The sequence below is a fragment of the Schistocerca serialis genome, chromosome 10, assembly GCF_023864345.2.
Source record: "Schistocerca serialis cubense isolate TAMUIC-IGC-003099 chromosome 10, iqSchSeri2.2, whole genome shotgun sequence".
Classification (NCBI taxonomy): Eukaryota; Metazoa; Arthropoda; class Insecta; order Orthoptera; family Acrididae; genus Schistocerca; species Schistocerca serialis.
In genome coordinates this window covers 237,568,499-237,640,587 of record NC_064647.1, presented here as the reverse complement: position 1 = coordinate 237,640,587, position 72,089 = coordinate 237,568,499, and positions in this window count along the sequence as shown.

Here is a 72,089-nt window from a genome sequence, read left to right as displayed (position 1 = left end):
TAAAATTAATCAACATTGACTTTTGTTGTAATATATTTACAATCATATGTACAGCACGTAGACAATGAAAATACCACACTATCTATGAAACAATAAATTCTTGTAAATTTTTGTTAATATAAAATCGTCATCCAGATCTTCTGTCAAATCACTGCCGGGGCACACTAGTGCAGCTTTGTCCACTACAGTTTTTGCACATTGTTATGCAACGCAGGTCATCCACCACACATCCGCACTTTCTTCCGCAGCCTTGAGTGCACCCGCACGAAACCAGCTGCAGTATTTTCTCTGGAGCAGGGGTCGTTCCATGTGAATCGCGGAGAGGGATGAGTTTGATTCCCTCCTGCCCCAGTTTCTGGGATTCAAGTCGTTCCCCAGCCAAAGCCGGACTTGTAAGTAAACTCGGTAAGAGTGGGGGCGTCCTGCATGAGTAGTGGGTGGCAAACGAGAGAGTATGACAGCATTGTTTGCCTGACGCACAAGTGCGTTACAACATTTAAATCGAATGGCATTTAAGTTATCATCAGGACTCTCTACTGTTTTTGTGTAGAGAGAGTGTATAAATTTGTCTTCTGCTTTTGCAATGGTATCAAGCGAAGAAGCAATATCGTTGAATATCTTTGGAATATTATGAAGTTGGGGATACCAGTTGAATAGTTGGAAAGCTTGCAGCTTTCCTTTCCCAAACAAGGCTGAAGTGCTGTCGCAACCACTTACTGCATGAAGAAACAGTACTGAATGCTTGCATTCGTGAATGAGTGAGGACTGACGTACATCTTTAGAACTGTATCACCTTGTTCTGATGCTTCCTTCACCTTCATTCATCAGTATTATGTCTGTGTCATCTAGAGTAAGAGTGATAAGTAGCACAAAAAGATCTACATCTTGAGCCACTATAACAACTTGTTGGTAAAATTTTGAGGAATTTATTGCTTCTGCGACAATTTCAACATCTGCATCGTCATCCGCAATCCTGGTTTTATTACCAAAACTCTCTACTTTTTTGCACGAGCTGCATAATGAACATTTCGTTATTGCTGAGGTTGCTAAGAAAGGCAGACTGTGATTCAATGCACAACGCCTGGTCATTAAAGAAAATTTCACGTGAGGTCCGCTTTATCGCTCGCCATTGGATTTCTGAGTATCCGCCAAATACATCAGCAACATTATCTTTATAATGGCTCTGAATGTAGGCTATTAAGGTTCTACACTACTGGCCACTAAAATTGCTACACGTAGATGACGTGCTACAGACTCGAAATTTAACCGACAGGAAGAAGATGCTGCGATATCCAAATGATTATCTTTTCAGAGCATTCACACAATGTTGGCGCCAGTGGCGATACCTACAACGTGCTGACATGGGGAAGGTTTCCAACCGATTACTCATACACAAACAGCAGTTGACCCGCGTTGCCTGGTGAAACGTTGTTGTGATGCCTCGTGTAAGGAGGAGAAATGCATACCATCTCGTTTCCGACTTTGATAAAGGTCGGACTGTATCCTACCGCGATTGCGGTTTTCGTATCCCGACATTGCTGCTCGCGTTGGTCGAGATCCAATGACTGTTAACAGGATATGGAATCGGTGGGTTCAGAAGGGTAATACGGAACGCCATGCTGGATCCCAACGGCCTAGTATCACTAGCAGTCGAGATGACATTCATCTTATATGCATCGCTGTAACGGATCGTACAGCCACGTCTCGGTCCCAGAGTCAACAGATGGGGACGTTTGCAAGACAACAACCATCTGCACGAACAGTTCGACGACGTTTGCAGCAGCATGGACTATCAGCTCGAAGACCATGGCTGCGGTTACCCTTGACGCTGCATCACAGACAGGAGCGCCTGCGATGGTGTACTCAACGACGAACCTAGGTGCACGAATGGCAAGACGTCATTTTTTCGGATGAATCCAGGTTCTACTTACAGCATCATGATGGTCACATCCGTGTTTGGCGACATCGCGGTGAACGCACATTGGAAGCGTGTATTCGTCATCGGCATACTGGCGTATCACCCGGCGTGATGGTATGGAGTGCCACTGGTTACACATCTCGGTCACCTCTTGTTCACATTGACGGCACTTTGTGAACAGTGGACGTTACATTTCAGATGCGTTACAACCCGTGGCTCTACCCTTCATTCGACCCTTGCGAAACGCTACATTTCAGCAGGATAATGCACGACCGCATGTTGCAGGTCCTGTACGGGCCTTTCTGAATACAGAAAATGTTTGACTGCTGCCCTGGCCAGCACATTCTCCGGATCTCTCACGAATTGAGAAGTCTGCTCAATGGTGGCCGAAAAACTGGCTCGTCACAATACGCCAGTCACTACTCCTGATGAACTGTGATATCGTGTTGAAGTTGCATGGGCAGCTGTACCTGTACACGCCATCCAAGCTCTGTTTGACTCAATGCCCAGCCATATCAAGGCCGTTATTACGGCCAGAGTTGGTTGTTCTGGGTACTGATTTACCAGGATCTATGCACCCAAATTGCTTAAAAATGTAATCACATGTCAGTTCTGTTATAATATATTTGTCCTATGAATACCCGTTTATCATCTGCATTTCTTCTTGGTGTAGCAATTTTAATGGCCAGTAGTGTACATTTGATTGCATATAAGGTTCTCCAGTTGTGATTTCCTCCATAATATCTTGTCGTGCAGGAATACAAAGCTGTAAAAACTTTCCCATCTTCCAAGTAAAATCGTGATTGGTAGGCACTGTTGCTTTAGTGAATGATTGTTCTGAGTAGACATTTTGCAGAACAATTTCTGCAGTTCCATCTCTATTCTGTCTTCCAAATATTAGCAGACTAATTCTTTGGGCACTTGCTGTTTCACGAGAGCTCGGCATGACAGAGAGTTTCGTTGCTTTCTGATGTTGTATCGCTCTTCCTAGAGTCACACGTTTGATTCCACCCATAGTATGGAATGTACCTTCGTCCTTCATTGTTACTGAAGTCAGCATTATCGAAAACGAACTGTGAGAAGAAACCATTTGAAATATTTGGTTTCCAGAACTAAACGGCAAAAGCCTCAAAGGGCCTGGTAGCTGACAATTGTATGGGATATTTTTAAAGGGGGTTGTTCACTACCTTTCTTTTTTAACAAAACCACGCCCTTCGCAAATTCGTGCAAAGTGTCAAGAACCATAACTTCAGGATTTCCTGTCAAGTCATTGATATCTGGATAATCGGCAACAGTATAAGGAGCCATTATTATATCATCACGGATGCTAGCTGCTGCTGCGGCTGCTTTTTTTTATTCTCTTTCTCTCAACTTCCTCACTTGTCACTACCACGAAAACATACAACTGGGGGATTTTTTGGCATTTTGGGAAACAATAACCCATCATCAAACTGTTCAATCGGTTTATTTTTAAGAGTTTTTATAGTCATTGTCTGTCCTTCTGGGAGACATTCATTAACTTTCTGCAGCAAATCGAGCAGTGGAAATTGACATTCCTCTGAACTATCTATAAATTTGCATATGTTTTGAAAAGCGGCATCAAAGTTGGTATCTTGAGGCTGGACTCTTTTTCGAACAGAGAAGGGGTTCTACACTAATTTAGCATAACAACGTTGATGATAACGGGCTTCTGAAACAAACTAAACGCAAAAAACTGTTGATGCCTTTGGCAACCTTTCTGCTGAATTCATCGGGCTTCTCTACTTTCTCAAGCAGCGTATGTTTCACAGTTAAAGAGCGAACTTCGAACACTCCACGGCATTTGTGGAGCGGTTTTTTCGTTTCCTCCTCTATGTCACTTTTCAGCACATATGAAACAGTCTTTTTGAAATGGAATGTATAAGTGATTAATTAGTTCCCTTATATTACGTCCTTGAATGTGTTCATATCGACATACCTTATGCACTACAATCGGTCCAGCGTTCTGTAGAAGATCACGGGCCCCCTCCATCCGTTCCTCGCTGACACTTGGCAAGACTTTCCAAGCCCTTTGTCACTGTTGATGTCTCTCCTTCCGAAACAGGTTTACCACAAATAAAACAGGTAGCAGGGTCCAGCATTATTGTTTTCTCAGTCCAGACAAAATAAATGAGACTAAGAAGCAGCACTTCATAACACTTCAAACTGATGAATACTGTCACAAAAACAGTAGTCTCTGGCACTACTTTGACAGTTCACAACATTAATTCAACTGAACTGGACGCTGGGTAGGAAGAAACGGCAGCGACAATAGTGGTAGGGGAGTACTGAGACAATGGGAAGGAAACTTGACTTTTTCGTTGTTGGCACGTACTCCTGATTTCAACAACACTGATCACAAAAGAAATATCATAAAGTAGAACATATAGGCTACGAAATATTTCCATGCACTTAGTTACATTTTTCATTTAAATACTTTGCTAAGCAACAAAAACTGCAAACTATTACGTTAACAGATTTCTGTTCCAATTCTGATACCTCAAATATCATTCATATAAATGAAAAGATGCACAAATCTTTTTAGTGTACAATTTTGCGAGGAATATACTAACAAGATCTCTGTTCGAAAAATGAGCCTTTTCGCATATAAATTTAAAACATGGTAAAAATTGACTTTTGGAGGGAATAAATGGGGGACGTGCCCCCCCCCCCCCCCCCCGCCCCCCCTCCCTACGAGGGGGAACTTTTCTGTTTCTTATTACTATACCCCATATGAGTATTTTCCCGAAGTTTCAAAACTTTATAAATTTTTTCCCCATTTGCTGATTTTCTTACTAATTTGCCTGGGGTATTAAAATGAAACGCCGAAATCTGAACAGCACATAAAGCGATTCTACTGATTTTCCTGGGCCTGGCCAGAACCCAACACAACTCCAGACTATTGGTCTCTAAGTCGAACTCCCTATGTTGCAGATAAAACTGGAACTTTTCTAGGGCGAAGTGAACGGGCAGTGCCTCACTCTCATACATGGAATAATTCAACTCGGGGCCGGCTAATATTCTTGACACAAAAGCTGAAGGGCGTCTTTGATCCCAGTCCTCCTGAAGCAAAAGCGCAGCAATGCTCGCATTGAACAAATCTCTTTCCAAAACCGGCCACAGCAAACACCGAGGGGGGAAGGGGGGGGGGGGGGAGCGTTCGTGGCGGCGGCCTTAATAACTTCAGGCTCACCAAGGGGCTATGCCTCCTCTGACACGTACGAACCCTCTCCGCCCCATGGCGCCAGCTGTTAGGCCCCACAGCTGGACACTCGTGCACAAGATGGTCGTGCACACCACAACGAAAACGACGCCTGTGTGCCTGTGGACCAAATTTGAGAGAGGCTTTGTCACCCCTCGAAACTGAAAGCACTGGTGCTGAACCAACACATACCCTACGCTCCTCACCAGCAAAAGTGAGGGAATACAATCTACTATCTCTTGCAATCATCAAAGTTGGTGGGACGGCGAGCCAGCACCATACGTGATCAATCCTCGGGGTGCGTGCTCTCTAAGATGTTACGAATGCTATCCGACTCGGTAACAGAGATATCAAGGGCTGTGCGCACTCGCTCCACATGCTGGCTCAATGTCTCCAAGAACCCCAGTACCTGCCAATAATACGTTCTCGGACGCTCATGGAAACATATGCGCCGACAACTTTTTGGCTATAATAAGAGCCCTGAGCTGCCCTGTAGATCCCTGAAGTCTCAAGATTTCCGAGACCAAAGTATCCAATGTCCCTTTCAAAAAATGGTTCAAATGGCTCTGAGCACTATGAGACTTAACATCTCAGGTCATAAGTCCCCTAGAACTTAGAGCTACTTAAACCTAACTAACCTAACGACATCACACACATCCATGCCCGAAGCAGGATTCGAACCTGCGACCGTAACAGTCGCGCGGTTCCGGACTGAAGCGCCTAGAACCGCTCGGCCACCGCAGCTGGGAATGTCCCTTTCGCTAGAGGATAAAGCAAGAATAGAATCACATGGTGCAGTGTGCGTAAGATATCAGCATGAAACTCAAACCGCACAAGCACCCAGAGGACTTACTACACTTAGCTATCGACAGACAATTCAGAAATACCGGACAGGAAGCGTATAATCGGATTGGGTAAATTAGCAAAGTGATCAGAGGGCAAACTGCCTAAGACTTCGGACACTTACCACGTTTCCCTTTCTATACTGAGGGATCCAGCCCTAACCTGCAAGTCTCTTGTCCGGACACTCAATTGCTTAACTAATAGGAATAAACCAAGAACATTTAGTTTCTCGTGATCGTTAAGCTCAACACGAATTAAATCCCACAAGCGATTCCCCAAGTGCCCCAGATGTGCCTGAATCCTAGCAACTTGCCTAATACTGGGTTGGCTGTACATCCCCTAACAGGTGCAACGTTATGAAGAGGGGGGGCACCTACCTCCCCGATGATATCCGTCGAGCGTCTAAGCAGTCTCTCGAGTGTCGCACGCAACCTGGTCACCAATTCTAGGCTGCTAGCTTCGGTTGGAAGTTTACGTATTTGCAGTTCATATTGCAAATACTACTTTTTCAGATACAAAATTCCGGGACACCCTCTTGAATCAACGATAAGTAACGGCTCCCTGGAAACAAAACGACGTATGAGTATAACACCTTGGAAAGGAGAAACATATTACGTCAAATAATAACAAGAAGCAATAAAATGACATCAGAGGATAAAAAATTCTAAGCACCTGCCAAACAGAACGTAACCCACTCTGCGTATACCAACTCATATCCTAGAACTAGGTTTAGGATGGGTTTAAGGGAAAAACATGGAAGGTGGACCCACATATTTGTCATTTGTTGCTTCATGTAATGCACTTGATTACTTAGTGACAACATTAACATTACAATTTAAAAACTTATTAAAAGAATCAGAATTCTCACCAAAACTTAAACAGGCTCAAATAATTTTTTAAAAGAAACTACTTTAACGATTGTATCATTAGGAGTAGTACAGAGTTCCCAAAACAAAGAGTCACATCGACTGGGGGTGGCTGGAAGCAGGTTCAAGAAATAATTTTTTCAACCGAATGGATTACAATAACACCTGTTAAATGTACTTGCAAATAGCAAGCTTCGTTAACTGTTACACAATCGGACAACATTCATCCAAATACGGGAATGATCTACATCTACATCTACATGGATACTCTGCAAATTACATTTAAGTGCCTGGCAGAGGATCATCCAATCACCTTCACAATTCTCCATTATTCCAATCTCGTACAGCGCGCGGAAAGAATGAACACCTATATCTTTCCGTACGAGCTCTGATTTCACTTATTTTATCGTGGTGATCGTTCCTCCCTATGTAGGTCGGTATCAAGAAAATATTTTCGAATTCGGAGGAGAAAGTTGGTGACTGGAATTTCGTGAGAAGATTCCCTCGCAAGGAAGAACGCCTTTGTTTTAATTATGTCCAGCCCAAATCCTGTATCATTTCTATGACACTCTCTCCCATATTTCGCGATAATACAAAATGTGCTGCCTTTCTTTGAACTTTTTCGATGTACTCCGTCAGTCGTATCTGGTGAGGATCCCACACCGCGCAGCAGTATTCTAAAAGAGTAGTGTAGGCAGTCTCCTTAGTAGGTCTGTTACATTTTCTCCTTTGGTTAGCCTTCCCCACAACATTTACTATTCCAATTTAAGTTGTTGGTAATTGTAATACCTCGGTATTTAGCTGTATTTACGTCTTTTAGATTAGACTGATTTATCGTGTTACCGAAGTTTAACGAGTTCCTTTCAGCACTCATGTGGATGACCTCACACTTTTCGTTATTTAGGGTCAAATGCCATTTTCCCCACCATTCAGATATCTTTTCTAAATCGTTTTGCGATTTGTTTTGATCGTCTGATGACTTTATTAGTCGATGAACGACAGCGTCATCTGCAAACAACCGGAGACGGCTGCTCAGATTGTCTCCCAAATCGTTTATATAGATAAGGAACAGCAAAGGGCCTATAACACTGCCTTGGGGAACGCCAGAAATCACTTCTGTTTTACTCGATGACTTTCCATCAATTACTACGAACTGTGACCTCTCTGGCAGGAAATCACAAATCCAGTCACACAACTGAGACGATATTCCATAAGCACGCAATGTGACTACGCGCCGCTTGTGTGGTACCGTGTCAAAAGCTTTCCGGAAATTCAGAAATACGGAATCGATCTGAAATCCGTTGTGAACAGCACTGAACACTTCATGTGAACACGGGAACGATGTTTTCTAAACCCATGTTGATTGTGTGCCAATAGACCGTTTTCTTCGAGGCAATTCATAATGTTGGATCACAACACATGTCAGTGATTGTAGCTGTTGAAAAGCCGCTTAGCAATGCATAAACTTTAATAAGAAAATCTATTAAGCACTAAAATACACTGTTTCACAAGCAGACGAACTAGAACGGTATAAAATTTAAACAAAAATGTCCCCCGTATATTCCAACCAAACATTAACAACAACCGTTAAGAACTATCCAATTGGCCAAAATACAGAGTAACCTGAGAGCTACAGCAGGCCGCTATCACAGCCAATACAAGTAAGGAGCAGCCCAAGTGTAGTATCTAACGGCTGTGGATCAAGGTAAGGTTTGTCAGTTTATTTTGATAAGCAACATGTCTTAATGCGCAGAGAAGCGGTAATAAATGTGCCAGGTTTAAATGAAGAGTTACAGAGGTACAACGACGAAGAACTCAGAGGGCCATAGACACGGGTTCACAGGTAGATGCCGTCTTTCTTGACTTCCGCACGGCGTTCGATACAATTCCCCACAGTTGTTTAATGAACAAAGGAAGAGCATATGGAATAGAGACCAATTGGGTGATTGGACTGAAAAGTTCCTAGATAACAGAACGCAGAATGTCATTCTCAATGGAGAGAAGACTTCCGAAGTAAGAGTGATTTCAGGTGTGCCGCAGGGTAGTGTCATAGGACCGTTGCTATTCACAATATATGTAAATGACCTTGTGGATAACATCGAAAGTTCACTGAGGCTTTTTGCGGATGATGCTGTGGTATATCGAGAGCTTGTAACAGTGGAAAATTGTACTGAAATGCAGGAGAATCTGCAGCGAATTGACGCATGGTGCAAGGAATGGCAATTCAATTTCAATGTAGACAAGTGTAATGTGCTGCGAATACATAGCAAGATAGATCCCTTATCATTTAGCTACAATATAGCAGGTGAGCAACTGGAAGCAGTTAATTCCATAAATTATCTGGGAGTACGCATTAGGAGTATTTTACAATGGAATGGCTATATAAAATTAATCGTCGGTAAAGCAGATGCCAGACTGAGATTCATTGGAAGAATCCTAAGAAAATGCAATCCGAAAACAAAGGAAGTGGGTTACAGTACGCTTGTTCGCCCACTGCTTGAATACTGCTCAGCAGTGTGGGATCCGTACCAGATAGGGTTGATAGAAGAGATAGAGAAGATCCAACGGAGAGCAGCGCGCTTCGTTACAGGATCATTTAGTAATCGTGAAAGCGTTACGGAGATGATAGATAAACTCCAGTGGAAGACTCTGCAGTCGCTCGGTACGGGCTTTTGTCGAAGTTTCGAGAACATACCTTCACCGAGGAGTCAAGCAGTTTATTGCTCCCTTCTACGTATATCTCGCGAAGAGACCATGAGGATAAAATCAGAGAGATTAGAGCCCACACAGATGCATACCGACAATCCTTCTTTCCACGAACAATACGAGACTGGAATAGAAGGGAGAACCGACAGAGGTACTCGGGGTACCCTCCGTCACACACCGTCAGGTGGCTTGCGGAGTATGGATGTAGATGTAGATGTAGAAGAACCCCAGGCTTGGCAAACAGGCCTCAATCTTCTGAGCTCTTTAGGCTCACCAAACAGCTGCAGCTACTGGTTACCGCTTAAACGGTGACACTCCACCGTGGCACATATGAAACGATCAACTTAACTTGAGCCACCACGATGTGAATGGGAGGTGTGGCAGACTGACGCCGTGTGACGACGGAAGTGCAGCCACGCCAACGAACAATCTCAACTCTGCTCCGGACCCAGGGTAGTGGGACGCGCCGTTCATCCCCACAGCTACCCTGCGAACATGAAAAGGGAACAGTAATCTGGGAAAATAAAGCTTCACACAAGAATGGCCAGGCAGTAAAAAAAAATTACAAATTATTGGCAAAGCAGGTACCAGTAAAGGTTAAATGTAACACTGCTTAAAATTACAAGTATTCACAAGTGATCGTATCAGCGCCTAATGATGCAATAACACGGACACACACGCGTACCACCTTGTCTCTCATACAGGGAACACTCTTACACTTGCACGACATATGCCCTAGAACACAAACTGCAGTTGGTTAGACTGACTGATGGCCATGTACTCAATCACTTGCAGGCGCGGTAATGTCACAGGTCCAATTCTGATTGGCCTTACACTATAAAGTACTGAAAATAAGTAAAAAACACTTGGCTACACTCACGCGAGAAGGAGCTGCCACTTGCAGGATTCCAGCCAGGGCGTTATTGCCTCCAACCTTTACAAGCGACCGTCGAGGTGCCGCAGACCTCAAGTTTGCAGAGTAGCTGGGGAAGTGGTCCGCCTGGTTGCACACGACTTCCGTCTGTCTTCGCGCCGCCGGCGCTACCAATTCTTAAGCGAGCCGGCCACGTGCCTCTCAGCCAACTAAACTCTGCAGGCCCCACCAAACCGATCACACGCACACCTCGACCAGCGACCTTAGCTCGCGACGGATGATCGAACCGATATCGGCAGCCTAAGTAGTTACTGGTGCCAGTGGAATGCCATAAAGCCAACATTAGAGCCGCCACAGCTCAATGTATATGTCCAAAGCAAATGTCATTTGGACCTGTTGGCAATGACATAACAATATCCGTCTTGCAGCAGTCCAATGGAACCACAGTTATCAGTCGTATACTGTGAGTCAGGAGTGTTCCATTCTTTTTAATCAATCTGCAGTACTGTAAGACCAGTCATTTACTATGTAGTTCCTGTGAAGATGGTGTTTCGTCCACCTGATCATGATTGTGACGATGTAGTTAATTATAAAATCTTACATGTTGCTAAATATGTGAAAACGCTTAAGCATAAACATATTTCTGTACCTACATCCGTTTTATAAATACTTGTAAAAGTTATTTACATATTGTTGCTAGCTGATACATACATAAAGAGTTCGTTACACAGTGTAGCTCACTTACTTTAAAGTCTAAAATGTGATTTCTTGTAAATGTACCCAAAGACTGGAACGTTGCACAGGTCACACCAATATTCAAGAAAGGTAGTAGGAGTAATCCACTAAATTACAGGCCCATATCGTTAACGTAGATATGCAGCAGGATTTTGGAACACATATCGTGTTCGAACATATGAATTACCTCGAAGAAAAACACACGGTCAACATGGGTTTAGAAAACATCGTTGCTGTGAAACAGAACTAGCTCTTTGCTCATATGAAGTGTTGAGTGCTATTGACAAGGGATTTCAGAACTATGCGTATTTCTGGATTTCCGAAAGGCTTTTGACACTGTACCACACAAGTTGCCCTATTGAAATTGCGTGCTTATGGAATATCGTCTCAGTTATGGGACTGGATTTGCGATTTCCTGTCAGAGAGGTCACAGTTCGTAGTAACTGACGGAAAGTCATTGAGTAAAACAGAAGTAATTTCAGGCGTTCCCCAAGGTAGTGTTATAGGCCCTTTGCTGTTCCTTATCTATATAAACGATTTGGGAGACAATCTGAGCAGCCGTCTTCGGTTCTTTGCAGATGACGCTGTCGTTTATCGACTAACAAAATCATCAGAAGATCAAAATAGACTGCAAAACGATTTAGAAAAAATATCTGAATGCTGCGAAAAGTGGCAGTTGACCCTGAATAATGAAAAGTGTGAGGTCATCCACATGAGTGCTAAAAGGAACTCGTTCAGCTACACGATAAATCAGTCTAATCTAAAAGCCGTAAATTCAACTAAATACCTAGGTATTACAATTACGAACAACTTAAATTGGAAAGAATACATAGAAAATGTTGTGGGGAAGGCTAACCAAAGACTGCGTTTTATTGGCAGCAGACATATTTGACATTTGTTGCTTCAGCGCTACTAAGGAGACTGCCTACAGTACGCTTGTCCGTCCTCTTTTAGAATACTGCTCCGCGATATGTGATCCTTACCAGGCAGGACTGACGGAGTACATCGAAAAAGTTCAAAGAAAGGCCGCACGTTTTGTATTCTCGCGAAATATGGCAGAAAGTGTCACAAAAATGATACAGGATTTGGGCTAAATATCGTTAAAAGAAAGACGTTTTTCGTTGCGACGGAATCTTCCCACGAAATTCCAATCACCAACTTTCTCCTCCGAATGCGAAAATATTTTGTTGATACCGACCTACATAGGGAGGAACGAACACCACGATAAAATAAGGGAAATCAGAGCTCGTACGGAAAGATATAGGTGTTCATTTTTTCCGCGCGCTATACGACATTGGAATAATAGAGAATTGTGAAGGTGGTTCGATGAACCCTCTGCCAGGCACTTAAATGTCATTTGCAGAGTATCCATGTAGATGTATACATTCTGTCTTGTTATAACTTTTAATCATTCACGGAAAACTGCGACCAGAAATTATATGGTCATACATTAGCACTGAGGAATTTTGAGCAATTCTGCACGAGCATGACAGCAATTTGCATTGAATTATCACATACATGAAGCCATTCACTGACAGATAATGTCACTTTTGTGTCCCGGTATCTAGGGTTCTCAAAACTACAACCACATTGTTCTGACGACCCAAAATCATTCCCACAGTAACCCATTCACTGTTTCTGACTTTCAAACGGTATGTTGTATTAAAAGACTTAGGGGTGTTAAGCTTGTGATGGCTTTGTCAGTGGATATTCAGTTACGTCACCTCTCCAACAATAGCAACATCAGTAGTGAGTTAAATATATGTACATCTACATACATACATACCTTGATGGCAGCATTTCTTTCTTGTTGTTACAGTGATGGGAAGGATGAACACTTCCTGCGGTTTACTCTATGACCACTTCTTTGTGACTGAAAACTTATTTGGGTATTGTTAATAGCGTACGGCCACCCTGATTTAGGTTTTCCGTGATTTCCCTAAATCACTCCAGACAAATGCCGGGATGGTTCCTTTGAAAGGGCACGGCTGACTCCCTTCCCCGTCCTTCTCTAATCCGATGAGACCGATGACCTCGCTGTCTGGTCTCCTTCCCCAAACAACCCAACCCAACCCACATCATCGAGGTGCCACGAGGTATTGTTAATAAATATTATTATTTACAGTGCAAGTGGCACTTTTTTTAGAAGGAGCAAATGTGAAATGTGTCAGGTACTGCCGGCCGGAGTGGCCGTGCGGTTCTAGGCGCTACAGTCTGGAACCGCGTGATCGCTACAGTCGCAGGTTCGACTCCTGCCTCGAGCATGGATGTGTGCTATGTCCTTAGGTTAGTTAGGTTTAATTAGTTCTAAGTTCTAGGCGGCTGATGACCTCAGATGTTGAGTCCCATAGTGCTCAGAGCCATTTGTGAGGTACTGACCCCCCCCCCCCCCCCCCACACACACACACGCACAGATTGTTTTCACAAACTTGTGACGACTGGCAATGTGAGATATGTCAGTCAGTTGCCGTCAAGATACGTCACTTGGTCGAGCAAATCGGCACACTGGACTCGCATTTGAGAGGACAATGGTTTAAACCCATGTCCAGCCATCCTGATTTATGTTTTCCATGATTTCCCTAAATCGCTTCAGGCAAATGCCAGAAGGGTTACATTGAAAGAGCGTGGCCGACTTCCTTCCTCATCCTTGCCTAATCTGCTAGGACCAGTGACCTCGCTGTCTGGTCCCTGCCCCCAGATCAACCAACAGACGAACCAACCGATGTCATCTGAAGCAGGAGGAAGCAGCTTGCAGTTATCTGCAGTAAGACACAGTACTGCCACCAGCAGTGCAGGAGATGTGATACAGGGAGGGTCAGGCCGGACTGCTAGTAGAGTGAGTCACCGGCAGCAGCCCTCGCAGGGAGGTGAAACTCTGGGGAGCAGACACAGACAGAGGGTGGGGGGTGGTCGGCTCTGCGTGTGTGAGTCGCACAGCTTCCCCTCGGAGGCTGTCACAGCCTCGGCTGGGTGTGGAGGCGGAGGCGACACCACTTTAGCTGCCCGAAGCATCGCTGCACTGGGTCGGATAGGCGGTAGAGGGACAGCACTACAGCCGCTCAAGATGGCCGCCAGATGTGGCCCTGCACTGGGGTAGCCGAAGGCGGTTTGCAGCACCAGTCTTAGACATTTTAACTGGGCATCTCCTCGCTCCAGGTACAATCCTGCGCTATTGCATGTCAAAGCATCACAATTGTTTAAATACACTAAAATTGCTACACCACGAAGGTGACATGCTACAGACGCGAAATTTAACCGACAGGAAGAAGATGCTCTGATATGCAAATGATTAGCTTCTCAGAGCATTCACACGAGGTTGGCGCCGGTGGCGACACCTACAACGTGCTGACATGAGGAAAGTTTGAACCTGATTTCTCAAGCACAAACAGCAGTTGACCGGCGTTGCCTGGTGAAACGTTGTTGTGATGCCTCGTGTAAGGAGGAGGAATGCGTACCATCACGTTTCCGACTTTGATAAAGGTCGGGTTGCAGCCAATCGCGATTGCGGTTTATCGTATCGCGACATTGCTGCTCGCGTTGGTCGAGATCCAATGACTGTTAGCATAACATGGAATCGGTGGGTTCAGGAGGGTAATACGGAACGCCGTGCTGGATCCCAATGGCCTCGTATCACTAGCAGTCGAGATGACAGGCATGTTATCCGCATGGACGTAACGGATCGTGCAGCCACGTCTCGATCCCTGAGTCAACAGATGGGGACGTTTGCAAGACAACAACCATCTGCACGAACAGTTCGACGACGTTTGCAGCAGCACGGACTATCAGCTCGCAGACCATGGCAGTGTTTATTGTTGACGCTGCATCACAGACAGGAACGACTGCGATGGTGTACTGAACGACGAACCTGAGTGCACGAATGGCAATACGCCGTTTATTAGGATGAATCCAGATTCTGTTTACAGCATCATGATGGTCGCATCCGTGTTTGGCGTCATCGCGGTGAACGGACATTGGAAACGTGTATTCGTCATCGCCATACTGGGGTATCACCCGGCGTGATGGTATGGGGTGCCATTGGTTACACGTCTCAGTCACCTCTTGTTCAAACTGACGGCACTTTGAACAGTGGACGTTCAGATGTGTTACGACGCGTGGGTCTACCCTTCATTCGATCCCTGCGAAACCCAACATTTCAGCAGGATAATGCACGATCGCATGTTGCAGGTCCTGTACTGGCCTTTCTGGATATAGAAAATGTTCGACTGCTGCCCTGGCCAGCACATTCTCCAGACCTCTCACCAAATGAAAACGTCTGGTCAATGGTGGCCGAGCAACTGTCTCGTCACAATACGCCAGTCACTACTCTCGATGAACTGTGCTATTGTGTTAAAGCTGTATGGGCAGGTGTACCTGTACACGCCATCCAAGCTCTGTTTGACTCAATGCCCAGGCGTTTCAAGGCCGTTATTACGACCAAAGGTGGTTATTCTGGGTACTGATTTCTAAGGATCTGTGGACCCAAATTGCGTGAAAATCTAATCACATGTCAGTTCTAGTATATTTGTCCAATAAATGTGCATTTCTTCTTGGTGTAGCAATTTTAATTGCCAGTAATGTAAATAAATAAACAGTAATAACAACTTTTATAATAAATAAATTCGAAGTTTCATATCAGATCAATAAAAATGTCGTCCCTCACACTTATGCTCCAGCATAACTGTTAACAAAACGAATGCCGCACATGTGGGCTAGATCACCTGTTGTTCTTGGATTGTCAGCCATCTTGTTTTGGGAACGGGAATGGGAGAGGCAAGAGAAGAGGGAGAGGGAAGGATAAGAAACCTGGGAATGCTTTTTAGGGGAGGGGGGCGTGTGAGGGAGAAATTTAGCAACAAGGCCACCTTTTCCCATACTCTCCTTTATCTACTGCTTGGAGTTCGCTATTTTAGTCATTTTGGGGGTAGAAAAAATAAGGGTTTAATTTATGTGGAGAATTACGTGTCTGAAGCGGGAGCAGAAGTGTATCCACGTTTCTGGTGCACTGAGAATACCGATGAGGTATGACACAATGGCAAAAATATTAGTGGTGTGTCTACGTCTACGTGATTACTCTGTTATGCACAATAATGTGCCTGGCAGAGGGTTCAATGAACCAGCTTCACGCTGTCTCTCTACCGTTCCACTCTCGAACGGCACGCGGGAGAAACGAGCACTTAAATTTTTCTGTGCGAGCCCTGATTTCTCTTATTTTATCGTTATGATCATTCCTCCCTATGTAGGTGGGTGCCAACAGAATGTTTTCGCAATCGTAGGAGAAAACTGGTGATCGAAAGTTCATGAGAAGATCCCGTCGCAACGAAAAACGCCTTTGTTTTAATGATTGCCACTCCAATTCACGTATCATGTCTGTGACACTATCTCCCCTATTTCGCAATAATACAAAACGAGCTGCCCTTCTTTGTACCTTTTTCGATGTCATACGTCAGTCCCACCTAATGCGGATCCCACACCGCACAGCAACACTCCAGAATAGGGCGGACAAACGTAATGTAAGCAGTAGCTTTGGTTGACCTGTTGCACCTTCTAAGTGTCCTGCCAATGAATCACAGCCTTTGGTTTGCTCTACCCACAATATTATCTATGGGATCGTTCCATTTTAGGTTATTTGTAATTGTAATCCCTAAGTATATAGTTGAATTTACAGCCTTCAGATTTGTGTGACTTATCCCGTAATCGAAATTTAGCTGATTTCTTTTAGTACTCATGTGAATGACTTCACACTTTTCCTTATTCAGGGTCAATTGCCACTTTTCGCACCATACAGATATCTTATCTGAATCATTTTGCAAGTCGTTTCGATCATCTGATGACTTTACAAGACGGTAAATGACAGCATCATCTGCAAACAATCTAAGACGGATACTCAGATTGTCTCCTATGTCGTTTATATAGATCGGGAACAATAGAGGGCCTATAACATTTCCTTGGGGAACGCCGGATATTACTTCTGTTTTACTCCATGTCTTTCCGTCTATTACTACGAACTGTGACCTTCCTGACAGGAAATCACGAATACAGTCTCACAGCTGAGGCGATACTCCGTAGGCACGCAGTTTGATTAGAAGACGCTTGTGAGGAACGGTGTCGAAAGCCTTTTGGAAATCTAAAAATATGGAATTAATTTGACGTACCCTGTCGATAGCACTTATTACTTCATGAGTATAAAGAGCTAGGGGTGAAAGTAAACTGGTTACTGATGTTGGTGAAGGTGGCGCAGCAGTGGGCACATCAGGTGGAGATACAGTTATTAAGAATAACTTTGGGAGTTACTGCCACAAGTAGTGAAACTTCCCCTTCAAAAATTAAGAATTACTGTGCTGGTAAACTTCTACGCTATTTGATTTTTAGACACCTGAGCAAAACTGGCCGTTTTCAGACAGTTTTCTCTTTACTTATTCTGATCATTACTAAACTGACACACAATATTTTTTAGCGCAACGGAATCTGACTTTCAATAATCCCTACAAAATAATGGCCCTGACTAACAGTAACCTATACCTTTCATGAATCACTTACCGCACAAAAATCTTCGTTACTCGAACTACTGCAATACAGTGAGCGCCAGCTAAATAAAAGATTCTAACAACTGAAGGTACTCACTACTGATAGGCATAGTTAGCAAATGAAAGATTTTGATAGAGAACAAACAATGGATTTACCTTAATAGTGTTCAAAAGTCATAATATTTATATCAGTTCTTGACATCCAGTCTCACAAATTTCCTTTTTCCGACGGACATAGGTCCAGATCGTCCGCTCTCAAAACTCTGGCATCTCTCTCCCCACATCCAACACTGCTGGCGGCTCACCTCCAACTGCCCAACGCTACGCACTGTTCACATTCAACTGCCCAACACTGTTGTTGTTGTTGTTGTTGGGTCTTCAGTCCTGAGACGGTTTGATGCAGCTCTCCATGCTACTCTATCCTGTGCAAGCTTCATCTCCCAGTACCTACTGCAACCTACATCCTTCTGAATCTGCTTAGTGTATTCATCTCTTGGTCTCCCTCTACGATTTTTACCCTCCACGCTGCCATCCAATGCTAAATTTGTGATTCCCTGATGCCTCAGAACATGTCCTACCAACCGGTCCCTTCTTCTTCTCAAGTTGTGCCACAAACTCCTCTACTCCCCAATTCTGTTCAATACCTCCTCATCAGTTATGTGATCTACCCATCTAACCTTCCGCATTCTTCAGTAGCGCCACATTTCGAAAACTTCTCTTCTCTACTTGTCCAAACTATTTATCATCCATGTTTCACCTCCATGCATGCCTTCCTCCATACAAATACTCTCAGAAACGAGTTCCTGACACTTAAATCTATACTCGATGTTAACAAATTTCTCTTCTTCAGAAACGCTTTCCTTGCCATTGCCAGCCTACATTTCATATCCTCTTTACTTCGACCATCATCAGTTATTTTGCTCCGCAAATAGCAAAACTCCTTTACTACTTTAAGTGTCTCATTTCCCAATCTAATTCCCTCAGCATCACCCGACTTAATTCGACTACATTCCATTATCCTCGTTTTGCTTTTGTTGATGTTCATCTTATACCCTCCTTTCAAGACACTGTCCATTCCGTTCAACTGCTCTTCACAGTCCTTTGCTGTCTCTGACAGAATTACAATGTCATCGGCGAACCTCAAAGTTTTTATTTCTTCTCCATGGATTTTAATACCTACTCCGAACTTTTCTTTTGTTTCATTTACTGCTTGCTCAATATACAGATTGAATAACACCGGGGACAGGCTGCAACCCTGTCTCACTCCCTTCCCAACCTGTCTCACTCCTTTCCCAACCGCTGTTTCCCTTTCATGCCCCTCGACTCTTATAACTGCCATCTGGCTTCTGTACAAATTGTAAATAGCCTTTCGCTCCCTGTATTTTACCCCTGCCACCTTTAGAATTTGAAAGAGAGTAGTCCAGTCAACATTGTCAAAAAGCTTTCTCTAAGTCTACAAATGCTATAAACGTAGGTTTGCCTTTCCTTGCCCAACACTACACAAGCAAATATTTCAACAATGAGTCCAACCAGCCACAGACTGCACACAGTGCAATCAGCGATTTTCATACTGAGCACTACGTGGCGTTACCAACATAGAAACCTAAACAGCCTACTTACAGTAGAAGTGGAAGATGATATAGATCACGGCTTCCCAACCTTTTCAGCTGGCGGACCCCTTCTTCAGTCGAAAATCCATGGCGGACCCCTAGTCAGTCAAGAGCACAGTAACTTTAAATTTCAGAACGAAACCCATGGGAAATAAAAGCTTCTTAATGCAAGTGCCATGTTCCCAATGATCAAAACAACACGGCTTTATGAGATTTTCTGCAATGGTATGAGCTTTGCCTGGTTTTGCCACTCGATAATTAAGCAAGAAAGAAGCTTTTAATGAATTTTCATTAATTGTTTTTGCATGAGTTTTCATGCACTGCTGAGAAGCAGCTATTCAGCACACTTCCTTTTGAAAAAATCGATGTCTTCAGCCTGGAAATCCGGGTGAGTACCTTCAAAATGACGGCGTAATTTAACTGGAACCATTGAACTGTTCGGAAGGACTCGCACACGAATTACACACTGAGCTTTACCCTCCCTTGTCTCCATAAAGCCCATTTATAAATAGCTTCTTGGTTATTCCACTTCCACAGGATATTGCAACCAATGGAGTACTTGCACCGTTTTCACATAATAAATCTGGCTGTGAAGCTTCTTGTGACTGTTCTTCCTTTCGTCTTCCAGCCTCCTCATTCTTGTCAACTGGAAACTTCCCTTGTTGTGAAGGCGATGGAGAAACTGTACCCTTCTTCAATGATCCCGACTTCAGCCACCGATCCATGTTAGAAGTATTAAACTGGTCAAAAATCGACTTATGAAATCGGTAGTGCACTGACCAAGCAAGTTTAACATTTAACGATGCCTGGGGCCGCATACGTGCCAGCGAGCGCTGTGATTGGTCGACAAAGCTCGCTCCGCGCATGCGTAAAAGGTTTCAGCGCATCTAGCGCCTTGATTCGGCGCACCAACGACCCCCGTATTGTTGCGAAACAGTCGATCAGAGAAGCCGCATTCTCCGGCACTAAACTGTGTATGCGTTCTCACTTAGGAACCGCAAAGGCTGCTTGGGAATACGATCTGAAGTAAAAGTACACATGTTTTTCACACGAAAAAAAAAATAATTTTACTCATTATTTTACACGATTTGGTGAAAGGTGGCGGCGGACCCCCTAGGGGGTCCGCGAACCACATGTTGGGAAGCCCTGATGTAGATAATAACATCTATGTGAGGATAATGTTGTGGCACCTACGATCGAAACTTGAAATGAGAGAGTCATTGAGTTTGTTTCTAAAATTCTGGACAACTGGACTAGATCTGCCATTTCTCTTGTCAGACATCGTGTTTTTTTGGTAAGGGGAGGTGGATAAGAAGGGGTGGCAAAACGAACTGCTCCGAGCCGTGGCAGCTGCTGCAGATTCGACGAGCGCGCTCAGGGGTTTACTGGCACCACCCCATTCTCTGCAGTCGTGTTGGAGGGGGGGGGGGGGGAGCGGTGTGGTGAGGGGAGCGTCAGCGCAGGGGAGTGAGCGATGGGGGAGGGTTGGGGTGACGTCCCAGGGGTCTGCGCTGTGACTGCCAGTATTACGGGGTAGATATAGACAGCGGCACGGACGGGCAGAGCCCCCCGCGTTGATGGCCCTCCACCGCTCCATCATCACACGCCAGCCGGCCTGCGCTTCTCAGGGTTGTCGGTCATGAAACGGAGGCTGCAGCAGACTGGAGATGGGCACACTCATTCATCCTTGGGAACTAGTTCGCTGCTGATCGTTCTTTCTTGGGAACCGTTCATTTTTACTCGTTGACCGTTCATTTGTGCTTGGTATATGGTTCTTATGAAAAACTGAAAACTAGTAGTGTAGGTGACTGAAGGCACCAAGAGGGGGCATTTGCCTCCCCCCTGCAGTATAGAGTTTTTATTCATTACATAATTCTTACACACTATTAGACGTAATTTCTGTGATTCTACAGAACCTGTCGTTTAGCCAGCCGTAGCGTAGTGTGGCTGATCGCAGGGGAATAATATAGGGTGGCGCACGGAAAACCGGCCCCGAGTACAGACTGCTCACCAATTACGGACGATGTGTTGCCCGTTACGAGCAGATACAACAAACAGACAAACATGTAACAATTAGGCAGTGAAGAAATAACAAGCTAATGCAACCAACAATTGCGAAACAATCGATGACGATGTGTAGAGAGCTGGAGAAGAGAACATGAAAATCTCACGCGACGCGCATGGGCTATAGCTCATGTAGTCTTGTAAACCTGTTGGTGGCTGTTTCCCAACTTAATAGACCACAAGTGTCTTGTATGAAATTCTTCGTTTCCACTTCCACTACATACCTATGCTACGTTGTAAACAATAATCGTTTACATCCTATATATGCTTCACGTTGTCTCTGAGTTCGTAGGCGAAGTAGAGACTTTATAGAAGCACAAAATAAAATGTGGTTTTCTCATACCTGCGTCACACACTTAGTAAAAATTAGGTTTTTATGTTGCATTATTAACGTTAATTCAGCAATAATAATAATAATTATTAAGTACCTAGTAATAAAGTTTTTGGTTTGAAAGCTCCTTCTGAACAAATGTTTTTGACATAATAAGTAAATATGATTTTATGGCAATCTATGTCTTTTCAAATGGAGAGGCACTGCTTTTCCTACTGAGCCAAAATGACCCACAACTCACTTTTCTTTTTTTAAAGAAACCTATCTAGCAGGTAATGCAAATTGGAAACAAACAAACTTAAAAATAATTAGAGCCTTCCTAAATGTAATGTTTTGTATATGAAAGATAAACGAAAATCGTTTTATATGAATTTTCTTACACTAAAAATTAAGCAAATTACTGAAAGTTAGCTGCTAAATCAAGTCGATGAAACCAAAAAAAATATGAATAAAAAAAACTTGCCTTGTTATAAGTATGTCTTGTGCTGTTCATCGATATAATGAAATGAGCTGATGGGCCCTTTTGTTACCTGAAAAGACGTACATATCGCATACAACGTAATTTTTATGTAATTTACGTAACTATAAAATACTTTTTGATTACCCGTCGTGGACGCTGAATAGCCAGACCCAAGTGCAAGAACAGTTTGGAACACATGTAAAATGGGCGAGCACAGTGAACGAAACGAACAACTGAATACTGAACTAACGAGGAGCAGTCGGCAGTGGAACTGAGACAGGTGGTCATGCGAAGAACGACGAGTGCGGCCGAGGGAGACCGAGACTGAGACGAGCACGCGACCGAGGCTGGAACGAGAACTGCCCAAGTGACCGCCGCGAACGAAGTGAACTAGTGAACCATGAGCCGATCGTTCCTCGTTCCCGGGAACTATAAGTAGACCGTCGCGACCGAAGTGAACTATGAACCGATCGTTGCTCGTTCCTGGGAACTATAAGTAGACCGTCGCGACCGAAGTGAACTATGAACCCATCGTTGCTCGTTCCTGGGAACTATAAATAGACCGTCGCGACCGAAGTGAACTATGAACCCATCGTTCCTCGTTCCCGGGATCTATAAGTAGACCGCCGCGACCGAAGTGAACTATGAACCGATCGTTCCTTGGAATTCGTTCCTCGGTCCTTTCGTTCATCTTGGTGAACCGTTCCTTTGCATCCGTTCGTTCGCAAACTACCCGTCTCTACAGTAGGCAGGCCAGTGAGACAACTTTGCGGCCCATCTTCTATCTCATTTAGTCTGCACACGGACCAGCCATAAAAGAAAGTGAGAGGAAATCTGGAAAGGGAATTAAAATTCAAAGGGAAAACACAGGTACTTTTCCACTGACATTGTGACTGTGTCAGAGGAGTAGCAATTGCTGTTGAACTGAATGGATGGTGTCTTGAAAAAAAAAAAAGGTTTCAAGGTGGGCATCAATAAAAGTAAACGTGCCGAATGGAATGAAGTCGAAATGAGTCAGGTGACGCTGAGAGACCTGAGGCACTAAAAGCAGTAAATGACCTTGTTGTTGGGACAGTAAGATAACTGATGAAATGTAGAGTGGAAACATTAGGAAAAGCTTTTCACTGACAGTAAAGTATGATAAAAATCGATTGTAAATTCATGCACTGGAAATCTCCTAACTGAAAGTATTTGTTGGGAGCGCAGTATTGTATGGAAGTGAAGCACGGGCAGCAAACTGTTTACGCAAAAGGCGAATAGAAGCTTCTTAGTGTAACAGAAGAAGATAGGTGGTTACATCAGATAAGTAATGAAGATTCACTTTACTGGACTGGAAGAAATGAGCGTTGTGTGACAACTTGACCAAAAGGAGGGACAGGTTGATGAGAAAATTACTGGCACACCGAGGAAGGGTCAATTTGGTAATGGAAGGCAGTGTCAGGGCGAAAATTGGTGATTACACTGACTACGCAAATCATTATGACCACCTGAACAACTTTGGGAAGCAATACAGCGTCGAATCCGCGTGGCGTGTATTCAGCAAGTCCTTGGTAAGTTTTCGGAGGACTGTGGCACCAGATTTCTACGCACCGGTATTGCAATACCCGATTGTAGCAGGGCTGTGGTTTATGGGAACCGACTTGGTGCGCGATACCATCCCTGCTGTGTCCTATTAGGTTCAGATCAGGCAGATGGCCCAGACATCGACGTCGTGTTGCTCAAACCACTGTAGCGCAGTTCTCGTCCTCTGACACACAGACCGTAGTGCTCAGAGCCATTTGAACCTTGATGCAGTGTGTGTTTGGAGCAGCCGTGGCTGACAGTATATACGGACGCAATCATCGACCTTCTGGAATATGCCATCACTGCCGAGGAGCACATCGACCATGGAGGGTTGCAGGTGGTCCACAGTAATGTCGTCATGGTGCTTTCGACTTACGACAGGTACCTCGAAAGCCGAAGTGAATGTACCCCATAGTATTACTACTGTTCCCACCGGCTTGCATCCATGATGCAGTGCCGGCCGGTGTGGCAGAGCGGTTCTAGGCGCTACAGTCTGGAACCGCGCGTCGCTACGGTCGCAGGTTCGAATCCTGCCTCGGGCACGGATGTGTGTGATGTCCCTAGGTTAGTTAGGTTTAAGTAGTTCTAAGTTCTAGGGGACTGATGACCTCAGAAGTTAAGTACCGTAGTGCTCAGAGCCATTTGAACCTTGATGCAGTGTGTGTTTGGAGCAGCCGTGGCTGACAGTGTATACGGACGCAATCATCCATCTGGTGTAACAGCAAATGTGATTCATCCGATCAGTCGACGTGATTCCATTGCTCCACGGTCGAATCCCGATGACCTGATGCCCACAGCAATCATAATTAAAGATGTCGTTGACTCAATGTGGAAACACACAGAGGTCGTATGCTGTGGAGCCACGTGTTCGACAATATGCGCTGAATGCTGTGCTCCAGAACACCTTTGCCTCCACCAGCGTTGTACTCCGTCATCAGTTCTGGCAAAGATCGCCGGTCATCCCACTTTGCAGACGAGGCAAAGCTCCGAGCTCCCGTTCTGCGAAGAGATTTTGACGCCCGCCGTATTGTCGCCTGTTCGTGTTTTCACCACCCTTCATCAATTTTCCACAGAGGCTCGTAACACTAGCACGCGATCAACCAACCAGTTTCGCCGTTGGCAAATCCCCACTCGCAGGCGCTGGATCATAACACGTGCCCTTTGTCAGAGTCACTTGAAGGCAGGGGATTTACCCTTACGTGGCTCATCCCATCTCCAGACTGGCTCCCCATCCGCCTCTTGTCCAATTACGTACTTTCCTTGCTGCATTTCGCATCCGCGACGCCACCATGTGCTATTCGGCGTCGGAGTGGGGAAAGATGATAGTAAGGAACATTTTGGGGTGACAGGAATGGAACGGAAACGGGATAGGAAGGAGACAGCAACGAGATGACGACATCCAGCCGCACAGGATGTTGTGGCAATGCAGTGGCGAGAGCTGAAAATTTGCGCCCGACCGGGATTCGAACCCACATACTCTGCGTCTCTAGAACACTTGCCTTACCAGCCTCGACCATCCAGACAGGCTTTCTGTCAGACTCAAAGTCTCAGCTTCCTACTCGCCGCAAGAACTTCCACTCATTAACTGCCTACTCGCAGACTTCTGATTCCAGTAAAAATTCGCATGTTGGTTATGCATCTGCACTGATACTTTTTCATCAAAGAGCCATCGTGACCATAGAATTATATATATGAGCGTTGTTTGTTCTGTTGGACATGTCCGACAGAACGGGCACCACTCACATCTTTGAGGGTGAGTCAAATGAAAACCTTAAATATTTTTTAAAATATTATTTATTGTGCAGAAGTGGTACAAAGCTGTATCACTTCTCAACATAATCTCCCCCACGCTCACTGCAAGTCCTCCATCGCTTACAAAGTGCATAAATTCCTTTAGAAAAAAATTCTTTTGGTAGTCCGCGCAACCACTCATGCACCGCCTGGCGTACCTCTTCATCAGAACGGAACTTCTTTCCTCCCATTGCGTCTTTGAGTTGCCCAAACATATGGAAATCACTTGGGGCAAGGTCTGGTGAGTATGGTGGATGAGGAAGACACTCAAAATGCAGGTCTGTGATTGTTGCAACTGTTGTACGGGCAGTGTGGGGCCTTGCATTGTCATGTTGCAAAAGGACACCTGCTGACAGCAATCCACGTCGCTTTGATTTGATTGCAGGCCGCAGATGATTTTTAGGAGATCTGTGTATGATGCACTGGTGACCGTGGTCCCTCTAGGCATGTAATGCTCCAAAATGACGTACCAAATGAGTGTCAGCATAATCTTCCCTGCTGATGGTTCTGTTCGAAACTTCTTTGGTTTTGATGATGAGGAATGCAGCCATTCCTTGCTCGCTCTCTTCGTTTCCTGTTAGTGGAAGTGAACCCAGGTTTCGTCCCCAGTAACGATTCTTGGAAGAGAGCCATCACCTTCTCGTTCAAAGCGCCGAAGAAGTTCTTCACCAGCGTCAACACGTCGTTATTTGAGGAATCAGCTGCCGTGGCACCCATCTTGCAGACATTTCGTGAAACTGGAGCACATCATGCACAATGTGGTGTGCTGACCCATGACTAATCTGTAAACATGCTGCAGTGTCATTCAGTGTCACTCGGCGGTTTTCCTTCACTATGGCTTCAACTGCTGCAATGTTCTGTGGAGTCACAACTCCTTGTGCCTGACCTGGACGAGGAGCATCTTCCACTGAAGTCACACCATTTGCGAACTTCCTACTCCATTCGTAGACTTGCTGCTGTACAAACATGCATCACCGTACTGAACCTTCATTCGCCGATGAATTTCAATATGTTTCACACCTTCACTACGCAAAAACCGAATAACAGAACGCTGCTCTTCCCTGGTGTAAGTCGCAAATGGGGCGGCCATCTTTATACTCATACTGCGACGGTATGTGTGCACCTGCACCATGCTGCCACCTACAGGCCATTCTGCACGCTGTTTGTAGCACGCTTACCAACTTACAGTGTAACAGCGCGAAATTTCGATTTGTTATTACAAATTTAAGGTTTTCACTTGACTCGCCCTCGTATAATGATGATAGTGGTGTGTGTCATCAATGTGGAATCGAATGGGAGCAGCAGCTGGGCACAAATGAAAAGAGTTGACGTCAACGTCAAATCGATGATCGGGCTGACCAATACATCAAAACAAAGGAACAAAGTGCAGTGCCGCGCGGGGTAGCCGCGAAGTCTACGGGCACCTTGTCACGGTTCGCACGGCTGTCCCCGTGTCGAGTCCGCCCTCGGGCATGGTTTTGTGTGTCCTTAGCGTAAGTTAGTTTAAGTTAGACTAACTAGCATGTAAGCCTAGGGACCGATGACATCAGCAGTTTGGTCCCACAGGATCTTACAACAAATTTCCAATTTTTTCCAAAGTTTAGTATACTCCTGACAGGAGCAGGTACAAATAGTTCGACAGCTTGTAGCTTTACCGGACTCTCCATGCAATCATTAACGAGTACGATGGAGGGGGCACATAGTGTCCTCAGCTTATCCATTAACTGCTGATCCACATAAGGAAGCATGTGTAGGGGCTGATTCTTACTGATTTTGCCTTGGAGATCTCAAATTCGTCCCATATTTCTACATTTCCAAGAAGCTTTCGATATTGTTCTACACAATCAGCATACAATCAGGCTGCGTGCCTATGGAGTATCGTCTCAGTTCTGTTACTGGATTCGTGATTTCCTGTGGGAAAGATCACAGTCCGAAGTAATTCGTGGAAAGTCATCGAGTAAAACATCTGGCGTTCCCCAAGAAATGTTATAGGCCCTCTGCTGTTCACAGTCAATACAGGGTGGTCAGAATCGGTCTGAGAAACTTGTAAGGATGTTGCAAAGTAAGTTGATCTGAGGACTAAGAGTTAAGAAAAAGTTCGGTATGTTGCGCCGCTTCCGAGTTAATTAGCACTGAAGACAGACAGTCAGGCCGTTGCTTTTCAGAGACTGGGTCGCCAAACGCGTTCTTCCTAAAATTTAGCAAGATAACGTGAAGGGTATCTACGTGATATAGAAAGGTTTTCTGTGAATAGATGAACGGTGGTAGGTAGTTAAACAGGGCTGAATTTGAAAAGGTTTATCGCATACAGTAAAAATATGATTATTTTAAATCAGTTAATGTCTGTAAATAAGTTAACAGGAACAGGAGCCAGTGGTAAGACGAATTTCACAGTATTACTGGTATACTGAGCATTAATAAACAACGTGGCTGTCAGAATTATGCACAGTGCATATATGAGAGAGTGTGGGATTGCAATGCTTGGTTTACCGGCTATGCACAGTAATCAGGGTGTGACTAACATTAACCCTAGGACGCCCAAGACTTTTTTCCAAATTTGGATGCCTAAGGGGAGGGGGGGGGGGGTTCGGCGAGCCCACAGGTGTTAAATAAGTTTACTGACGAAAAATTACAACTTTCAAAATGGTTTATGTATTTTAACTAAGGCATCAGTTTATAAATGATGTTAATTGTTATAAATACTGGACTGAGTGAATAAAAAATTGACATATTACAATACAAAAACAGATGTGTTCATGTACAATAGATTTCTCCGAGTCCCATACTTCAAGGCAAGAGACACACTTCACAATTTTTTCTGAATGTGTGTTACACACATGTTTATGACACTGTCCACAATACTGTTTTGGTTTACTTAGATTCTTGTACTTCTGCTTCTTTGTTTTAGCTTTTCTTACACAAATATGGCACCGACCTTTCCCCGCAGGAGGCTGACGTGCTTTTGTTGTCACTTCTTTGGTTTTCTTTTGTGGAATAGTCTTCATTGATTGAACAATTTGGTTAGATAACCCTCTTGCATTGGCACTTCTGTCTTCTACCTGCAATTTCACTATTTCCATCCCAGCTTGCAGAAGATAAATTTTCCGTCTGTTGTGTTTCTTTTCATTCCATCTTGGATGTTGCTGGATGAATATAGTGGTTGCATTGATAGCACAAACGTCGATGAGAGAGTAAAATACAGATAGAGGCCATCTCTTTGTTTCCCTCTTGCGAGTGTACATACGCGCCATTTGATCAATGGTATCAATTCCACCTTTAGTGGAATTATAATACGCATTTATCTCGATTTTATTCTCCTCTGCTCCAACAGTGCCTTTATCTTGGTGCGTTGTTGACATCAGTAAGTTTTTAGTTGGCTTCGTTTTTGCTACGTAGGACACCAAAGTTACTGGAGGCCTACCTGTTGATGGGTCTGTGAACAGGAACATTGATGCATGTAGCTCTCCATTTTACGTGTTCTTCATTATGTCTGGAATATGCTTCCTGTTTGACTGGAGAGTTCCTACTGTAGTAACTTTGTAGTCTTGGTATAACTTTTCCGCCAAATCCACCGATGTGTAGTATCGGTCTGTAGTAATACTTCGACCAGTATTTTTCACAGGTGCTACAAGAGGTTTGACGACAGCTGCTGAACCCCGTTCTTCTTTCGACAAATTCTGAACATTACCTGCGTAGGGTTCCATATTCAAGACGTATCCGTCAACTGCATCGGAGATCATGCGTATAAGGATGCCATACTTGCCCGGTTTATCCTTCATAAATACACTCCTGGAAATGGAAAAAAGAACACATTGACACCGGTGTGTCAGACCCACCATACTTGCTCCGGACACTGCGAGAGGGCTGTACAAGCAACGATCACACGCACGGCACAGCGGACACACCAGGAACCGCGGTGTTGGCCGTCGAATGGCGCTAGCTGCGCAGCATTTGTGCACCGCCGCCGTCAGTGTCAGCCAGTTTGCCGTGGCATACGGAGCTCCATCGCAGTCTTTAACACTGGTAGCATGACGCGACAGCGTGGACGTGAACCGTATGTTCAGTTGACGGACTTTGAGCGAGGGCGTATAGTGGGCATGCGGGAGGCCGGGTGGACGTACCGCCGAATTGCTCAACACGTGGGGCGTGAGGTCTCCACAGTACATCGATGTTGTCGCCAGTGGTCGGCGGAAGGTGCACGTGCCCGTCGACCTGGGACCGGACCGCAGCGACGCACGGATGCACGCCAAGACCGTAGGATCCTACGCAGTGCCGTAGGGGACCGCACCGCCACTTCCCAGCAAATTAGGGACACTGTTGCTCCTGGGGTATCGGCGAGGACCATTCGCAACCGTCTCCATGAAGCTGGGCTACGGTCCCGCACACCGTTAGGCCGTCTTCCGCTCACGCCCCAACATCGTGCAGCCCGCCTCCAGTGGTGTCGCGACAGGCGTGAATGGAGGGACGAATGGAGACGTGTCGTCTTCAGCGATGAGAGTCGCTTCTGCCTTGGTGCCAATGACGGTCGTATGCATGTTTGGCGCCGTGCAGGTGAGCGCCACAATCAGGACTGCATACGACCGAGGCACGCAGGGCCAACACCCGGCATCATGGTGTGGGGAGCGATCTCCTACACTGGCCGTACACCACTGGTGATCGTCGAGGGGACACTGAATAGTGCACGGTACATCCAAACCGTCATCGAACCCATCGTTCTACCATTCCTAGACCGGCAAGGGAACTTGCTGTTCCAACAAGACAATGCACGTCCGCATGTATCCCGTGCCACCCAACGTGCTCTAGAAGGTGTAAGTCAACTACCCTGGCCAGCAAGATCTCCGGATCTGTCCCCCATTGAGCATGTTTGGGACTGGATGAAGCGTCGTCTCACGCGGTCTGCACGTCCAGCACGAACGCTGGTCCAACTGAGGCGCCAGGTGGAAATGGCATGGCAAGCCGTTCCACAGGACTACATCCAGCATCTCTACGATCGTCTCCATGGGAGAATAGCAGCCTGCATTGCTGCGAAAGGTGGATATACACTGTACTAGTGCCGACATTGTGCATGCTCTGTTGCCTGTGTCTATGTGCCTGTGGTTCTGTCAATGTGATCATGTGATGTATCTGACCCCAGGAATGTGTCAAAAAAGTTTCCCCTTCCTGGGACAATGAATTCACGGTGTTCTTATTTCAATTTCCAGGAGTGTACTTTGAAGGTGCAGCGACCTCTAAACAAGCTGAGCATCTCATCAATGGTGAGGTGGACCCCTGGTTTATACAGTAGTGTAAACCTATCATTCACTTTGTTGAAAACATCACGGATTGCTGTCAACTTGTCTGCTTCCCTTCTTAGCTGGCGGGTACTTTTGTCATCAAACCTTACGATTGCAACAAGTTCCTTGAAACGTTCTCTTGCCATAATACCCTTGTAAACCATTAGGTCTGACCAAAGATCGTGTACACTGACAAAATTGTCCTTATTTTCCCCCATAAGTACCAGGATTCCTGTAAAGAGATACAATTATTTCTCATTAGTCAAAGTAACATTTCGCCTAACTGCCTCTTCATTTGAATGTTTTACTATAACATCCATGATGTGAGGCGTAAGAAGTAACTTCAAGGCTTCTCCAGGTGAATGGCAAACACCAGCTGGACTTACTCCTGCCTGCTCTCTTACTATATTAGCAACAGACCTCCGAGGAATTCTAGGCTGTGTGGTTACGTAATCTCTTCCAGACTTGGCCACAATAACATCCTGATGGTCACTGCCTGAAGCTGCGCTATCTTCATCTTCTCTAACATCTACATCACTTTCCCGATCTGAGTCACACTCCATAACAGCATCCTCATATTCACTTTCACTCCCCAAGTCAGAATCTTCATCTAAAATTTCATTCAGAACTCTTTCTAAAGACGAGTCACATATTGTTTTAGTCATTTCCAAGTCTGGGTGTGAACAGTAGGGAACTGCACTAACTCTCTGCAAGTTTACAAGATAAATAACAGCTGACTGACATAAACAATCACTTGCTCTGAAAGTAAACCCATTGTTGTGAATATCAAGAATACCAATCAACAAGAAACTAACTTGCATTGTTGTAGAGATGAGAAACACGAAATCCTACTAAAGGAAATTTTCTATAGCGTGGAAGCCTAAGGGGAGGGGTTTGTTGGACCCATAATAAGTTTATTTCTTTTTTCTTTCAAAGCAGGAATTTTCTATAAAATATATTGACACTAACGTTTCATAAAATAGCCAACAAACAATAACTCAAAGGGAATATGTAGTATGAAATTTACTTGGGCAAAAGCAGGGGACATAAAAAAATTGTTCAACGAAACCCCCCCCCCCCCTTAGGCGTCCTAGGGTTAATAAGAATGAAATAATAAAAGACCTGATTAAATCCAGGCGTGGAACCAGTTTTAAGTTGTACACATATAATCCAGTAACTGTACCTGGAATTCAACTCAACGTGAACTGAACACTTTATTTGGGAAATAAGTTCGCGAGATGCGAGAACATTTAACATGAAATTGGCCTCAGCTGGTGGTGCCTGCTTCATTATAAATGAGTAACAGAGCTGACCTTATAGCTTGTGGACAGTAAATAGTTGGCAAAATGAGAATCGCGGAATGGGCGGGAACACACGCGCACTTCGACATTCACGCTAGTTCAATACAGACTGGGGAAAGTAACGAGAAGAACAGGAACCTGCACCATAAGCATACACAGCAGGCAAAGGAGACGTGTTCCCACAGCCAGACATATCAATAGCGGAACATACAGAAATCGCAGATTGAGACTGAATAAGAAGGCAAAGACAGAATTTAGATTAGAATCAAACGTACAGCAGAATGTGGTTCAACTGAACGGACCACAAATGAAACACGTGGCCGAACAGATTGACACGCAGAAAGACATGCAAAAGACCAGAGTTACGTTAGCGGTACCGACATGTCACATATATCGGGCAAAGCGACCCTTTTCCCCCCTTGTGAAAATAGAATTATTTAAAGTACTTACTTTGATCCTAATGTCATTAAAATATCCAATATTTTTAATAGTCGCAGATTACAATCAGTCATTTTTATGCATGTACGTCTACTGCTACTCAGCTCAAAAAACAGCAGTACCTTAGTCCAGCCACTTTACCCAACTCTCCACTAATGCTCTACCACTGGCTACAAAAACTCGTAATCTGTTGCTAACTCTTTCGAGATAGCTTTCTTCTGCTACCTAGAGTTTCTGTAGTCTGTATCGAACCTTACTGAGTTCGTTTAACGGGTATGTCAGAGGACATCCTAAACGACAGCTCCAAATGGAACTGTCCTTCGATGTCCTCTAACCCTCCTGTTGAACGAACCAAATAACGATTCAGAATTGACGAAAACAACTCTACGTAGGTAAAGATAGGTTTCTTGAGTGGATGTGAAATTAAAGTTGAATGATATAAATTACAAGATTCACTGCTTTCTTCAGTGAAAGTGATGAAGAATTACAGGACCCACTTAAAGGGGCAAACAGCCTACTGAATGCAAGATATGGATTGAGAATAAAAGAAAGACGAAAGTATGAAGGAACCAGAGAACTCAGTTTGACGATAAACTTCGTATGAAAATTAGCGGCAATATAGACGATGAAGTTTAAGAATTCTGCTACCTCTGCAGCAAAATAATGCATAAGGAACAAGTAAGAACAAGAAAAGTACTACGGTTGGAAAGAGCATTACTCGGTAAAAAGAAATATTTACCTGTTGAACATAGACCTCCGTTCGAGGAAGAAATTTCTGAGAACATACATCTGAGTTATGGTATTGTATGGAAGTAAATCACGTACTTTGAGAAAATGAGAAAAGAAGAGAATCGAACCAGGATGCTGAAAATAAAAAATGAGGGGATTATCCGCAGAGTCGGTATGCAGAGGAACCTGAGGAAAATTGAAAAGAAGAAGGGACATGGTGGTACGACATGTGTTGAGCGGTGACATGTGCCAGACACGTAGTCTCACGCTATCAAATTGTGTGCTTAAGATATTAAAGATCAATGAGTAAAATTGAGTGTAGTAATGTGTAATCAACTTTAAATTCACTTTTCAAGAATTTTATTCGAATTTTGAAATTATTACAAAATTATCAATTTCAGCACATCTGTAATTATTTACGCTCCTTTTCCTCAGAGTTTATTTAACCAATCACTGCCAAACTTAAATAGTGTCATGTCTACATCCATATAAACAGTTGTATGCATGCACTTTTGAATGTTTGATAACAAAGATTTTATAACGTTTTGCATCTTTTTGGTATGAGACACTGCAATAATTCCAGCACATTTATCTACATATCTAAGCATAAACGAAACATTTGAGAATTTATCTCTATGTGCTTGTTTCTTGCACTGTGAGAGGTGTATGGACCAGATTTCAAGGCATTATACTATATTACAGATGTTCTGAGAAGAAGGTACATAAGTATTAGAAAATGTAGCTTCTGAGAAAATCAATTTAAAGATTAAAATTATTTTTCATTCAATTAATACAACTGACAAAATTGAGAGGCAAAGTCCAAGGCAACGGGAGGATATTAATTTAATAACTAACTAGTGAAATAATTTAAGTGGATCAAGTACATGGATTTGGACTGGTCATATTGATTCCATCGATCTTGTGGGGTGTAGAAAAATACATGAAGGAATTACATATATCTGAGTTGTGTGTAAGCGTAATTTGTAACAAGGTCTCCCGCTGGTTTAAAATAAAAACGCTCTTACTCCTGCATCCACACTAATAAGAGGGTTGTCCAGCAAGTAAGTTCCGATCGGTCGCGAAATGGAAACCACTGAGAAAATCATGTAAATCTTCGCACAGGTGTGTTGGGTAGTGTCTGTAGTTAGCCCATCGATCGTGTGGCGTCGATCTTTTCAGTTTTGAGTGAACAGTGAGCACGTAAATATGCGTAGGGAATAGTGTCTCCGGCTGAGTATGAGGGCCTGGTTAGAGATTTCGCCTGTGTCATGCAGCCCACATAACACAACTGTCGAGCAGTTTCTTCGTCATGCCAATTCTCGGCCGCACACAGCAGGGGCAATGAAGACGCTCTTGCAGCGTTTCCGATGAGAAGTGTTTGACCAGCCACAATACAGTCCGTAATTGGCTCCCCCTGAGTCTCATCTCTGCTCACAAGAACCGCTGGCTATGAAGACAAATTTTTTCCACAGACAACGAGCTGCAGACCAGTGCAGATGACTGGCGGCTGCTTTCTATGACGAGGGTATGGAAAGCTGATACAACACTACGACAAAACTCGAAGTTGGAGCGGCGACTAGGTAGAGAAGTAGCTGGAAGGTGTGATTATTGTTGCAAATAAACGTTTCTGGTTTTCAGTGTGGTTTCCATTTCGCGACCGATCGGAGCTTACTTTCCGGAAAACCCTCGCATTTCGCCAGTTGTGCTGCCTAAACGTACCAAAACTGAGTCGCAAGGAGTTGGGCTGCTACGCCAGCAACAGCAGAAGTGTTCTGCACCACAAGTGCTGCCTCGCGCCGGACTCCGTCTGCAAGTCGAAAGCGAAGTCTCTCCATCACGCCCATGGCCAGAAGTTTTCTGTCCCCGTCCAGAAGACAGGTGTTCATGAAACAACACTCATCTCTGTTCTCTTGCGGAGTAGGTGCAAAGCACTGCTTGTTGGCCGGTCTGAAAGAATGTTTCATAACATTCCCAATGAGAGGCCCGGCAGCAAACACTAACCCTCTGTCTTCTGAAAGGTTTAACGCCAAATCACACTGTCCGTCACGTCAAGTTAATTCACGTCACGTGATCTTAACTAGCATGGCTGCCCTCAACTTTTCTCTAGCGGGATTTGTGGTCTTCGTAAGATGATTCTCAACTGCTTTTGTGCGGTAAGTGTACATCCACATGCGGAATTTTCTATACGTCGATGCCGGAGTCCACACTCGTACGAAAATGACATTTGTCTATATCATATGGTTTGCTGTTTGCAGGCGACAGCTTGTATATTACAGGAGGAAGAATGAAGTGTGAAACAACGCAATAAAGAGTGTGGGTCCGAAAAATGGTGTCGTTACATGATACAGAAGGGGAGCTTCACACACTACAAGGTATTCGAGGAAGAACGATCTACATTTTGCAAATACTTTAGAATATCGAAGCATCAGTCTTTTCATTTGTTATGTCCCCGTGAAAAATTGATTTGTTTAAGGTTAAGTTTAGTTGCACGTCCACTGCAAAGTTTTGGGCAGTATGTGTATCTCCCTCAATAGCTTTCCTTCCAAGATTCATAGGTTTTCTTTACAGTCTTATTTGGCTTTTAATAGTTCAAAGTGCCTTATTTGTATTGGGTTTAACTAGTGAAACCACACGAATACCGACCACTGGTACTTGCGAAACTGTTTTACACACAACCATTCAGCTGCTTAAGCCTTCCACAAATATATATTTAAACAAAACAACTTGATGTGTACCTTAAAAAACAATTGCCACTCTTGCAATGTCTGAGGCTTTCAGTCAATTTCTTCATCAAATATTACAATTGCGTGGTAACATACGAACAAAGTCCACTTACTAATCAATCTGATTCTATCGACAGTATTTTTTTACCTTCAAGTTGTAGCCATACTGCAATCCATTTCATTGTAAAATATTAAATACCAGTATGTACAAAAGTCCACTTTATAAATGCAGTAGATGGTGCCTAATGTAGAAGTGCTACTCGAAATCTATTTATGTCGCATGAGAATTGCAAGAGAAAAAAAAAGGCTTTAACTGTTTAGGGATCAGACGTCACACATTCTTTATTTGCGCCACACTGCTTGTTTCGTAACAAGAGTCTGAGTACCTCCTGTCACTCATGTCTTACAGTTCAGACTGATACGTCACTACTTCAATCAATCTTTCGTCATTCATTATAAAACTACAAATTTCAACAAAAGAAATCTACAAGAAACACGAAACTAACGAATAACAAAGACTTAGAATGACACCTGACATCAACCACTAAAAACGCGACGAAACGAAGTATGGAGGATGAACGCACGGCTGTGTGTGTGGAGGAAATGAGATTTGGAGTCACGTGATCAAAAAGATCGAAGACGTCATCGGTCAACGCTTTTTTCCCCGAGAAATATTGACAGTGCCGTGATGTGACGGAACGGCTGCCATTTCAAATTTATTGCTAGAAGTTTTGACGTGGCGGTTAGTGTCATTTGGCCTTTACTCTTACTCGGGCCAGTTTCTTAATTTTTTTTACTGTAAACTGACTTGGAACGATTTAGTAGGAAACACGATTGTTCTTCTTATTAAAGAAGTTCATTCGCCCAGGTCGCACGAAAATATACAATGATTACTAGTTTCAGCGAAATTAAATTGACATTTTGAGATCATTTTTACGGGGCCAATCTATTTCGTCGACTGTTCACTGTAATGTACATAAATGTACATTTATGGAAAATAGAAACGTCAAACGAACATAAAATGCATACGAATTCAAAGTAAAGATACCTTACAGAGACGATAGTCCATAGTACTGTTCCTCATCATATACAGTAAATAAATAAATGTCATGTGACTAGGGCCTCCCGTCGGGCAGAAATTCGCCGGGTGCAAACTCTTTCGATCTGACGCCACTTCGGCGACTTGCGCGTCGAATCATATGCAATAAGATAATAGCTGTGCGAACAGTAATCAATAGTTACAAATAAAATTCATAAGATACGTACAAATGTGGTGCTAAGGAAGAATGCTGAGGATTAGATGGGTAGATCACATAACTAATGAGGAGGTATTGAATAGAATTGGGGAGAAGAGGAATTTGTGGCACAACTTGACTAGAAGAAGAGATCGGTTGGTAGAACATGTTCTGAGGCATCAAGGGATCACCAATTTAGTATTGGAGCGCAGCGTGGAGGGTAAAAATCATAGAGGGAGACCAAGAGATGAATACACTAAGCAGATTCAGAAGGATGTAGGTTGCAGTAGGTACTGGGAGATGAAGAAGCTTGCACAGGATAGAGTAGCATGGAGAGCTGCATCAAACCAGTCTCAGGACTGAAGACCACCGCAACAACAACAACAACAACAAGATACGTACAAAATATTTTCACGTTATGTTCTTTTTGACATCTAATGGGAAACAGTTATGAAGTAATAAACACAATATATTGTGTTTTGAGGCCCCACCAGGTTTTTAGCAATCCTTTACAACGTAAGATGTCTTCGAAATAAAATCTAAAGGATAATGTACATTTTTATACGTATAAAACTCCATATAAGTAAAAGGTTTTCCAAATACACATGTCAAAAAATTATTACAAAAGTATTCTTACAGTGTCGTGTCAGTGTTGTGGTCACTGTTACCAGATACATAAAATGGTAAACTGTTAACGTTACAATAATAAGTTCTCGGCACACAGAGATTAGAAATATGAAACCGGTGTTGTGTGACTTTTTGTAGGGGACCCTCACTCTGGAAAAAGTGGTGACTGGGAACAATCCGAGAAACGTCACGCTCTCTCCCCTTGGAAAGGCGATGCTCGTCTACATCTACATACATACTCCGCAATCCACCATACGGTGCGTGGCGGAGGGTACCTCGTACCACAACTAGCATCTTCTCTCCCTGTTCCACTCCCAAACAGAACGAGGGAAAAATGACTGCCTATATGCCTCTGTACGAGCCCTAATCTCTCTTATCTTGTCTTTGTGGTCCTTCCGCGAAATGTAAGTTGGCGGCAGTAAAATTGTACTGCAGTCAGCCTCAAATGCTGGTTCTCTAAATTTCCTCAGAAGCGATTCACGAAAAGAACGTCTGAGACTCCCACCCGAGTTCCTGAAGCATTTCCGTAACACTCGCGTGACGATCAGACCTACCAGTAACAAATCTAGCAGCCCGCCTCTGAATTGCTTCTATGTCCTCCCTCAATCCGACCTGATAGGGACCCCAAACGCTCGAGCAGTACTCAAGAATAGGTCGTATTACTGTTTTATAAGCGGTCCCATTTACAGATTAACCACATCTTCTCAAAACTCTACCAATGAACCGAAGACGACTATCCGCCTTCCCCACAGCTGCCATTACATGCTTGTCCCACTTCATATCGCTCTGCAATGTTACGCCCAAGTATTTAATCGACGTGACTGTGTCAGGCGCTACACTACTAATGGAGTATTCAAACATTACAGGATTCTTTTTCCTACTCATCTGCATTAATTTACATTTATCTGTATTTAGAGTTAGCTGCCATTCTTTACACCAATCACAAATCCTGTCCAAGTCATCATGTATCCTCCTACAGTAACTCAACGACGACACCTTCCCGTACACCACAACATCATCAGCAAACAGCCGCACATTGCTATCTCCCCTATCCAAAAGATCATTTATGCAGATAGAAAACAACAGCGGACCTACCACACTTCCCTGGGGCACTCCAGATGCAACCCTCACCTCCGATGAACACTCTCCATCGAGGACAACGTACTGGGTTCTATTACTTAAGAAGTCTTCGAGCCACTCACATACTTGGGAACCAATCCCATATGCTCGTACCTTAGTTAGGAGTCTGCAGTGGGGCACCGAGTCAAACGCTTTCCGGAAGTCAAGGAGTATGGCATCCGTCTGATACCCTTCATCCATGGTTCGCAAGATATCATGTGAAAAAAAAGGACGAGTTGCGAAAGCAGGAGCGATGCATTCTAAAGCTGTGCTGTTCCATGGACAGCAACTTCTCTGTCTCAAGGAAATTCATTATATTCGCACTGAGAATATGGTCGACAGTCCTGCAACAAACCGATGTCTTGCAGTGTTGTTACTGTTTAAGGCAGCGTCCAGTCAACGCGTTGTGTGCTCCGCCCGTCAGTAACCATTGAATGTTGGCGCCGTGACGTCGTGGCTGTGACGTTTCGTAGTGGGACCCAACTTGTTCACGTTTCCTCTCATACGTCTCTCACACGAACCGCTCGGTCTTCCGAGGCCGGTTCCGACGGAGTTTCAGTTTAGTTTAGTCCCTCACGAGGTCTTATCTTTTATGACCAGCGTCGGACCATTAGCGGGGACAAAACTACGGTCTCCCGCGGTTCCAGTCATTTCTTTTACGACTGCTAGCTATGGGCGACGGGACGTCCGCAAGTCGCCTGCCCAAATTCCGAAAGAGTGACTCAGCTTCCCCAGAGTCGCTGCCAGCACAACAACAGGAGGGCGGAATGGAATGCCGGGGTTGGGTGGTAGGGGTGCGCGACCAACCCTTGAGTTGGCGGCTAGTCACTCGCAAGTTCAGGCAAGCACTCCCTCAGGACGCTGAGCCTCCGTGGACAACAGGAAACGCTCGGCTGTGATGGCTTCACCGAGACTCAACAAAAAACATGCAAAGCCTTTTATCCTCCATCGGCTGGCTGTTACAGCAGCCGTAACGAATTACAGTAGAGCGTCGATTATCCGAAAGTCGGTCAACCGAATGACCGCTTAACGAACTGTGTACTCGCTCACACCTGTTACTCTCCCCACCCTACTGTCTTACAATACAGGGAGAAAAACTGTCGGCTGATTCTTCAGCAGCTGATTCTTTCAAAGTCAAACTAAGGGACGTATTAAGGGAAGAAGATTATGCTCTCGAATACGTTCACAATGCTGACGAAACTGGACTAAACTGGAAATCTTTACCGAGAAAAACTCTTGTTTCACTTCATGAATTAGCAGCACCTGGTCCTAAAACAAGCAAGGACCGTATTACAGCTTTGACTTGTGCTAATGCTACTGGAAGTCACCGACTGCCTATGTTCGTCATTGGTAAAAGTAAAAAAACCGCGTTGTTTCAAGCACGTTAATATGTCAGCCTTGCCTGTTGTGTACACCTCACAAAAGAGTGCCTGGATGGATAGTACGATTTTTATGAAGTGGTTTCTGGATGTTTTCGTACCCTCTGTAAAAGCTCATCAGCTAAAGAATGGGAAGAGGGAGAAAACACTACTTCTCCCTGACAATGCACCAACTCATCCGTCATGTGATATTTTAAACGAAAAAGACGAGTTCATAAAGGTAACATTTCTTCCACCTAAAGTAATCTCCTTATTACAGCCCATCGATCAAGTCGTTATTGAGACTTTCAAACGATATTACAGGAAAGAACTGTTGCGTAAGTTATTGTTAGAAAGAGAAGAGGATGGAGAAGAAAGCCTCTTAAGAAATCATAAGAATATTGACTTCAAAGACGCGTCCTACATGATCAGCGCAGCATGGAATAGTGTAAAGGAAGAGAATTTGAAGAAAGCCTGGAATAAAATTTTGGACAGAGAAGAAAATTTACAAGATATGATTGAAAATGACGAACAGAATGATATGTCCGAAATTCTCGGTATGCTAAAAGAAATAGATTGCCACGAACGTGATGAAGAAGACGTTCATGAATGGATGAATATCGATGATGCAGAGCCAGGACACCAAATCATGCAGGACAGAGAGATTGTAAATGTCGTCACTGATAAAGATGACGCCGCCAGCATCTCATCAATCAGTGCTCCAGAAAGTGAAGATGAAAGTATACCAACAGCTTCTGAGGCGTTCACTTGTTTAGATACTGCCTTGCGATGGTTTGAAGTCCAAGATGAAAGTGACCAGTTTCAGATATCTGTAATGAAAAAAGTACGTGACTTAGCTGCTCGTAAGCGTGTAGGCTTGCTTAGACAGACCAAAATAAAGGATTTTTTTAAACGTTAATTTTGTATACTGTGTGTATTGTTCATGCAAAATGAGTATGTAACGTGTATATATTTTTGTTTAATAAACTGTGCTACATACTACATATTCCTACTGAAGTTGCCTTTGTATGTTACTTTGTAATGCTAAAAGAGATGCCTGTTTTTATGAATAAATTTACTGTACAGTACTTCTATTTGGCAAATAAACATGTACAGTTCGATTATCCGAACAAACCAGTTTTCCGAACACCCATGTCCCCCAATTACTTCGGATAATCGACTCTCTACTGTATTTCAAAAAGACAACACTCTTGGTTGAAAAATAATGACTATTTAATAAAGCGTTTCATTATTTTGGATAATCACCAGATTATCTACAAATAAAGGGCAAAAAGAAAAATATTAATACGTAAAGGGAGCATGGTTCAATCGTGCACCTCTACAAAGAGTGAATAAGCAATATAGAAATCGTTGTAAGGGGAAACTTCGTAGAATTCTGCAAACAAGCATTCGTCCAAACGTGCTGAGCAGGGCGTGGACCTATAAGGTAAGGCGTTTTGACAGTAACTGACAAAAGAAAAAAAAATGAAAATAAAAAAAGATTCAAGAAGTTACGAAAGACTTGGAGAGAAGCAATATAAGTGAAAAACATGCAACAGAAAGAGAGATTTTCAAGAGGAATGTGTTAAAAATGGAAGGATTCCAAGGCAAGAGGGAGAAGAATACAGTGTCAAAATTGCCCGACAGAGGAAAAGGATACATAATGAAAAGATGAAAGAATACTGGAGGAAAAAGAAAGAACAACAAAGAAGGAAGCATTGAAACTGAAATTGGTGCATGGTCCTTAGATGACCCAAACGAGGAGAGTAGAAGAAAAATAAAAGAAAGCATAGAAGCCAGAGCAGCAACTGCAAACTTTACCTGAAACACACCAGCATCCACTGACGTAGAAGCGTAGAAGCAGGTCCACGCTTACAAATGTCGCATCCTCTGTGGGCATAGCAGTAGTTCCCTCAAAACAGACATGTAAAAGTATACCTCTTTCGGTCCACCATGGACAGGGGACATTGGCTGCTTCAATAATTGACAATGTGAATGAAATTCACCAACAGTTGTGTAATTTAAGATGTTATTTTATTTTACTTTTAAGGCTACCAGTTTCACCATGCTACCTTCAGACCTCATATGCATCTCTCCAAATAAAAGATGTCATAACTCTGCGGATGTCGTTAATTCAGTCGTTACACTAATGCTTCATTCGATCTTTCAAGTCTTCGAATGAAGCCCTGGTGTAACGACTGAATTAACGACATCCGGAGATTTACGGGTCTATATAACACCTTCTTTTATTTGGAGAGATGCATATGGGGCCTGAAGATGGGATAGTGAAATGCTGATATTGGTAGCCTTCAAAATAACATAAAATGACGTCTTAAGTTGCACTGCTGTTGGTGAATTTCTTTGACGTTGACAATGTAAACGTATACGCCGAACTGCATGAAAACTGTACGGCATGTAATGTTTAGTAAGGGTAACTTCACCTAGGCGGTGCATATAAGCTTAACATACAAATTACTGCATTTAACATACGACGAACAGTTATAATACAGAACCACAATATAAACTACAAACGTTTAAAACGAGTTACAAGTAAAGGCAGAAAATATGAGTAAATGCGATGTGCAGTTTGGATATATGCAATGCGTGCTGCCGTAGAATTAGCAGTGGTCAACGTATGCACTAAAATGTAGCACCAGGTGAGCTAAGATAAAATTACCTGGTGGGAAAATTAAATAAACAAATACGGATTTGAGAATTAAGATACAAAGCCCCAACATGTGGGGAGGAGTATTCAAGAAAATAGTACCCATCTAAGTAGCAATACAGAGCAAGAAATTCAGCAGAAACAACCGTAAAAACAGAAGTTCATCGCAGCAATCAAAATGTGGTCGAAAGCTATGAACCGAAACTAAGAAAAATGAGGAAAGATATAGCTAATTGAACATTTTAAAAACTGGCAATATTGAATCGTAGTAGGATTGACTTCTACTGCAGCTGGTCGCTGAGAAGCAGCTCTTTACTGGTATGCGAATGTTTTACTACTATTACTTCTTGAAGGAGATTTAACTTTTCCCCTTTCTGAGCATAGTGTGACATCCGCAGATTGTCCAGCTTAGGTGGTTGGTGCCCACTAATCTCAAGATGCTCGCAAAGGGCAGAGTGCCTTTTGACCTTACCTTTCTTTGTTAGCAGATGTTCTTAAAAACTAGTTCTGAACATTCTACCGATTTGTCTTATGCAAGACATAATTCAAGCCTTTTCTTGCAATGCGCACCAACATAAGTTGAGCTTCTTCAATTGGGCGATAAAGCGTAATTGAGATTTATCTCTCAGTTCGTCACCCATTAACGAAGAACTAGCAAACTCGAGGTATGTGGCTATCAGTAATGGATATAATCCTTTAATGATTGACAAGACGTGTAAATAAAAAACGTCAAGAATTAATAACAACACAGTAACAAACTTATACGATCTGAAACCAAAATTAGCAAAAAATCCGTTTGTAGTAAATGTGTCATACGATCTAGCAAAACTTTTCAAAAATCATGACATTCGAATTACTTTCGGAACAGAATACAGAAGCCAGCGTAATTACATTCATAACAAGCATCCCTATAATGATAAATACGTTAGTTCTGGTGTCTATAAACATGAATGCAATGATCGTCAAATATCTTTTTTACATTACCAAGATGGCCGCCGAGAAAGTGACGCCAGAAACTATTTACAGAAAGTTACGTGATTTAGACAGGAATATAATTTAGTTTAACACCGACAACAAATTAAATACGTGCATTAGTTAAAGGTTTCACTTTTCTTGGCGTATTTTTTCAGAAAACACGAAAAGATCGTAACTTCGCGAAGTCGTGTTTAGGCTTAAATTTTGTAAACGTGTTTGTTTGTTGTTTCACGGTAATTTGACTAGTTTCTCGGTAACAAATAAGTAAACTATCTTAAATAGCGTATAACGTCATTGTTTTAATTCAGATTTCAGAAAAACAGCGTAACTTTATATCAGAAACTTGCTTATATACATTTGTTTATAGGCCTAATTCTCGTATCGTTTTTGGAGAATCAAACTTAAAGTATCTCGTTTATTTGTCCTTTTTTTCATTCCATCGAGTGAAATATATAATAAATAGCGTATACCTTCGTTGTTTTAATACAGATCTCAGAAAAACAGCGGAAATTTAAATCAGAAACTTGATTATATACATTTATGAATAGGCTTAATTCTTGTAACGTCTTTTTTGATTTTCGGTAATTTAATTGATTTATTCTAGCTAAAGTATTATTTTTGCCATGAGTGAGAAGTGCCTGACTTGCCGTAGAATTGTTAGTTCCGGGGTTTGGTGTGATGGATGCAGTAGTTTTTTTCACTGGGGGGACTGCAGTGGCGTGGGTGTTGGGAAAGTGGATCAGGCTCATCAGTGGTTATGTAGGATTTGCAGCAGAGATAGGAAGATAGTGGAACAGGAGGGGAAAATTGCTGCCCTTCAGGCTGAGCTAGATCAGGCTAGGGAAGATCTGGACAGGTTAAGGAGGGAGAAGGGCAAAGAGAGGTGGAAAGTGGCAACAGTTAGCAGAAGGAACAGGCCTAGAACTAAGTCTGACAGTTTTGTGGTGAATGTCAAAAATAAGTTTGACCTGTTGCTTCAGTTAGAAACTGATGAGCCTCAAGCAGAGGTAGGTGTAGACAGGACACAACAAACTTTCAATAGGAAATTGAAAAAGAATGTAGGAAAGTCATCGAAAAGGAAGGAAGTTTTGTTGTTAGGCAGTTCTCATGCCAGAGGTGTAGGCCAACTTCTGCAGGAGGAATTAGGACGAGAATACCAGGTCACAAATTTTTTCAAACCAAGTCCTAGTCTGGATCAGGTGACAGAGGATTTAGGTTCACTCTGTAAAGGATTTACCAGGGAAGACACCGTGGTTATTGTGGGAGGGCCAGGGAACAGCATCGACAGAGATCCTGGGTACAGTATAGAGTGTGACCTGGTAAAGATTGCGTCGGCATCGAGACACACCAATGTTGAATTTGTATCTGTCCTGAGACACCATGACCAGCCTCATTTGAACTCTTCTGTTGGGAGAGTTAATTTGGAGTTGGAACGGCTGCTTGGGTCGGGTGCGGGGGCTCATATTGGTGTGGTTCCTGTTGATTATCTCAGTAGGTGGGACTATACCAGGCACGGCCTACATCTCAACAGAAAAGGGAAGGGGAAACTGGCTGGGCTAATAGCAGGAAATTTAAGGGGGGGAGGCACTGCCATGAATGGTAAAATACCAGTGGTTACAGGTGTTGGAGCAGCACCTTTTTTAGGATAGGTAAGACAGAAAGATGTCAAGTTCTACGAGAGCTCAGGATTGAAACAAATCTTCAGTTTAGGAAAGAGATTAAACAGCACAATTCTAGCACATTGGAATACCAATCACAGCTGTCAATTATAAATTTTCACCAATCAGCAGAAATTTTATCTCCACCAAGTTGTATCTCAGTCGTAGGTAACTGCATTGATGAATTAAAGTCACCCAACCCAGTTGACATAATCTGGCTCTCTGAACACCACGTGACCACTGGTATAGGAACTAGGCCTAAGCACAATGAGAAACGCAGACAGGAGAGTACTGCAAATGTTAGAATAAGGAAAGGTTCTCATAAAGGTATAATTACAAATAATATAAGTATATTTCATCACAATTTTGGGAGTTTAAAGAATAAAATAGATGAGCATCTGGTTTGTTTAGAAGATTTAGAAGCTGAGGATGAAATAGATATGCTATGCCTGTCTGAGCATCACATTGTTACTGGTATGGATAAGGTAAATGCAAGTGGATATAAGCTCTCTGTACATGTAATTAGAGAAAATATGGAGAAAGGAGGAGTTGCCAAATATGTCAAAAGTTATCATTGTGCAAAAAGTATAGAAACAAAAAAGTTTTCTGTAGAGAAACATATAGAAGCATGTGCCTGTGAGATTAAATTAAATAAAAGCACATTTATAATTGTCACTGTATATAGGTCCCCATAGGGAAATTTTCATCTATTTCTGAAAAATTTGGACTCCTTGTTGTGCTATCTGTCAGACAGGGGGAAGCAAATTATTATTTACGGGGACTTCAATGTAGATTCTCTGAAAGAGGGTAATAGGAAAAATGACCTTGAAGTATTACTCGGTTCTTTCAATTTGACACCCATTATTCATTTTCCTACTCGGGTGGTAAAGGATAGCAGCTCACTGACAGATAACTTCTTTATAGACCAAGATACGTTTAACCAGATAAATGCTCAGCCTGTTGAGAATGGTCTTTCTGATCATGGTGCACAGCTAGTTACAATATATGACATAGCTCCATTCAGCAGTACTGAACAGTCCTCCAAAGTAGTACGTTCAGTCAACGATTTAACAATTGCAAATTTCAGAGAAAGCCTACAGCAGTTAGTCTGGGATGAGGTGTACCGTGAACCTGATGCCAATTTAAAATATAATTTATTTCATGACACTTTTGTAAACGCATTTGAAAACTGCTTCCCCAAGAAAATAGTTAAATATACTCGTAAGAAACCATGTAACAAACCATGGCTTACTAAGGGTATAAAAATATCTTGTAACCAGAAAAGGGAAATGTATCTGACAGCAAGAAAGAGTAGTGACCCAAACAATTTGGAATATTATTAGAAGAGAAACAGGTCAACCAAGAGCACAGGAAGACAGTATTACCATCAAATTGAATGAAAACTTTACGAACAAAAAGTCAGAAGTTGAAAATATTTTTAATAATCATTTTCTAAATGTTGTGGATATAGTAGGATCCAGGCGTTCACTAGAAGATGCTAGGCAGTTAATGGAAGAGGCCATACCTATGCAATTTGATACAATTGAAATCTCACCCACTTCTCCCTCTGAAATTAGGAAAATAATAAACTTGCTTAAAAGCAAAACCTCACATGGGATTGATGGCATTTCCAGCAAAATCCTAAAAGCTTGTTCTCAACAGATAAGTAAGATTCTCAGCCACCTATGTAACAGCTCTCTGGAACAGGAAATTTTCTCTGATAGACTGAAATTACTATTGTTATACCTTTGCATAAAAAAAGGGGATAGATCTGATGTCAACAATTACCATCCAATCTCCCTTCTAACAGCTTTATCCCAAATTTTTGAGAAAGTAATGTATTCAAGAGTAGCTTCACATATCTGTAAAAATGAAGTACTAACAAAATGTCAGTTTGGTTTCCAGAAAGGTTTTTCAACAGAAAATGCCATATGTGCTTTCACCAATCACATTCTGAATGATCTGAATAAATGAACACCACCCATTGGGATTTTTTGTGATCTCTCAAAGGCTTTTGATTGTGTAAATCATGAAATTCTGCTAGACAAGCTCAAGTATTGTGGCATGAGTGGGACAGTGCACAAATGGTTTAATTCATACCTAACTGGAAGAGTGCAGGAAGTTGAAATAAGCAGTTCTCGTAATATGCAAAGATCAGCACATTCCTCAAACTGGGGAACTATCAAGAATGGGGTTCCACAAGGGTTGGTCTTGGGTCCTTTGTTGTTCTTAATATATATTAATGACTTGCCATTCTATATTCATGAAGAGGCAAAGTTAGCTCTCTTTGCTGATGATACAAGTATAGTAATCACACCCAACAAACAAGAATTAACTGATGAATTTGTCAATAATGTATTTCAGAAAATTACTAAGTGGTTCCTTGTAAACGGACTCTCACTGAATTTTGATAAGACAAAGTACATACAGTTCGATACAATAAATGGTATGACGCCATTAATAAATATAGACCTTAATCAGAAGCATATAGCTAAGGTAGAATATTCAAAATTTTTAGGTGTGTCCATTGATGAGAGATTAAATTGGAAGAAACACATTGATGATCTGCTGAAACGTTTGAGTTCAGCTACTTATGCAATAAGGGTCATTGCAAATTTTGGTGATAAGCATCTTAGTAAATTAGCTTACTACGCCTATTTTCACTCATTGCCTGCATATGGCATCATATTTTGGGGTAATTCATCACTGAGGAATAAAGTATTTATTGCTCAAAAGCGTGTAATCAGAATAATAGCTGGAGTCCACCCAAGATCATCCTGCAGACATTTATTTAAGGATCTAGGGATATTAACAGTAGCTTCTCAGTATTTGTTATTAACAACCAAACCCAATTCAAAAGTAATAGCAGTGTGCATAACGACAATACTAGGAGAAAGGATGATCTTCACTATTCAAGATTAAATCTAACTTTGGCACAGAAAGGGGTGAATTATACTGCCACTAAAGTCTTTGGTCACATACCAAATAGTATCAAAAGTCTGACAGATAACCAACAAGTATTTAAGAAGAAATTAAGAGAATTTTTGAATGACAACTCCTTCTACTCCATAGAGGAATTTTTAGATATAAATTAAGAAAAAAAGAAAAATACCAAACAAAAAAATTATAAAAAAAATAAAAATATAAAAATAAAAATAAAAAAGTTGTTATATTAACTTAATTATGTTGTTAAATTAACTTAATTATGTCATGTATTGGAAAATTTGACTCGTTCCACATCATTACGAAATATTGTATTCATGATCCATGGAACTAGTATTAATGTAATGTAATGTAATCTAATCTAATCTTCAGTAGGACAAGCTGGTAGAATGTTTAGGATTTAAGAGCATTTGCTAACAAAGGATGGTCAGGTCAAACGGCGCTCTACCTTTGGTGAGCACCTTAAGATTAGTGGCCACCAACCACCTACGCCTGACAACCTGCGGATCTTACACTACGCTAAGAAAGGCAAAAGATTAAATCTCCTTGAAGAAGTGGAAACAGTTAAACGTTTCTGGACATCATATTTTGCTGCCTAGGTAGCTTCGTCTGCTTCGTGATCCCCCAGTCCGATGTTAAGTTACTCCCTGTTCTCAGTTCTGCTACTTCTCATTACCTTCGTATTTTTTCGATTTACTCTTAGCCCATATTCCATACCATTAGCCTGTTCATTCTGTTCAACAGATGCTCAAGTATTCTTCACTTTCACTGAGGATAGCAATGTCATCAGCGATTCGTATAACTGATATCGTATCACCTTGAACTATTCTTGGACCTTTCTTTTATTCCCGTCATTGCTTCTGCGATGTGTCGACTGAACAATAGGGGCGAAAGACTACATCCCTGTCTTACAGCCTTTATAACCCGAACGTATCGTAATTGGTCTTACAGTCTTATTGTTCCGTCTCAGTTCTTCTACATGCCGCATATCGCCCGTCTTTCCTGATAAGGTATGCCTGTTTTTCACAAAATTTCGAACATCTTGCGCAATTTTGCATTGTCCAATGCTTTTTCTAGACGACAAATCCTATGGACGTGTCTGGATTTTCGTTCAGTATTACTTTCATTGCCAAGTCCAACGTCTCGACTACCTATCTGGGACCCTTATCTTCCCTAAAGCCAAACTGATCGTCATCTAACACATCCTGTTATCTTTCCCATTCTTCTGTATATTATTCTTGTTAGCAATTGTGATGCGTGAGCTGTTAACCTGATTGTGCGATAATTCTCGCACTTGTCAGCTCTTGCAGTCTTCGGAATTGTGTGGATGACATTTTTCCGAAAGTCAGATGGTATGTCGCCAGACTCATACATTCTGCACACCACCGTGTGTAGTTGCCAAATGTGCCAACGATTTTAGAAATTCAGATGGAGTGTTAGCTATCCCTTCTGCCCTATCTGATCTTAAGCCTAGCAAAGCTCTTTTTAAGACTTATACTAATACTGGATCCCATATCTTTTCCCTATTCTCTCCTGATTCTTCTTCTACCGTGTCATCGGAGATGTCCTCCCCTTCACAGAGGTCTTCAATGTATTCCTTCTACCCGTCCGCTCTTTCCTCTGCGTTTAACAGTGGAATACCCACAGTGCACCTAAATGTTGCCACTCCTGCTTCTATTTTCACCGAAGGTTGTTCTGACTGTTCTGTGCACTGAGTCAGTACTTCCGATAATAATTTCTTTTTGAATTTCTTCACATATTTCATAAGCCATATCACTTTAGCGTCCCTACACTACATGTTTATTTCATGCCTAAGTGACTTGTATTTCTGTTTTCTTGAATGTCCCTGAACATTTCGGTTCTTCCTTCTTTCGTCGATCAACCCATGGTTCCTTCGCATTTACCTTCCTTGTACTTAGGTTTTTCTTTCCAGCTTCTGACATTACCCTTTCTAGAGATGCTCATTCCTGTTCAACTGAACTGCCTACTGAGCAATATCTATAGCCTCAAGGAACTTCAACCTTGTCTCTTCGTTCCTTAGTACTTCCGTATCTCACTTCTTTGCGCTTTGATTCTTCCTGCCGACCGTGGTGGCCGAGTGGTTCTAGGGGCTACTGTCTGGAACCGCCCGACCGCTACGGTCGCAGGTTCGAATCTTGCCTCGGGCATGGATGTGTGTGATGTCCTTAGATTAGTTGGGTTTCCTTAGATTAGTTGGGTTTAAGTAGTTCTAAGTTCTAGGGGACTGATGACCTCAGATGTTAAGTCCCATAGCGCTCAGAGCCATTTGAACCACTTACTAAATAAGTCCATCACCTGCTGCACTTCAACTAAGAGTGTATCAGATTGCGCAGAGGCAAAGACTGTGCCACAACAAGGCCAAAGATTCTTTATAGGAACGTGACTTGCTCGCCCTCTCTGATGTGCACATCGACAACGTACAAAAATTAAAGTCACATGTACACCTTACAACAGAATTGCCGATGTCACATGGCTGGCGGGATGTAGAGATATCAAGGCACAACGCAATGTATGTTCGAGAGGAACCAACTGACTATTAAATGGAGCAGGAATAAGCACCTCACTAGCGTAAGAGGAGGTCTAGTAAATATAGGTTTATAGCTTAAATGCAATCTCTGAACCTTGCGGGTTAAGCTGCCAGACACTCTTGTGAAAGATACTTGTTCTGCGAATTAATAATTATTATTCTCGTTTCAGAAACATACATAAAACACAGTTTATACAATTATTGACAGATCAGCACAGTTTATATAATGTTTAACCAAAATTTGGCCACTTGCAGTGCACTTTCAGTCGCCTGGTGAAGCCCATCTTCTATGCAGGTGGCTGGACAGTCGACACTGAGGCATGTGTCGAACAGTCTGTTCTTCCCCGCAGTCACATTGGGTTTTGTTTTCTTCATTCTGCCGAGTTAACGCGTGATGTGCCCACTCCTGATCTCAGCCTATTCAAGGACTTGCAGACTGGCCAATTTTCATCATGAACAGGGGTAGAGGTGTCCTGACCGTAGAAAATTTTTATTTTTATTCTTGCTTTTGTGACCATAATAAGAGTCCAGGCTCCATAGGCAAACAGCCAGCCGACATTAAGAAATAGTCCACCAGGACGTAGGGAGAAGATAAGCGGCGGGGGCTGCCAAGTATGGCTTGTCGATCAAATAATTTAGTGTTTGACTTCCTGCCAGAGGAAGCAACATGACGCAATGGAAGACTGAAACACCAGTTCGTGTCGAACCAAATTAAGTTGTGTGCAGCTAGAAACGAGAGTGTCGTATGGAACCGAAGGCATTCTTGCGCAAGCCGACCAATTAGAAACGAGGTTGTCGTGTGGAACCATAGGCATTCTTGTGCAATCCGATCACTTAGAAATGAAAGGGTCGTGTGGAACATATTAACTCGTGTGCACACAAGTACAGGAGAAACGAAATAAAAGGCCAGGCAGCGGAATAGCTAGGAGCAGAGATTCAGACGCAGATTCAGAGCCAGTGCCGGCAGTTTGGAGATCCCACAGCGAGACGCCAGCAGGGCTGAGTAGGCCCGTAGCAGCCGATACAGCTGATAAAGACTTCAACTACGAGGAGACGGTGATAGACTCTGGTGGACACTCAGGAACTGCTGGTCGAGTAGGATTTTTAGAGTTTCATTGGAATAGTATTGGACAGAGGCTGTCAGTCTTTGTCTCAATGACTTAGAGAGATTTCAGTGCTAACCAAGAACAAGTGATTGCTTTGTACTTGTTTCTTATATGTACCGGCAATCAGCTTTGAAGTAGCAAGTCCGAATAAATAGACTGAATCTTACTAAGGGGTTTATGGTCCAACACCTCACATAAGTATATGTGAGAATAAACTTGATAGAAACTAACCAATCTTTTCTGCCTATCGCAATTCTGTAACCTATTTTTCAGGAAAGTTATTTGCTTCTAACCAAGGCGATTCTCTCCGTCTCATCTCCGATGTAAAGGTTGACAGCAATTTATAACTAACGCAATGTCGTTAACGTCCCGATTACGCTACGCAGTTCGCACTTACTTCATTCCGGTGTAGTGAGGCTGTGCCGGCATGCGACAGAGGTTCTAGAAATCTTTTCCAACCAGGAGGGTGGGATGTGTCCGCAAATGTGATTGGTCTTAAGTGAGACCATGGGGCTGTGTGTTTCCGTGGAGTAAAGTAGCGTAGTGCCACTACCATTTTCTGGGCAAATCTACAGGAATATGGGATGTGCTGGTAGCTGGCGAGTGCAGGGTGTGGTCATTTCGGTTACGGCAACAGAGCTGTTGAATTACTGCGAGACGGGCCAGGGTCACTCAGTGAAACCTGCCGGTGCAGTGGTAATGCACGGTTCACGCAGTACAGGCGAGAGATTTTCTCCACCAGTGAGTCCCAGTCGCGTTGCCGAGAATGTGACCAGAAGCAGAAAACTGGCGTAACAGATCCGCTGTTAGCCAGTATAAATGGCTGTCATTTTGGTAGCAGTTTTATTCGCAGCCCCGCAGTTCTAGTGGAACACGGAGGCTAAGCCAGATGAGGGGACCACACGGAGGTTCCAGCTGCAGTGACGAGTGTGGGCCTTGACCGTGGCACCAGCTGCGTGCGCTGACTGGACCTAATGCCACCACACTGGCCATTCCTATTGTGCCTCTTTGGCTGAACCCGCCAGACTGATGCTGTTCCAATCACCTCACTGTGCCTAAAGCAGGCACTCTATTTTTGGCAACTGTTATACATTCTCTCAACAAATCCATTCATTTCTGTAGTAGCACTTCACACCGGGGAAACACATTGGCGTTATGTGCAAGCTCTTTCAAAACGTGCTCAAAATTAGACATTCTTTTGGTCCAGGTATTTTGTTGCATACGATTGTATAGCCGACACAGCCGTCTGATCTCTCTCATAGCGCACTTACAGGGTTTAGCCTGTGAGTGATGCAGGGATGGATGTATCAGCCTGATAGTCAAGTCGTTAACTGCAATCTGTCAATTATTTTGCAACAAACTGGACCCGTTGTCTGATGTAGTTGGCGGTCGAGTTCAGGTCCGCAGCTCGTCGTCTGGTGGATAGCATCGCTGCCTCTGGATCACGGGGTTCCGGGTTCGATTCCCGACCGGGTCGTGGATTTTCTCCGCCCGGGCACTGGGTCTTTGTATTGTCCTCATCATATCACCATCATTCGGGAAGTGCCGTCACTGGAAATGGAAAGATTTGGAAGTTGTACAGGCGCTGATGAACACGAAATTGAGCGCCCCACGAACCAACATCATCACAATAACATTATCATCATCGAGTTCAGGCTTGTTCTGAGCACCTTCGGCACGTATGCTCCGACAGCCAATCAGTGTTGAGAAGTGCTCTGAGCGCTGTGCTCTGAAAGCCGTAGCTAATGCTAGCAGTAAACGTGATCGTAGCAAGTTATTTAGTAAATTTCTGTTTCACTTGTTGCGAGTTGTCATCGCTGATAGTGGTGGTGAGTGATAAATTCTGCATTATCAAGGGAGAGACATAATTTGCCAGATACACGCTTCCTTCAAGCGTACCGCAACTGTCGCTTGGAGTCGTCAACAGTGCCATTCCCGTCCGTGCCTCTGCATGAGCGAGCCGCCATCGTTCATCGACCAGACTATAGTAACTGCTGTGGGCTGCCTCACTGAGGAACAAATTATTATTACTTTTTTTTTTGAGTCATCAGTCTTCTGCCTGTTATACCTAGGTATTAAAATTACGAACAACTTAAATTGGAAAGAACACGTAGGAAATGTTGTGGAGAAGGCTAACCCAAGACTGCGTTTTATTGGCAGGACACGTAGAAAATGTAACAGACCTGCTAAGGAGACTGCCTACACTACGCTTGTCCGTCCTCTTTTAGAACACTGCTGCGCGGTGTGGACTCCTTACCAGATAGGACTGACGGATTACATCGAAAAAGTTCAAAGAAAGGCAGCACGTTTTGTATTATCGCGAAATATGGGAGGGAGTGTCACAGAAATTATACAGGATTTGCGCTGGAAATTATTAAAAGAACGGCATTTTTCATTGCGACGGAATCTTCCTACGAAATTCCAATCACCAACTTTCTCCTCCGAATGCGAAAATATTTTGTTGACACCGGAAGGAACGATCACTACGATAAAATGAGGGAAATCAGAGCTCGTACGGAAAGATATAGATGTTCATTCTTTCCGCGCGCTATAGGAGATTGAAATAATAGAGAATTGTGAAGGTGGTTCGATGAACCCTCTGCCAGGCACTTAAATGTGAGTATGCTGATAAAATAGCTCCATATTTAGCAATTATATACAATCACTCGCTCACAGAAAGATCCGTACCTAAAGACTGGAAAATTGCTCAAGCCGCACCAATACCCAAAAAGGGAAGTGGGAGTAATCCGCTGAATTACAGGCCTATATCACTAACATCGATTTGCATTAGGGTTTTAGAACATATACTGTATTCGAACTTTATGAAGTACCTCGAAGAAAACTCTTTATGGACACACCTTCATCACGGATTCAGAAAATATACTTCTTGTGAAGCACAACTAACTCTTTATACTCATGACAGGGGATGTCAAATTGATTCCATATTTTTAGATTTCCAGAAGGCTTTCGACACCGTTCCTCACAAGCGTCTTCTAATCAAACTGCGTGCCTACGGAGTATCGCCTCAGTTGTGCGACTGGATTCGTGATTTCCTCTCAGAAGGGTCACAGTTCGTAGTAATAGACGGAAAGTCATCGAGTAAAACAGAAGTAATATCCGGCGTTCCCCAAGGAAGTGTTATAGGCTCTCTATTATTCCCGATATATATTAACGATATAAGAGACAATCTGAGTAGCCGTCTTAGATTGTTTGCAGATGATGCTGTCATTTACCGTCTTGTGAAGTCATCAGATGATCAAAACGACTTGCAAAATGATTTTGATAAGATGGTGCGAAAAGTGGCAATTGACCCTGAATAAAGAAAAGTGCGAAGTTATTCACATGAATACTAAAAGATATTAGCTAAATTCCGATTACGCGATAAGACACACAAATCTGAAGGCTGTAAATTCAGCTAAATACTTAGGGATTACAATTACAAATAACCTAAATTGCAACGATCACATCGATAATATTATGGGTAGAGCAAACCAAAGACTGCGATTCATCGGGAGAACACTTTGAAGGTGCAACAGGTCTACCAAAGAGACTGCTTACACCACGCTTGTCCGCCCTATTCTGGAGTGCTGCTGTGCGGTGTGGGACCCGCATCAGGTGGGACTGACGGATGACATCGAAAAAGTACAAAGAAAGGCAGCTCGTTTTGTATTATCGCGAAATAGGGGAGATAGTGTCACAGACATGATACGTGAATTGGAGTGGCAATCATTAAAACAAAGGCGTTTTTCGTTACAACGAGATCTTGTCACGAAATTTCAATCACCAGTTTTCTCCTCCGATTGCGAAAACATTCTGTTGGCACCCGCCTACATAGGGAGAAATGATCATCACGATAAAATTAGAGAAATTAGGGCTCGAACGGAAAAACGTAAGTGCTCGTTTTTCCCGCGTGCCGTTCGAGAGTGGAGCGGTAGAGAGACAGCTTGAAGGTGTTTCATTGTAACCTCCCCACAAAAATTTTAATGACAGAAATATTAAATGAATAGGAGCCAAACGTCCAAACGTAACCTCCCTGCAATTAAATTTAATGACAATAAAACTGATAATCGCAATCTGGCTCAAATATAAATTCTTCACAAAAAATTAAAGTCTATTCAGTGATAAGAAAATTCAATTAAACCGAAACATCGGTCTTTGGCCCTGTGTAAATCAATCAGAATTAAAGTCTTACCTCAGAATAACTGGATGTCAAATTTCTGCTCTTATCTTTGCACACGGCTTGGAGGAACTGCATTGCAAATAATAATATTCCTTTTTTCTGTAATTTTACTGAAAATTTTCTTTAAAAGAAGTGGAATGAAATGGGAAGTGCAACGAAATCTTTAGTTCAATAAAAAATAAAACTTTGAAAAAATGCTTTTGAAATTAAAAATTATTATTGGGGCACTTATTGGAGAATAATTACAATAAACAAATTTTTACATTATCTAATGATTATATTAATTAACAGTATACCTCATTCAGCATCTTGACCAGTGTTGCCGACCGCCTACATCACACAACCGCACTGGGCTGCTACTACTGACCGACCGCTCTGCATGACGACTACTAGCGTACTGCACTGCACGACTACTACTGACAGAGTACTGCCCTCAACTAGACAGAGCTACAGACTCGCAACGACTGACTGACAGACTGAGAACCGCTCGCAACACTCGCGCGGTCAAGCGCATACTCTCTGGTCACAGATGCTACAATGCCTCGCCATCGCTGCTATGTTACATACGTGTTTCATAACCCTCCACTGGGGGGGCAAAAATTTGGCAGCGATGGTGAGTCATTTGGACTTGCCAAGCGCGGCAAAATTTTTCTTTAATTAACAAAATTCTACAACTTACAGAATATTTAAATGTTGTGCACACGCACTAAGTACAAAATATATCAGACAAAGACAAAATGTGAGTACAAAACATAGTAGCAAATCAGAAAAATGTATATACAAAGTATTTGACAGATAACAAAGTGCACAGGCACTGAAAAAAATTCTTTGGCATATTCAGAACAAATAAACAGACTGGCAAAATATTATGTTGACAAGTGACATGAGTGCACATGCACTGCAGTTGAGAACATATCAGTAAATGATGAAATGTATGTACAATTAGTAACAAATGACATAAGTGCATACGCATTGAAGTATTGAATATACAGTATAGTACAAATCATATTGAAAAATAAGAAAAGTGCACAGGCACTGAAGTTCAATAGAAAACATATTAACACCTAACATAAGTGCACATGTACTGTAGTTCAGAACATATCATAAAAAATAAAAATGTATATACAATATAAAAGACAAGAGTGTACATATACTGTACTTCAGAACAAATCGAAAAATGTCTTTAGCAATTTGGCAATAAATAAACATAATGGCAAAAAAAATCATGTCCAAAGTGCACACGCACTGAAGAAATGTCTTTAGCATTTTCACAACAAATAAACATAATGACAAAACATCATGTCGACCAGTGACATAAGTGTACTCGCACTGGAGTTCAGCGAATCGAAAAAAAATGTATAACCTACGAACAGAAATGATGTTACCAAAAAAATGATTTTCATTATGTGACAAGAATTAGGATAGGAAAGGGAAGGATTGCATCATGGTTGTAGCACTTTAGATTGCACACAGCTGTTTTGAAAGTCCATATCTTTCCACAGAAGTACAACACCAAGTGACACAACTTGAAGTTCTTTTCCCATCAGAATTTATCAGTGTAGCCAAGACACTGAACTGTCGTAGTAATGTTCCATGTTTTCATTTTGGCAGTACATTAGGTACACCAAACAGTGGGACCATAATAACGTCTTCATCGCTCACGGTGGTGGACAGCATGTCGTGTCAACACCACGCTCTTACAAGGCACACCCACGTAGAATTAGTGCAAAACCAAATATAGTGCTCCATGATCAGTGGGATAAACAGGACAAATGGACATTGCAGTAATTCGGGGTAGTTAACTCATGAGGTGAAGGACATTATGTCACATAATATTGACAATTACAGTCTTCATTGATAGTTTGTGGCGTTCATAGCCCAGTTATTGAACATTTCTGTACCAAGTATGTAGTATTACAGAAAAATGTTCATTAATTGTTTTACATAGAATCAGTAGCCTTCTTTTCCTGGTTACAAAGTATTATGAAATAATAGCATTCTTTTCAGTTACAGAGTATAAGTAAGAATCATTAACCTTCTCCTAATTACAGTTAATTAATCATTTGTCATTCCAATAATAATCATTAGCCTTTTCCTAATTACAGTTGATTAATCATTTGTCGTTAATTAATCATTTGTCTAATTACAGTTAATTAATCATTTGTCTAATTACAGTTAATTAATCATTTGTCGTTAATTAATCATTTGTCATTCTAATATAGTAAGAATCATTAGTCTTCTCCTAATTACAAAGCATTATTAAACAGTACCATAGTTAATTAATTATGTGTCATTCCAATCTATTAAGAATCACTAGCTGGCATCATGGGTAATCGTATTACAATAAACAGTGGCGGTCCTTGGCCAGTTACAAAGTATATTTAGTATGACAGAATAATGTTCATCAGAAGTCTTAGTTGAAAAGGAGAGTCAATTATTGGCCTAGCATTAACATAATACATTGAGTGATACAAATTATTGGCACTCATTGGCCATTAACCAAAACATGAAAACTCAACATGGGAAAAAAAGGGCTAATTAATGGCATAATTAATAACAATTCTTCAAGTGACATTAATTATTGGCACTCAGTGGCCAGCAAGTATTGAATAGAATCATCATTCAGTATTATTCAGATTATTACGAAGTCATTATTAAAAATAAGTTAATTACAGTCATAGCATTAATAATCACAGGCATTACAAGTAGTCTCATTACAATAAACAGTGTTCCTCCTTCAGTAGATTCAGATCATTACAAAGTCATTATTAAAATCAGTTAATTACAGTCAAATCATTAATAATCACAGGCATTATAAGTAGTATCATTACAATAAACAGTGTTCCTCCTTCAGTAGTATTCAGATCATTACAAAGTCATTATTAAAATCAGTTAATTACAGTAAAATCATTAATAATCACAGGCATTATAAGTAGTATCATTACAATAAACAGTGTTCCTCCTTCAGTAGTATTCAGATCATTACAAAGTCATTATTAAAATCAGTTAATTACAGTCAAATCATTAATAATCACAGGCATTATAAGTAGTATCATTACAATAAACAGTGGCAGTTATTAGCTAGCGACAAAGCATTATTTTGAATATAGTCTCATTAAGAGGTCATTACTCAAGTGACATACTATTCAGAGCTAATCAGTATTATTCAGAATTTTCTCAAACTGGTATCACTACTTGGGATTGGTAATACATTTTTTTTTTTTTTTTTTGTTAGCAATGCATTGCGTTGGGATCGATAATTAATTGGTGAGGCATAACACTATTTGCTTTTGACCTATTGCTGCAAATGAGGATAGGTAACGTCATTCGTCATGAGTCAGCTGTAGCAAGATTATGTAACAAGGCAGTATATGTGATCACATTTATAAGTGATAAACACAAATGGGTAAAAAATAAAAATGCAAGTACTAGAACAGGTATAATAACTAACAGGTTTAGTAAGTATCATGAAAAGCTTCTCCTGGAAAAAATACAAAAACGGATTATTGACCTGAAAGAAGAAACGCACACTATGCTGAAAAGTAGTGAACTTCGAATTAACAGGCAGTGAAGTGTGTATAAAAATGTGTTCCATAGCTGTCCTTTCCAAAACTTTCAGTCATCCTACTATGCAATGTAACACCTGCTGTCAAAGCAAACTGCAACAAATACTTAAATAACTACGTAGCATAAATACATAACTTCAACATTATCCTCATCTGTAAAGAAAAAAACTTCATTATTCATAATACCATATCCTTCATCATTATTCATCAGTATTCATTATCATCTGCAAAAAATCACTTCATTACTCATTATACAACTATTCCTTATCTCTAGCATATTTCATCACTAAAACTAAGATGTGTAGTTCAGTCTGACAGCCTGCATCAATCACCTTGTATTCTGAAAGAAAAAATTAGTTAAGACTGCTATTCTGTGATGAGTATAGTATAGTCTTGTTAATGCTTGTTAATCCTGATCCATTTACTCTTCCTCATAAAGTTATTGCATCTCCTTTCGTTTATCCCGTAGGTGAAATTCCCATTTCTGTTGAATTTATTTCTTACACGCACCATTTCTTACTGAAATTGATGACAGAGATTAATGTCCTGCATTAAAATCATATACCCACTAAATAATGACTGGTTTATGGTGACATAATTAACCCTACAGCATAACATGACAGAAAACGTAATATGTCAAAAACATTGACAGTGTTCAAATGCAAAAATATACACAGAATAATACAATGCAGCAGCAAAAAAAAATGTGAAACAGTCACGATGTTGAGATGTCATAAGGCAAAAAAAATGTCAAAGTCGACTGGTGTGTGTTATATCTTAACTATTTCACAGTGCATACTAACAAAACTGGAATACAATCGTACATAAAAAGACAAATGTGACGTTCGTTGTGTTCAGCTCGTATGTAGTGTAGTTAATAGAGGCGAGAATTAAAGACTTTAATGAAAAAAAAAATATAATGAAATTAACATGTCATTAGCTAACATTGCATAATTAGTCATAAAATACGTAAGTGTCTCTGAAAAAATATGCACGGTCTGATGTGTAACGACAAGAAAAGCGACCTGCTAACCTTACCTTGCCGGGCACTTGCCAAGAAAAAATACGATAATCATCAGTAATTAGTCAGGTGAAGTAATTGCATTAGTAAATGGCATCATAGTGTGTTGAATCATAAAGTGTCTTCATTCAATAAACGGTTTAATGTTTGAGATATGGTGATTGCCTTTCGATTTTCTGGTTCTCAAAGTTTCGACGTGTACAACATTGGGGTGAGGGATGCTGCGAATCCGATATGGACCTGCGTATAGAAGTTCAAATTTACTGCACTTACCTTTTAATTTGCTGGATAAATAGTGTGTACGTACTAATATCTTCTGTCCAACGTGAAAATCTCGGCGTCTACAAACCTGTTTTTGCTGTCTTCTCCGGCGCTCTGCGGCACGTTTGATGTTGTTCAGCGCAATGTCAATTATTTCATGGTGTCGTAATCGACGAGATGTAGGAAATGTTATTAATTCTTTAATTTTGTTAGGTGGTTCAGCATTTTTCAGTATAACAGACGGAGATAGCATAGTGGATTCATTTGGTATGGAATTAATTACATCTTGGAATGAGAATATGTGTGTGTCCCAATCAATATGTCTTTTGTGGCAGTATATTCGGCACAGTTTACCAATTTCTTTCATTAATCTTTCACAAGGGTTCGAAGAAGCGTGGTACTTGGATATATAAATCGGAGAAATGTTTCTGGCTCGTAACATGCGTGTCCATATGGTACTACGAAATTGAGATCCATTGTCAGAAATTACTCTCATCACATGCCCTACATGAAATAGAAAATGTTTTACAAATGCTTTCGAAACAGTTTTAGCAGTAGCTTTGCGTAACGGAGTGAAAGTAACAAATTTTGAAGTGAGCTCAACAGCGACAAATATGTAGCAAAAACCTCTGTTAGTTCTGGGAATCGGACCAAAAATATCTACTGCAGCCATGTGTCTTAGTTTAACAGGTATAATGGGATATAATGGAGGAATATGTGAAGTGGTGTCTGATTTAGCTTTCTGGCAAATTTTACAAGACGCTAAAACTCGTCGTATACGTTTCTCCATGTTAGTAAAATAACAGTTCTGTCTCAGTATAAGAAAACATTTTCTTGCTCCGTAATGTGCGTAACTTAAATGAGTGTACCAGATTAGTTTGTTGACCAGTTCGTCAGGAATGTATAATAACCAATTGTTGCTGTCAGGATGAGAGCGGCGAAACAAAATGTCATTGCGTACAGTGTAGTGGTTCCTAATCGTAACATTATTCTTATCTAGCCAAAGGTGTTTAATTTCTTTCCACGCATTGTCTTTATTTTGCTCTTGTGCTATGTCCTGTAATGACGATGAAATAAAATTTTCAAATGCTACTTGTTGAATGTACATGACACTGAAATTTGCTTTGCAGAAGTTGGTTGCTACGTCTTGCTGATTGTTGCCGAGAGAACGCGATAGTGCGTCTGCTATAACATTTTGTGTGCCGGGAATGTGAACAATCGTAAAATTAAATTCCTGTAAATACAGTTTCCATCTACTTAATCTATCGTGAGTGAATTTGGCCGAAAGTAAAAATTGTATCGCTCTGTGGTCAGTGTAAACAGTGGTATGTCTGCCATAAAGAAAGTGCCTAAATCTCGTGAAAGCCCATACAACACATAATGTTTCAAGTTCTGTAACAGAATAATTTCGTTCAGCGGGTGACAAAATGCGGCTTGCAAATGCGATGTTTTTAATTACTGTAGAACCATCTTCTTCAATTTCCTGGAAAATGTGTACGCCTAAAGCGGTGTTAGAACTGTCGGTGGCAATGGAAAAATTTCTGGTAAGATCTGGGTGCGATAAAAGTGGAGCATTCAACAAAGCATGTTTCAAATAACATTCTCGTGAACAAAATTCTGCGTGTCAAAAGTAATGTTTGCGTTACTGTAATACGCAATCTGTGCTGTATCTGGTTAAAATCTATCGTACGTGTTATTATTTACGGGAGAATGTTGTGGCATATCCACTATATGAACTGTTCTGTTATTTCTTACTGACGTGTTACGCTATGGATGACACCTATTGTCTGTTTCATTCATGATAATGTGTTGTTGCTGATGTTCTTACTGCTGAAAAGATCGACTGTTATTAAATCTACGCTGAAAATTGTGCTCATCATTTTTTTTACGTCTGTCATGATAGTAATTTCTATACGGCGCATTGCGATACGAGTTGAAATAGTGTGTTATCTGTACGTAGTTATTTCTTTGCTGCCGTGCGTTATTATTTGTTGGATCTGGTACTATACGTGCACGTGGCGGAACATTAAAGTTTGGTTGACCTTGTAGACTGCATTGTTGGTTAGGTATGCTAACCGGTTGACTTTCATGTTATTGTGGTGGAAAACGTCTATTGTTACCAGAAATGTGGTTCCTGTTACTAATAATTTTACACATATTGATGATTACGATTTTATCTGTAATTAAAATTACGGCGGTAGTTGTCATTACGCGAGTGCTTAATAAAATTGTCACATTCGGTAAAATATTTCTCATATCCGGTTTTCATTACTCGTTTCTTAATACTAGGTAGAGCAATAGTTAAAGAGCAGTTTGGATAGATATAAAGGACAGTAGAAGAAAAGGCAGCAGTGCAGAAAACTAAAGATGAAACAGCACTAATACAGCTCGGGGCCCTATGCTCGCTACGGCACATATTCATTAAAGCGTAATGAATCCCCTGAGGTCTATTACGCACTGCAAATAAATTTTAGCTTTTGCGTTGCACGCAATAGCGGTAAAATTCCAAAAGTAAATCGCTGTATTCTTGCTAATTCCAGTTTCTGCATAATAGGTAATGCTGTTAAAAATACAATAGCAAATTGTCGCCTCAGGTTCAAAGCTAGTTTCTCCATTACAGGTAATAGCGGTGAAAGTACAAAAATAAATTGTCGTATACAGTGCAAATTGTGTATCTGTGTTCTGCCATTATTAAATTCCTTACATTTTCTGGCGGATAAAAATTGCTCGTAATCTATGTTCTCGCCACTGAATTTGAAAACACGTTCGGGTTTGTGAGTGAATCTGTTCGTCTGTGTCATTTCGTACTTCAAGTCGCGTAGCTTTTCAGATTTTAAGTCGCGTGGCTTTTCGGATTTTAAGTCGCGTAGTCTCCATAAATTGCTTAAGTTATACGCGCTGCGTGAGTCAGACAAATGTTCGCAATGTGGCGGATTCTGTGACGTATTGGTGACTGAAATAGTTTTCAACTCTGTTACTTTAATACTTTCGTCAATTTGGTTGTTGTGTCGTTCACTTTTATTAACAATTTCTGTATTCACAGTGTGTGAAACTTCCACTGACTCTAAATTAACTTCGTCGCGAATCTGTATTGCGTTTTTAGGGCATTGTTCAGTGACTGCATTAACTTCGTCTTTATGTGATTCTGTTGTGCCTACACGTGTGCTATTTAATTCTTGTGCAACAGTGCCAACTTCTTTATTACTGTTTTTAGCACAAGCCTCAGTATCCTCACGTAATTGTTCTTTAATGTCCTGGCATTGCACGGTAATAGCTGTATTCTCTTCACTAACTTGTCTGCTCCGTTCGTTAAGGTTGTCTTGTTTTTCGTTCGTCAGTTTGAAACTTTCATTAATTGTTTCGCTAAGTTGTTTGTAATGGTTGTCGACACTTTCATTTAGTTGTTTGAAATAATTATTCATCATTTCATTCCGCTGTTTGTACTGTTCCCTAAGTTGTTTGAAATTTTCACTCTGTTTGTCTAATTTTTCATTCTGTTGTTTCTTTAATTCAAGAATTTGTAGCAACAATGCCTTAAGTGGATCCGACACAAAATTAGCATTTCTATTCTCCGTGCTATTTAATGGTGGATCTGAAATTGTCTTGTTTTGCGTGACCATTTGGTCATTCTGTAATTTACAAAAAGGTTTATCAGTCGGATGTACACTGTCAGACATTATTTCGGAATTAAATAGATCCATCGTACTTTGAGTATCCTGTTCATTTTCATTAGACAAATTTGTCTGTACATTACTTGGATTTTCTAAATCGGGTGTGTTAAGCTCGGCAGCGCTCATTACTATAGACCGCTCCGCGTCATCAATTGTCGTCAAATTAACAGACGAGACAATTGAGTTCGTTTGTTCATTATCAGGGTAAAAGTCATCACTAGTGGTTGGAATGCACTGATTGTTAGTGAACGCAGGATTGTCATCATTACACTGCGTATCACATGTCCTATCGGTAAAGTTGTTTGAATCGGTAGTTTCATTCAAAATACTTCGCGATACACTATTCACAGTCTTTCGCGGCATTTTTACAATAGTCACAATTTTTCACAAAATAAATAAGCACAATGCAAAAACAACACAAATACAACAAAGCAACAAATTGCCGTTGACCTGTAGAAAGAAAGTCACAATATTATTAAAAGCGTTGCGCTAAATCCTAATTATATCTAAGCAAATAAGAGCAGATATCTGACTGTCGCTCAAAAGATTCTCAACGAAATACGATCCTGGACTGGGTGTCGCCAAGTGTAACCTCCCCACAAAAATTTTAAAAGAAATGACGATACTAATTAGAAATGCTAATGGACATTGCGCTAAGCGTAACCTGCCCACAATGAAATGTACTGACAATGGCAACAAAAATGTGAAATTCGCAATCTGACTCAAATATAAATTCTTCACCAAAAAATTAAAGTCCATTCAGTGATAAGAAAATTCAATTAAACCGAAATATCGGTTTTTGGCCCTGTGTAAATCAATCAGAATTAAAGTCTTACCTCAGAATAACTGGATGTCAAATTTCTGCTCTTATTTCTGCGCACGGCTTGGAGGAACTGCATTGCAAATAATAATATTCCTTTTTTCTGTAATTTTACTGAAAATTTTCTTTAAAAGAAGTGGAATGAAATGGGAAGTGCAACGAAATCTTTAGTTCAATAAAAAATAAAATTTTTGAAAAAATGCTTTTGAAATTAAAAATTATTATTGGGGCACTTGTTGGAGAATAATTACAATAAATAAATTTTTACATTATCTAATGATTATATTAATTAACAGTATACCTCATTCAGCATCTTGACCAGTGTTGCCGACCGCCTACATCACACAACCGCGCTGGGCTGCTACTACTGACCGACCGCTCTGCATGACGACTACTAGCGTACTGCACTGCACGACTACTACTGACAGAGTACTGCCCTCAACTAGACAGAGCTACAGACTCGCAACGACTGACTGACAGACTGAGAACCGCTCGCAACACTCGCGCGGTCAAGCGCATACTCTCTGGTCACAGATGCTACAATGCCTCGCCATCGCTGCTATGTTACATACGTGTTTCATCATTGAACCCTCTGCCAGGCACTTCACTGTGAATAGCAGAGTAATCACGTAGGTGTAGATTTGCAGTAGATTTGCAGAGTATCGATGTAGATGCAGCTCATCACGAATTCTTCTCCTGTACCATATTCTTCATCTCAGAGTAGCACTTGCAACCTACGTCCTAATTATTTGCTGAATGTATTCCAATCTCTGTCTTCCTCTACAGTTTTTGCCCTCTACAGCTCCCTCTAGTACCATGGAAGTGATTCCCTCATGTCTTAACAGGTGTTCTATCATCCTGTCCCTTCTCCTTATCAGTGTTTTCCACATATTCCTTTCCTTTCCGATTCTGCGCAAACCTTTCCATTCCTTACCTTATCGCTCCACCTAATTTTCAACATTCGTCTGTAGTACCACATCTCAAATGCTTCGGTTCTCTTCTGTTGTAGTTTTCCCACAGTCTATGTTTCACTACCATACAACGCTAGTCCAGACGTACATTCTCAGAAATTTGTTCCTCAAATTAAGGCCTGTGTTTGATACTGGTACACTTCTCTTGGCCAGGAATGCCCTTTTTGCCATTGCTAGTCTCCTTTTGATGTCCTCCTTGGTCCATCCATCATTGGTTATTTTACTGCCAAGGGTTCGTTAACTTCATGTAAAAAATGGCTCTGAGCACTATAGGACTTAACATCTGAGGTCATCAGTCCCCTAGAACTTTGAACTACTTAAACCTAACTGACCTAAGGACATCACACACGTCCATTCCCGAGGCAGGATTCGAACCTGCGACCGTAGCGGTCGCGCGGTTCCAGACTGAAGCGCCTAGAACCGCTCGGCCACCGCGGCAGGTGTAACTTCATCTACTTCGTGACCATCAATCCTAATGTCAAGTTTCTCATTTCTGCTGTCTCTTATTACTTTCATCTTCCTTCGACTTACTCTCAATACATATTCTGTACTCATTAGACTGTTGATTCCATTCACCAGAGCATGTAATTCTTCTTCACTTTCACTCGGGATAGCAATGTCATCAGCAAATCGCATCTTTGATATCCTTTCGCCTTGAATTTTTATTCCACTCCTGAACCTTTCTTTTATATCCATCACTGCTTCTTCGATGTACAGATAGAACAGTAGTTGCGAAAGACTACATCCCTGTCTTACACCCTTTTTAATCCGAGCACTTCGTTATAGGTCGTCCACTCTTATTATTCCCTCTTGGCTCTTGTACATATTGTATATTACCCGTCTCTCCCTATAGCTTACCCCTATTTTTCTCAGAATTTCGAGCAACGTGCAACATTTTACATTGTCTAAGGGTTTTTCCAGGTCGACACATCCTACGAACTTGTCTCTATTTTTCTTTAGTCTTGCTTCCATTATCAACCGCAACGTCAGAATTGCCCCTATGGTGCCTCTACCTTTGCTAAAGCCAAACATATTGTTAGGCGGCAATATTTTGCCTCGTCACCTATAATATTATACCGGTTCGTTTGCACATTTTATTCGATATGAGAACGCGATTGACGCTGCGTGATCGGATAATTAATCTTTTCGTTGGTTGCACCGGGCAGCACCACGCACTAACATATTTCTGCAGTGTTGCACGCCTGCAAATTTCAGATGCACCCTGGCAGCAGGAAGCGACGGCTGTTGCACGTTCGTGCGGAAGTGACTATCGGCAGAAGAGAGTTTAAAAGAGAAGTGTCGTGACCGACCGAGAGGGATGTTTTTACAGCTCCGTAGAAAACAGAGTGGAGGTGGCGGCTTTATGGCCCTGTGAGCGAGCGGTCTCCCTGTGACGTACCCCTGCCGCCAAAAAAGCAGCCAGAGGCTGGAAGGTGGGGGTGCGAGCGATAACATCTTACAAGAGGAGAAGGAGGCATCATTTTAGTGCGGAGGAAAGCGCGCAGGTCACGAACGGCGGACGCGAGTTTCGCACATCTTCTCACGAGAAACGGCGGGCGACGTTTCCCGCCAAAAAGCGGAGAAGTGAATTTGACTGGCGGTGTCCTTAGTCGCAGTCGGAGTTCCAGAATGTTCCAGAACAGTGTTCTGCACGGAGTGTGAACTGCAGGTGATTATTAGCTGGCAGCTTCCTGGTCTGTGTAGTGAGAGGCACTGCTTTTGTAATGGGCGCGAGGATTTGTTGCATGGAGGGGACATGCGTACGTCACGAACCGACTCTCCCGCAGGTGTTCAAACGGGAGACATCGCACATCACCCGGGGAGCGACTTAAGAGACCTCGCCGACTAAAGAGCGTCAGCGAAGAGTCTCACAGTCAGCATTTGCAATGTACTGATTTCGTCACAGAGAACAAGCCAAGCCGCTTCTCCGTCAGCAGAGGGACGATTCTTTGCTTCTCTGTGGAATCCACGGCCTACTCAAATGCTTTTTTACGAACTTTTACTAGAGGTTTGCTTCTGTTCCTGGTTTATGAGCAAACACAAATCTCGGCTTTAAATGCGAACATTTTAGGGTAGGCTTTACTGTGGCTTATTGACGCCATATGAAACAACAAGTTTGATGTTGCCACTCATCGTTCTTCACTACGCGATTCAAAGGTTTCAGCCATCATCAGTTCGATTTATATTTATTAGTGTGATGTGACATATCTGTCGTGTTACGATTTTTGAGGAGCTTACGGCGCTGTCTAGTGGAGAAAAAAACACTACTTCAGAACATGCTTTTGGCTATTTTTTTACAAAAGAACTAAACGTACATCTAACGGTGAAAATAAAATAAGTGAAATAGAGTACCTCGAGTGGTCACAGTTTCCTTCCACTATCGTAACGCATCACATTGTATACTGTCATTTTTTGTAAACAAACATCGCGCCTGGAAACTATTAGCTGCAAGGATCATATAGCAGAAGAGAATCATTATCACATAGTACAAAGAATATACGTCATAACAACATTAGGTTTTAAGGATTTTGGAGATCTTTCTTTTGACGTGTCGAATACAAGCGTTGGAAGACATGTTTGAGGTGGTATATAGTGCGATTTTGTCAAGTTTATGAAGCTTAAACTTCGTACTCCCTTATATAATCAGGTGACATGTTGCAAATTTTAACTATAATCATAATTATTGCTATAATTGCGAATTTACAGTCGTAATTATTGTGCTTAAAATTTGCAATATAATTATTGGTTCTGAGTATTATGGGACTTAACATCTGAGGTCATCAGTCCCCTAGAACTTGGAACTACTTAAACCTAACTAACATAAGGACATCACACACATCCATGCCCGAGGCAGGATTCGAACCTGCTACCATAGCGGTCCCGCGGTTCCAGACTGTAGCGCCCGGATCGCTCAGCCACACCGGCCGGCCAATATAATTATTGTGCTTAAAATTTGCAACACGTCACCTAGTTGTATAAACGAGTATGAAGTTTAAGCTATATAAACTTATCAATAACGGATTTATATACTACCTACAATACGCGTTCCAATGCTTGTATTCAACACTTCAAAAGAAAGATCTCCAAAATCCTTAGAAGCCTATTCTGTAACAATGTTGTTACGATGTGTATTCTGTGTACATTGTGATAATGTTTCTCTTCTGCTATGTGGTCGTTGGACCTAATAGTTTCCAGACGTCATATTTGTTTAGAAAATACGACAGTATACAATGTGATGTGTTACGACAGTGAAAGAAACATGTGACCACTGGAGGTGCTCTGTGTTAGTTTCCTTTCAACGTTAGATACACTTTAAGTTTTTTTATCAAGAAAACCCAAAACCATGTTCTGAAATAGTGTTTTGTTTCTCCACTAGACAGCGCCTAAGTTCCTCCAAAAATCGTAACACAACACACACACACACACACACGTCATATTAACAAATATAAATGCACCTGATGATGGAGCTTGAAACATTTGAAACGCGGCGTGGAGATAAATAAACAGTGAGTGGTAACAGTAAACTTGTTGTTTCATTTGATGCAGAAATCTCGACTCGTGTTCTGTGTCGTACTGAAGTACTTTCAGCTCTAGGAGTTTGCAGACGGTGTATTACGTCCACTGTGCAGACAAAATTTATACGTACTCAGCGTACATCAATGGCACCCAGCAGATCAACGCTGCTCTACGACGTCTCCCAGCATTGTAATCTGAGAGACACGCAGTATGGGTCAGCAGACAGGCGACTGACCACAGCAGATGCGTTGCGTTCCGTTTGCTTGTTCCCTGAGCTCTGTACTGCCAGTGAAAGTAAGGGTGGAGATCTTTCGTTTCATGGGGCTAGTCAGTAACAACCAACTTCGTGTGACCGTGTAATAAACGGGGGCGCGATTTTCACAAAAGTCACGGGGTTGAACATTCTGTATTGATTTTGTACATTTATTTCATTTTTCTGTTGTTTGAAAATAATTAATTTTATGGTATGTAGTTGTATTCATTCTTGTAGAACATCTATTCAATATTCTAGATTTCCTAGTTAGAGGAAGTACCTGATGATATTGAATGGGTAATTCAGTACGTAAAGGGAGATGAAAATCTAATAGTGATGGCGAACTGGCATGCTGTTGTAGGGAAAGGAGTAGAAAACAGCGTTACTGGAGAATATAGGATTGATAGTAGGAATTAAAGAAGAGAAAGACTGATTGAGTTCTGTAATAAATTTCAGCTAGTAATGGCGAATACTCTGTTCAAGAATCGCAAGAGGAGGAGGTATCCTTAGGAAAGGCAGAGAGATACGGGAAATTTCAGTTAGGTTACATCATGGTCGCGCAGAGATTCCGAAATTAGATGCTGGATTGTACGGCGTACCCAGGAACACGTATCGACTGAGATCACAATGTAGTAGTGACGAAGAGCAGGCAGAAGCTTAACAGGAAGAATCAATACGCAAAGAAGTGGGATGTGCAAGTAGTAAGGAATGACGAGATACGCTTGAAGTTCACTAAGGCTATTGATACTGCAGTAAGGAATAGCGCAGTAAGCAGTACAGTTGCACAGGAGTGGAGATCTCTAAAAAAAAAAAAAAAAAAAAAAAAAAGGGCAGTAACAGAAGTTGGAAAGAAAAACGTAAATACAAAGAAGGTAACTGCTAAGAAACCAGGGATAACAGAAGAAATACTTCAGTTGATCGATGAAGGAAGGAAGTACAAAAATGTTCAGGGAAATACAGGGCAATACAGAAACACAAGTCGGTGAGGAATGAAATAAATAGGAAGTGCAGGGATGCTAAGACGAAATGGCTGCACGAAAGATGTGAAGAAATCGAAAAAGAAATGATTGTCGAAAGTACTGACGCAGTATACAAAAAAAGTCAAAACAACCCTCTGTGAAATTAAAAGAAAGGGTGGTAACTTTAAGATTGCAACAGATATTCCACTGTCAAATGCAGAGGAAAGAGCGGATTGGCGGAAAGAGTATATTGAAGACCTCTGTGAGGGGGAAGATTTGTCTGATGTGATGGAAGAAGAAAAAGGAGTCGAATTAGAAAAGATAGGGGATCCAGAAATAGAATCAGAATTTAAGAGAGCTTTTGAGGACTTAGATCATATAAGGCTAGAGGGATTCCATTCGAATTTCTAAAATCACTGGAGGAAAAATGGGAACAAAATGACTATTCACATTGAATGTATGAGTCTGGCGATATACCATCTGACTTTCGGAAAAACATCATCCACACAATTCCGAAGTTGAAAAGTGCGTGATTTATCGCACAATCGGCTTAACAGCTCATGCAGCCAAGTTGCTGACAAGAGTAATACAAACAAGAATGGACTGTACTGTGAAACCTTGGTTCTTGCCAAATTTCATGATTTTATGTCAACGGGAAGCATCCTACA